Raw genomic sequence first — 72089 nt, 5'->3', positions numbered from 1 at the left:
TCTTCAACAGATTCGAAATCTTCGTCACTTCCAAGTACTTCAATGATTCCAATGGTTGTAAGTTTAGTGTCATCGTTGTTGAGGATCCGTAGCTATAACAATGAGAAAACAAATGCTCTCAATCATTGTTATACAGTGTCATAGTATTATTACACAACATCAAAGTTCAATTATATCATAACTTTGACAAAAATACTATGGTGATATGTATCGCTCCCCTTAGACAATATTTTATCTCAACATGAAAACCACTCCCCCTTACATAATGATCCGTAAACCATATGTATTTGTAGTATGAACTACACATTAATTCTACCCCTTTTTGTCAATAAAATTGGCAAAGGTACGAAAATTAGTTGGATCCTAATGAAATTTCCACAGAGATACTTCAATACCAAAGGTGTATTAACATACCAACAAATTTAGATGCAATCATAAAGACAAAGCTAAATGCATTCATCAAGGGGTTTATAAAGATACAAGATAACCCCTAAAATATTACACAGCCGCACTCCCCACAAAGATATGGCAATTATGCATAAGTTCAAAAGAACTCTCCCCCATAAAATGTCATTCCCGAAAGAACAACAAAGGAGACCTTACTTTCACAAGAAAATAAGGATTTCTTTGGACAAAATCAAATCACATGAAAACATGAATTTGAATCCAAAGTATTCAATTGAATTATCCATAAAAGAATTCATGATTAATCCAATCGGAATCCACAATTAAATTAATCACAAGATGACTCATAATTAATTCAATCGGAATTACACAACTAAATTAACCACAAGAAGGTGATCAATTCAATCGGTCATGCTCAACATAAGAGAACTTGCGGAGCAACACAGCACATACACAAAGATGTGGATCGGAGATCGACCAATACTTCGGAATATACAAGGATTCGTTCTATCTTTCATCACTATTTGCATAATGACATATAACAGACTTTAATCCTTGTGAAACAAAAGTTTTATCCTTTTTTTATCAAAACAATGACAAAAAGGCTTTTAACTTTTATAAGTCAAAAGTTCATTCTATTTTTTATCAATAAATTCATATCAACATAATAGAGATAACTTTTGAACGACTGTAGGACAATCATAGTTCACGGACGCAAACACACATATCCCATAACAATTTGCAATATATAAAATCATAAAGATTAAAATTGCAAACATCATCTTCCAAATAACTTAGAATTTAAATTAATAAATCTAAAAACATTGAAGATGAAAACATTTGGAACTAGGTATGTGTAATCACAATAATGGCTATTTCAAACCCTAGTTATTCTTCTAAAAAAAACAAGAATAAAAATTCTCATAAGAATATTTACTAGACATTGAGACCTCTGAAAAATTCTTTATCATCCCAAATCTCCTTGTCGTCAACATCCATGGGAACATAAGGTTCGTGGAGAAAGGAGTCAATTCCAACAAACCTTCTAGGCTGATGATGTCAAATCAGGGACTTTTGAATTTCAAGAGTTCTCATAACAAGAGCCTTTATTTGCTGAATCTCCTTCCTCGTTTCCTTCAACTCTTCAAGAACACCAGAAAACTTCTGAGAATTTGAAGAGACGGCTCTTGGCTTCCTCATATTCCTTCCTTTTCTTTTCAAAGTTTGAGGAAACGGAGATTTCTCTTTTTCCTTCATGATTGATGGCTTAACAATCATATTAACATCTTTTCCATCAGAAGACATGATGCTTGGAGTATCCATATGTGTATGGGTTTGTGAGAGAAAATAACAATATAAACTCAATAGGAAATCTTAAGATGAAAAGAGTTTCAGAAAAGGAAAAGGAAAAGGAATGTAGGGTACGGAACCTTTATCCACACATATTCAGGCACGCACAATCACAACCCTAAAGAGAGTAGAATTGTCGAGAATAACCCTCCTTTATTGAATGACAGGGAATTCCAAAAAACAACAATAAATAGGAAAACAAACTTTTCTTAAAGCCTGGGGAGTGCACAATCTTGTCTCTTTTGAATAGGCACATGAGACAAGAAACACTAATCAAAAAAATCAAGTTGTGTTGCGGTGAACAACAATCTGTCCACCAGGTTCCTTTTGAAAGGAATTCATAGAATCTTGTCTATCAAGATGTTTATACAATACTTTCTTTTCTAGTGGTCTTGACCTATCTTTGGAAATCAACTTCTTTGAAGAAGATAAAATCTTACACACCTCAGCGGTTTTTTGAACAAGTTTAAGCTTGTCTTCCAAGCGATTTTCTCTTCGTTGAAGTTTATTGACATATCTCATCTTGTGTTTGTACCTGAAACACTTTGAAAGTTCATGACCTTTGAGAGAACAATAGGAGCATGTCAATGCATATGTTGATTCAGATGCTTGGGATGTGCAAGAGGCAAGACATAATGTGGAACCTGAAAAATCAGACAAAGAGTTTCCAACAGAAAGGTCAATTTTTTTCTTCCAGATTAGTTGAGTCTTCTTCTGAAAGAATATCGAGATTAATTTATGTATTGCTACAACTATCAAAATCAATATTTTCACAAAGAAGTGAAACACTTGATTTTCCGTCTTCATCGGAATCATAGTGATCCGACATTTCATCAAGAGTTGCAGCAAGACCTTTGTTCCCATTGTATTTTCTATGGTTTGGACACTCATTTAAAAAATGACCGAAAACCTTATACTTAAAGCACTGAGGCATATCCTCGTCAGCAGCCTCGTTAGCATCCCTGTTTTTAGGAGGAATGTGATTATGAGGTTTAACTGGTGACCTAGGTTTGTCTTTGGAAAACCATTTACTTCTCTTCAATAGAAGATCTCTAAACTGTCTTGTGATCAAAGAAACTGATTTATCAAATCTTCATCTGATGATTCAGCCTCAGAAAGATCATCCTCAGAGACACAAACACTTTTACTTTTATCAAGTAATTTAGTGTTCTTTAGTGCTTTAAAAGCAACATCCTTTCCGGTTTTCGATGTTGTTGATGGTGGTTTTTAGCTTAGGGTTAGAATTATAAAACCTTACATATGATGTAACGTCACTATGTAAGGAAACGGAGCCATGAGTGTCAACCTCTTCACTGGCACATTTATTGAGCAACTCAATACTTTCTTATGAAATTTACCCAGAATAGTGCATGTAGCAACAATCCCAGGCATTCTGTAAATTTTTGCACCTCGCCTATACTCAATTAATATAAGTTTCTTTGAATGCTTTCTGTGCTATGTTCCCCGGCCGAACCCTTAATGTTGATATGGCATGACAATTTGTGTTCGCTCGCAGCAGAGTAACAAGAATTTCCAAATATCAAGGATAAAGTCTTTGCATAAGGTATTCAATCAAAAATCATGCTGCTCTCTGGCAACGAACTTAAAAGAACTTTGTGTCAACACATAGAATTCAATCAATAATCCTGACTAATTTGCAAAAGTTGGGGTTTTGCGCCTTGCACAGTATATCCGACCTTGCTTGTCGAAATTAAGCCTAGGAAAACTAGGTAATTAATCCGCCATGGATTCGCAGATGCAAAATCTTTTCTAGAATCAGAAAACGAGGAACCGCAAGATAGGAGCAGCAACAAAGAGAGGCGTGGCCATACCTTAGGCCAACCGGTGGCATTTTCCATTGGCCACGCCCCATCCTAAACCGGCCCTATTTTCCTCGACCAATCAGGTCGCCTTAAACTCGCCACACGCACATAAGTTGTGGCTGGGCCCATACTTGCCGGCCCTATTTCCCATCGACCAATAAGGTCGCACTAAACCTGTCACGCGCACCAAAAGGGTGGTCACGCCCATACTTGGTCGTCCCTGCTTTCATTGACCAATCAGGTTGCTCTAAACCTGCCACAACTTTAAAAAGGGTGGAAATTGTGTCAAAAGGTTATCTTACCAAGTTGGCTTCCCAAAACCATGCCAACATGCTAACGGCATGTCAAACATGCCAAAAACAAACATGCCAGGCGCACATGCCGAATGACATGCCAAACATGCCAAAACGCGCATGCCATGCTACATGCCGAACATGCCAAAACCATGCCAATCGCGCACGCCAAACAGGCATGTCAAGTGCACATGCCAAACGTGTCACATACTGCATACTACATGCCATATACGCTAATTAGGGTTTCGACATACCAAATCCTAATTTAGACAAAGTTGTCGCGCCAACCGATCCAAACAATGTTCCACATAACATGGGGATCAATATGGCCATTAAAACTGATGTTGCCACACCACGTTTGAATCTATCACCAACGTGCCCAAAATCCAGCGGCCATGGATACACCAGGCGCCACTTGCACCGTCGTGCCGCTGGCATGCACAAACTATGCCAGCCATGCCGTAACGCCACTAGCATGCACTAAAGGCGCCACTGTGCCATTGCCAGGCGCCAACGGAAGGTAGCCACAATCAACGGCTACCCTTCCCCATGAGATGCAATCTCAGCCATCCAAATTTGCCACCAAATCGCCAGAATTTTGGCAACTTTTAGGCGACCCGCCGCCTAAAATCTAGTGGCCATGGATGCCTCAGGTGCCACTTGCACCACCGTGCCACTGACATGCATGATCAATGCCATCCATGTTGCAATGCCTCTGGAATCACCAAAGGTGCCATTGCGCCATTACCAAGCACCAACGGAAGGTAGTTATAATCAACGGCTACCCTTCCTCATGAGATGTGATCTTATCCATCCAAGTTTTCCACCAAATTTCCAGACTTGTGGAAACCTTTAGGCGACCCGCCGCCTAAATCTAGTGGCCATGGCTACTTGCACCACCGTGCCACTAACATGCACGAGCCATGCCGGCCATGCTGCAATGCCGCTGGCATGCACTAAAGGTGCCATTGCGCCATTACCAGGCGTCAACAGAAGGTAGCCATAATCAACGACTACCCTTCATCATGAGATACAATATCATCCATCAAAGTTCTCCACTGAGCCGGCAGGCTTGTGCCAAGTTTCAAGCGACCAGCCAAGACAAGCCTAATAGCATCACATGCTATTTTCCTGGAGCAAGCCTCTTGATTTTAACTTGCCACAGGTAGCAAAGTGATACATGTTTTCCACGAAAACACTCGAGACATCAAACATGTCACAAACTGGGGGATACTCATTAGGGTATTGGTCTGGCGGTTTACAGCGTGCGGCGTGTAATACGCTTGTTACAAGAAAGTGTCATGAAGAAGGGCGGTTAGTAATGGCAAGAATTAATGGTGTAAATGTTTCCTTCATCATGGAAGCATAAATTCTGACATTACACGTTACTCCACTCTTCCACTACTCAATCGTTTCCACTTCCTACGAGACCAGGTTATGTTTTACCACGACTTGAATAAATAGGTTTTACTTATTTCCACCAAACAACAAGTTTTGGTCAGGAGAGCAACACAGTATCCAGAAATCACTTGATAGCTTTCAGCTAGCCAATTCTACTTTCTGATACAAGTCGTAAACAACCACACCTTCAGAATCAACTATTCTGGTCTCAACGCTTTCTTCGCTTTCCTTCCTAAGACCAACCATTCTCCTTCACTTTGTGACCGAAGCAAGCCTAGAGCGTCCATTTCTTGGTTTAGGCCAGGGTTGTACAGATTGAATTCTCGAATCAAAAGTACTCCGTGCAGTGCATTGTTTAGGGTTTAGATTCGTTTCTCATCCACACACCAAAAAATACCAAAACCAGCAGAAACAGTTTTCACCCTCAAATAATTGGCGACCACAATGGGAGATTAATCTCTTGGTTGCAATATCAATTTCCAATTTCTAAGTCCATATTTCAATCCCGATCTCAAGATGGTAGAACTCAGGTCCGGATCAGCAACAAACCCTGAAAACACTAGCGAGAGCTCATACTGTGACTCACCTGGCAAGTCTCCTCCTCAAGTGTACGTACCAAACCGAGCCATGGCACCGCTTTTGATAGTTTCTGATACAAAGCGACCTGAAGATAATTTGCTCAGACAATGAAGGATGACTGGGGACTTCTCACATCCAGGACGGCGTCACCATAAAGCTCGGATTTGTGCTATGAAGATCCAGTTTTGTTAAAAAACTCTAAAAGCGAGTAAGTTTTGTCAGACAACGTTTACACGATCTATTTTATGAGTTTCCACATTTACAATGGAAGTCGATGACCATGTTATCCCAAATTTCACATTATCCCATATTTTCCCTTCAATACAACATTCATGGTTTCGCGGCTTTTATGGAATAATTGTGCTACTCACGGCGATCAGGGTGCCACTATCTTAAAAGCAATAATCCATTCCAAAAAATAATCCAAAATCCCTCACAGAAAGCAATCGTCTATTAAATCCAAAAAAACCAGAAAATCAAACCAGGAACTAGGCGTTTCTTTTCCTTCAAAAAAAAAACTAAGAAAAGGAAGTTCAGAAGACAGAAGATATTCAAGGGAAATCGTTCAACAATGGTTCGTTCTTCTTGGAGAAAGCATCCTTCGCTCTTTGAAGATCCGCATGTTTCAGCTTCAACTCCTGAGACAACCTTTCGAGTTCTGATTCATGTTGGTTGATCACACCCGCAGAGGGATCTTCGATCGCTTCAGCCCGCAACTTTTGGATCTCTGAAAAACCTTCACAGAACCAAGAGACGTTGAACTCAAAGTCTACGCACATATCCCGATGAAACTTCCAGCTCGAGACTACATATCCAGAAACAGTATGGCCAGTCACATTGCACATGTCACGAATCGAAGATAAAGATTATTCCACGCGCTTGACCAGCGCAAATCGACTAGTGATATTTTTGGATGTGGAAATATGTCCATACCTTTTCCATATCTTGGTATACAGCGCCTCATACTTAACTGGTACACTGAAACCTCCAATCAGCACGTGATCTTCATAAGGAGTCAAGAGTGGAGGGACCAAAGAGGCGCCTGCAGCTGAACCCGCAACTAACAAGGGTTCTTTGGTAACAATCGCACCAGCAGATACATAAGCATTATTCTCCGTTTGAAGCATAGAAACCTCTCCATGACGATCAACCTCCATCTCCAGATTACCAGCGGGTACGGCTTCCATAATTGGAGACGAAGCTATATCTTCACTATGACGATTCTCTCTCTCAGAGTTATCTCCAGGAATGTTTCTTTCCTGCAATGTTATCGACCGAGTATTTATTCCAAATAAATAGCCCTAAAAAAAAGAACACGTGGAAAACTCACCGGCTCGTCTGACGGCTCACTGGAAGAAGACTCATCGCTACATTCAGAGGTGCTCTTCTCATTTCCACCGGATCTTGAGCTTTCCTCCTCTCCAGATTCTTCCTCACCTTCAGGAGACTTAGTGTCTCTGGCTCCTTCCTCAAGAGGCGCCATTTTCTGACCCTGGGCAAGTTTGGCGAAGACGTTCGAATTGTCGAGACCCTGAGTTAAAAGAAAAGCAAATGTTCAGCAGAAAAATAAAGAATTTATGCAATTCAACCAAACCAGTAAGAAGATCATACGTACTTGCATGTTGAAAGAACTAAAAGTCACAAGAGCTGTCGAACCCGATTGGGAGACGCGTACACGATTCTTCGACCTTCGCTTCCTTTTCTGGGGACTGTTCATATCTGGGCTAAGATATTTCCGCTTAACTGTGGTAAGCTCCCTCAATAATGGATATTTCGCCAAGATCGCAGAGGAAGGCCTGCCACGGGGATCTTTCACCACTTCATTCACGAACCCGTGGATGGAAAGAAACTCATCATGCCAAAATATGTTATATCTGGAGGTAGTCGTTTGATTTCGTTTTGGAAGCAGGAAAGGAAGACTTTTACCCGGCGCAAGGACACTGGCATCGGGAGCAAATGATAGCAATTCTTCTGGAGTCTCCAACTGACGAAGAAATGGGACTCCTTGGTCAAGACCCATATGTCGAGAAGCCATGTCAATGTTATAAGGAACGGCCTCATACGATCCTCGGAAAAAAGACGGCACGTGCCCGGGGATACAGCTTCGCATGAATATGATTTCTCCAATGCTCATATTCTTTTCAGTAGAAAGCAAAGTCGTGTTCGGGGTAGAGGCAAAAGTGTTCTCCTGAACTATGGATGCATATACCGGAGCCCAGGGACGAAAGTTAACTGCATACGCGTTGTCGAGGAAGTCAATGAGATTTGATCCAGCTTTTGGACGCTTATTCCACCAACGAAGTATCTTAGAGCCGCCATAGGATTCAGGAATGAATCTAGTGGGTTAGGAGCATAATTTTTGAAGCTCCGACAGCCACGCTTGTAGGAAAGCAACGTGGACATACAAGTCTACTTTCATATATCCATTGGAAGCATGCATGTCTGCAGCCAGATGATCCAGATGGGTATATAAAGAGCCAAGAAACAAGACACCAATGGGGAGAATGACACCTTTCTCCAATTTGATGGAAATTTTGATGAGTTCCTGTCTTATCTCCTTCTTGCCAGAGCCATCATCAAACATTTCTCTGGATAGCCACAAAGCCAAAAATGCTGCAACATGGAGCGTACTACTCAGCTCCTGATTTGACTTCAATTAACCCGGGAACCATTCAGACACCCACCAGTTATAGAAGAATTTTGTCTCATTTTCCTTTTGAACAAATCCTGTAGACTTCTCGACAAGGATGGTACGCATTTTTTCTTCTTCATCAGACAAAGTGATGTTAAGATTCCCTATTATTGGAAGATTCAGCAAGAAATGGTCATTTCACCCCACCTACATATGGCTGTGTGAGTATCCGGACACCATCTGGAGATAAAAGTGACCAGGCCCGCAATGTCTTTGCTGATTCGAAGTGTTGCAGAAGCCATGACAGCACTGATGATTTGAGCCTTGGTCAGATTGGCATTCACGCAGTCTTGACTTATCATGAATTGCATCTATTTATCAAAAGACTGCAATGGACATTGACAGATCTTGAAGTCCATAGGAGAAGTAGAATACTCTTTTCTCTGAAGTCAAAACCGCATTACGCGCCCTGGTCGAACCGATTGGACGTCTCCTTCATTTTCCAAACCGGTCAAAAGGATCGTAACATATTTGGGATGTGTCCTCCTAATTGTGGAAGACTTTGTGAAGAACTCATCATCCATATTCGGTTTAGATACGCTAGCATTTTTTCGACACAGCGGCGGGACTGCTTTCAGGTGACATCTTAACAAAATCTTTTTATGCTTCTTAAGTACAATGGAGCAAAAAAAAAAGAAAAGTCACTACTTTGAAAGAAAAAAAATCGGTGTATGAAGGCTTTGTCAGAATCGAGTACAATTATCAAAATCCACGGCTAGTTTTCTACGGGAAACCTTGTTTACCCACAAGTCATAGCACGCATAGCCAAAAAGAGCACGCATAGCCAAGAGAGTGGGGACTGATGCTTACTTCAAAAATCCATACTTTGCCGCGGGAAACATGCCCTTGGCCAAAACCGTGTCTTCCCGCAGGAAGTGCGCTCTCGGACAAAAGAAAGAATTTGTTCTGCCGTAGAAATTGTGGTCACGGCCTCAAAAGGAAAAGGAAACCCTAAAGTTGGTTTTTATGGAAAAGAGATTAATGGCGACCAACCGCCCGTGCATGTCTACTTTGCTTAATAATTGGTTTCAATTCTATTAATGTGGTGGATAATATTACTACAATACTACTAGTGAAGAGGAATCATTCATATTAAAGTATTTTTGTAAATTCATGAAGGTCATGCCTATAGTTAGGGTTTACACCAACACAGAAAAGCAAACAAAAGAAGAAACGTCGAGATACGTACCTGAAATATGCTCGCCTGCTTTATTGATACTGCTCTGCCGGCTGCCGCTAGCACCAAGACGTGGAAACAAAGCAAACAATACAAAAACAAAGAATTAGATAGCGCCTTTTATAGACATAGCACTTTTTGGAGTTCGAGTGGAGGAAGGTTTCTTGTTTGAGCTATGCACAGAAAAAGGAAATCGGGCCCGCGAAGGCAACACTCCATGGCGCCAATAGTACGCGACCAAGATAGTGACAATAGTCCGTGGCCAAGACAGTACCAACAGTCCACGTCCTAGCAGCCATCTCTGTCGTTCCGCATCCCAGCCAAAGTAGCGCCATCCTCGCCGTTCAAAGCAGCGCCATTTTCACCAGCCAAAGCAGCGCCATCTCCACCATTCCAAGCCAAGTGTCACCTCCGCACGTACCGTGACCTAGCTAGCCAACGCATGTTCCGCGGACAAAATCGCAGTGCCATCTCCGCCAATCAGTAGCCAAAGTTTCAGCGTTGACGCCAACATCCTATGGCCAAGCCAGAGTTACGCAAAACCGCCAATGAAAAGATCACAGATTCTTCATACCTCCTTCCAAAGGTTAGCGAAACTTTCCTTACAATCTCTTCATGACTTGTCGTTTCGATTTTATCCTTGCCTGTCACCATTTCATGCTTACCCCGCAACAATGCCACTGTTACGAGCTAAGCAGGGGACTTAATGTTGATGGTGGTTTTTAGCTTAGGGTTAGAATTGTAAAACCTTACATCTGATGTGACGTCACTGTAAGGAAACATAACAATGAGTGTCAACCTCTTCACTAGCACATTTATTGACCAACTCAATACTTTCTTATGAAATTTACCCAGAATGGTACATGTAGCAACAATCCCAGGCATTCTGTAAATTTTGGCACCTTGTCCACACTCAATTAATATAACTTTCTTTGAATGTTTTATGTGCTATGTTCCCCGGATGAACCCTTAATGTTGATATGGCATGACAATTTGTGTTCACTCGCAGCAGAGTAACACGAATTTCCAAATATCAAGGATAAGGTCTTTGCATAAGGTATTCAATCAGAAAGCATGCTGCTCTCAGGAAACGAACTTAAAAAAACTCTGTGTCAACATATATAATTCAATCAATTATCCTGACTAATTTGCAAAAGTTGGAGTTTTGCGCCTTGCGCAGTATATCAGACCTTGCTTGTAGAAATTAAGCCTAGGCAACTAGGTAATTAATCCGCCATGGATTAGCATATGCAAAATCTTTCCCAGAATCAGAAAACGAGGAGCTGCAAGATAGGAGCAGCAACAAAGAGAGGCGTGGCCATACCTTAGGCCAACCGGCGCCATTTTCCATTGGCCACGCCCCATCCTAAACCGACCTTATTTCCCTCGACCAATCAGGTCGCCTTAAACTCGCCACACGCACATAAGTTGTGGATGGGCCCATACTTGTCGGCCCTATTTCCCATCGGCCAATCCGGTCGCACTAAACCTTCCACACGCACCAAAAGGGTGGCCACGCCCATACTTGGCCAGCTCCCTGCTTTCATTGACCAATCAGGTTGCTCTAAACCTGCCACAACTTTAAAAAGGGTGGAAATTGTGTCAAAAGGTTATCTTACCAAGTTGGATTCCCAAAACCATGTCAACATGCTAACGGCATGTCAAACATGCCAAAAATAAACATGCCAGACGCACATGCCAAACGACATGCCAAACATGCCAAAACGCGCATGTCAGGCGCATATGTCAAATGGCATGCCGAACATGAAAAAAGCATGCCAATCGCACACGCCAAACATGCATGCCAAGTGCACATGCCAAACGTTCCACCTACTGCATACTACATGCCATATACGCTAATTAGGGTTTCGACATACCAAACCCTAATTTAGGCAAAGTTGTCGCGCCAACCGATCCAAACAATGTTCCACAGAACATGGGGATCAATATGGCCATTAAAACTGATGTTGCCACACCACGTTTGAATTTAACACCAACGTGCCCAAAATCCAGCGGCCGTGGATACACCAAGAGCCACTTGCACCATCGTGCCGCTGGCATGCACAAACTATGCCATCCATGCCACAACGCCACTAGCATGCACTAAAGGCGCCACTGTGCCATTTCCAGGCGCCAACATAAGGTAGCCACAATCAAAGGATACCCTTCCCCGTGAGATGCAATCTCAACCATCCAATTTTTCCACCAAATCGCCAGACTTGCGGCAACTTTTAGGCGACCCGCCTCCTAAATCTAGTGGCCGTGGCTACGTCAGGTGCCACTTGCACCACTGTGACACTAACATGCACGAGCCATGCCAGTCATGCTGCAATGCCGCTGGCATCACCAAAGGTGCCATTGCGCCATTACCAAGCGCAAACGGAAGGTAGCTATAATCAACGGCTACCCTTCCTCATGATATGTGATCTCAGCCATCCAAGTTTGCCACCAAATTGCCAGACTTGTGGCAACCTTTAGGATACCCGCCTCCTAAATCTAGTGGCCATGGACACTTGCACCACCGTACCACTGACATGCAGAGTCATGCCGGCCATGCTGCAATGCCGCTGGCATGCACCAAAGTTGCCATTGCGCCATTACCATGCGCCAACATAAGGTAGCCATAATCAACGGCTACCCTTCATCATGATATACAATCTCATCCATCAAAGTTCGCCACCGAGCCGGCAGGCTTGTGGAAAGTTTCAGGCGACCAGCCTAATAGCATCGCATGCTATTTTCCTGCGACAAGCCTCTTGATTTTAACTTGTTGTAGATGGGGAAAAACGATTTGCTGTTTTTTACGGAATTGAGGAGATGACCGTGCAGATACTCCTTGAACCGAGCAAATGCTCAACCTCATACAGATGCACTGCAAGAAGGGAGTGCTTTAAGTTCGAGAGATCAATCTGTATGACTCCGGCCTAAACCAACAGAATGTTCGTTCCAGAGTCAATTCGGTCACAAGAGAGGATGGGTTGATATGTAGGAGGTAAGATGAGAAATGTGTGAGATCAATGGTGATCGATATTGTAGGTGAGTTGTGTACTCTGCGGAAGAAAGTTCTGAATGATTGAATTTACTCAGTTGAGATTGATTGCTCAGACGATGAGTTCGTGTAGACGAAATATTGTCGATATGAACTTGTCGAGAAATTCTTGTCTGTTTCAATCGGGATTCAGAGGCCTTTTTATATTGCTGAATTGTAAACACCGTGATCCCATGAAGTGTGATAGTTATTGGAGTCAAAGAGTGGGGAAGTGGGAAATCGTGTCAAAACCAGTTGCTCATCGTGCGGAGACTTGGTTGATTTTCCATCAACTTCTTTGCTAACTCCTCCAACTGATTGCACGACTTGCTCACATTCTCATCGTGTGCATGAACACACGTGCCGTAGACCTCCAGACCAAAACCCTAGTTAATATCCCCCATGTGACACGATTGACATCTCATGGTTGTGGAGTCAGTTGCTGACTTCATGGGACGATGAGTCCTTGTATTGTTGAGTCGAATGTGATTTGCAAATATTCTGAGACTCATGAATTGAACATGTTTGTTGAGACACAGGTATCATTTCCGAACAAATGTTGATAACCTGAGCAAAATTTGTTGTTGAATCGTTGAATATTGATAGTTGAACCAATATTCCTTAGTCTGAGAAAATATTGCTCATCTGAGCGACTGTTGCTCGTCTGATGAATTGTTGGTTGCAGGACCAAACAAAATATTTATTTAAGATACTGACTGCTAGGCCGAGTATAATAATTAAAGTGTTGATCATGTGATCAACATAAAATTATTATTATTTGAATCTACTTAGAATTACGTTTTTGCAGAGCTCTGGATTCGAAACCCTAATTTTGATCAATTGCTGATCAATTGATGATTTATTGAAAATCGACCACGGAGTGAATGAGGGACCGGCTACATGGGATGATTAGTCGACCATGTAACACCCATATACTCAAGTGAGCAAAAATACCAAAGTCTCTTGAAGACCAGTTGGTGAAAAGATGATTAAATGCTGGTTTAATCATTTTTTAAAATAATGCTCGTGTGAGCGTTAGGTAATAAAACCTAAGTATGAAGAGATGAGGGACCGACCAAGAAGGCATGAGACAGGCCCTTGGTGGTTATGGGACCAGCTGATGGTCGTCTGAGAAAACTCTCAGTTGTTTGAGAAGAGATTGGACCCAATATGATCAATTGAGCAAATTAGATCAAAATAATTAAAACATGTGGGACCGGCTATTTGCAAACCTTAGGGTCATATTTGGTCGGTCAAGGAGACATGCCCGCGTCACCATAATGTACGTGTCTCAGTCCTGAGAGTTGCGATATTTTCCAATGCGCGTTTGAGCAACATTTTGAGAAAATATGAAAGATTCAGGGTTGTGCTGAAACTGTGGAATCTTCATGAGATGATGAAAAATAATTAATAAAATAGGGGATTTGCAAGGTGTGGGACCGGCCACGGCCAGGGCATGACCGGCCAGCTAGCAAGCTCGGTCCCGCGACACCTTTCTCAGTTTTATGTAATTTTATGTATTTTCCCTGATGTGAGAGAAATATCATGAAACTGAGGAATTTCATGAAGTTAAGGAATTTCCATGAGATTATGGAAATAATAATAATAAAACTGGGAGTCATGAAGTGTGGGACCGGATATGGCCAAGGCATGGTCGGCCTGCCAAAGAGCCTGTCCCAAGGCACTTTTCCCAATTTTATAATATTTTTCATGATTTTAGGAAAATATCATAAAATCAAGAGGTTTGTTGAAACCAAGGAATTTGTTGAAATCAGGGAGTTTCCATGAGATGAGGGAAACATGAAAAATAATAATAAAATAAGGGGTGTGTGGGACCGGCTAGGGCATGACTGGCCGACTAGGGCCCGGTCCCACGAGTTTCTCTAATTTTACATTATTTTCATGACTTGAGGGAAATTTCATGAATTCAAGGAATTTTCATGGGATGGGGAAATAATAATAAAATAATAAGGAGTCATGAGGTGTGGGACCGTCCACGGCTAGGGCATGGCCGGCCGGCTAGTGATTCCGGTCCCATGACATCTTTCCTAATTTATTATTATTATTTTTGATATGAGGGAAACACCATGAGACTGGGGAGTTTCCTTGAGACGAAGGAGATTTGCTCAAATGAAGGGATTTTCATGAGATCAGGGAAAATAATAAAAAATATGATAAAATATAAAATTGGGCGTGGGACTAGCCACGACACGACCGGCCAGCCAGTGGGCCCAGTCTCCCAGCGCCTCGGTTAATATTTTATTATTTATTATTTTCTTCCTATTTTGCATAGGTTCATCGTTCCTTCGTGTTTTGGAATGCTCGTTTGTGCATTCAGGTGCTCGTTTGTGCATTATTGCTTAGTACACTTGCACCATTTTGGTCGGGGCTTACTCGAGAGCTGCTCAGATGCTCGTATGTCAAATATTTATCACTAGCCCATGGAACTCTGCTGGGAAGAACCACAAATTGAAGTGACGAAATATTACGAAGGATCGTAGAATATTGTTGAATATTCAGTTAACGATTAGAGATAATTAATTGATGGCTCTACACTAGCAGGAATGTTATCTAGGAGCATTAATTATCTGAGAATTGAGAGATATGAGCTTCTTGAAACGTCATATTTCCTTTATATAGTCAGGGAAAACATTGTTGCATCCTGAAGACGTTGTTGCTCTATACTAGCAGGCAAGTTGTCCAGGAGCCGTACAATCATTCGATTATATATAGAATTAATTACTGAAATTGCTCAGTATTATGAGATATGCCGTTGCCTCAGCTGAGAGACTGCACATCCACATATACTCTGAGAGATAAAATTCCCAGTCAGAGATTCTTGTGGCACGAGCTTTCATGCTTTCGACGAGAGACATGAGTCTCAATACTCATCTGATTGCTGGATCAGGAGTACTACAATTATGGTTTTACGATTTTAACCCTTGTCGAAAATCCACCATTTATAATTGACACACGTAGCAAAGTGCTACATGTTTTCCACGAAAACACTCGAGACATAAAACATGTCACAAACTGGGGGATACTCAATGGGGCATTGGTCTGGCGGTTTATGGCGTGCAATAAGCCCGTTACAAGAAATTGTCATGAAGAAGGGAGGTTAGTAATGGAAATAAGTAATGGTGTAAACGTTTCCTTCATCATGGAAGCATAAATTCCAACGTTACACGTTACTCCACTCTTCTACTACCCAATCGTTTCCACTTCCTACAGACCAGGGTACGTTTTACTACGACTTGTATAAATAGGTTTTACCTATTTCCACCAAATAACAAGTTTTGGTCAGGAGAGCAACACAGTATCCAGAAATCACCTGATATCTTTCAGCTAGCCAGTTCTACTTTCTGATACAAGTCGTAATCAACCACACCTTCAGAATCAACTATTCTGGTCTCAACATTTTCTTCGCTTCCCTCCCTAAGACCAACCCTTCTCTTTCACTTTGTGACCGAAGCAATCCTGGAACGGTCATTTCTTGGTTTAGTCCAGGGTTGTACAGATTGATCTCTCGAATCAAAATTACTCTCGTGTGGTGCATTGTTTAGGGTTTAGATTTGTTTCTCATCCACACACCCAAAATTACCAAAACTAGCAGAAACAATTTTCACCCTCAAACAAATGTATGCTCATGATCAAATATCTTTAGCTTTCCAACCAATGTATTTCTGGAGAGCGTATTAAGGTTATTTCCCTCAACAATGGCATGCTTCTTAGAATCGTATCTAGATGGCAGCGATCTGAGAATTTCCATCACAATGTCCTTTTTAGGAATAGTCTTACCAATGCAAAATATTCATTAAAAATTTCAGAAACTTTGTGATCAAACTCATCAAATGAATCTTCATCTGCCATACGAAGGGTTTCCCAATAGGAATTAAGGTTTTGAAGCCTAGCTTCATTCTCACTGGTATTACCTTAAAATACGGTTTCTAAGATATCCCAAGCATCTTTAGACCTAGTGCACGTAGTTACATGGTGCTGAAGATCTGGAGTAATGGCATGTATGATGACATTCAAACCATCGAAGTTTCGCTTTGCAGCAAGTATCTCAGTAGCGTCATATGCACCAATGTTTTTAGGCACGGTCGCATTTCCCACTGCAACAACGGGAGCATCATAGCCATTAAAAACATAAACCCATGATTGGAAATTACGCGATTGAAGAAAATCTCGCATAACAATTTTTCACCATAAGTAATTAGAGCCATCGAAGACTGGTGGTACGTTTATAGACATATCACCTTTGTCCATATCAGATCGCTACAAACACAGACATATAAGGTCTTTAACGTGTTTTCTTGCTCTGATACCAATTGAAAATGAGGGGGTCTAACACCCACACCCAACAATTCGTTTGGAAATCTGAGAGGACTTACTCCAATACACTTTCTAGAGAATCAACTAGACAGTCAGACTCAATCTAGAGTAAAGTATATCAAATAGTATAATATCTCTAACTCTTTGATTCAATCCGCAATCATCAAATAGAAATCTGCGAGCCCGATTGAATATAGAGGAGTAAACTTGAACGGTATTAAAAACCAATGTTCAAGTGTCAATCAACATAAATCACTACCAAAGGTTGGATATTCTAATTTATTGATCTTAACGCACAACCTGTGATATTTCAATTATATAACAAAATATAATGCGAAAAAAAAATAACACAGACACCAGAATTTTGTTAACTAGGAAACCGCAAATGCAGAAAAACCCCAGGACCTAGTCCAGTTTGAACACCACATTGTATTAAGCCGCTACAGACACTAGCCTACTACCAATTAACTTCGTACTGGACTGTAGTTGAACCCTAATCAATCTCACACTTATTCAAGTTACAGTTGCGCTCCTTTCGTCTCTGATCCCAGCAGGATACTACGTACTTGATTCCCTTAGTTGATCTCACCCACAACCAAGAGTTGCTACGACCCAAATTCGAAGACTTGATAAACAAATTTGTCTCACATATAAAAGTCTATAGGAATGAATAAATTTTTCTCTCACAGAAATACCCAAGAGTTTTTGTTCCGTCTTTTAATAAATCAAGGTGAACAAGAACCAATTGATAAACCGGACTTATATTCCCGAAGAACAGCCTAGTGTTATCAATCACCTCACAATAATCTAAATCATATGATGGCGAAATTAGATATTGTGAAATCACAAATAATGAGACGAAGTTTGTTTGTGACTACTTTTCTATCTTGACTATCGGAGAAATAATTCTCAAGCCAATTTTACAATTGTACTCGTACAATAAAAACAACAAGATCAGATCACACAACTACAAGAGAAGTAGTATCGGTCTGGCTTCACAATCCCAATGAAGTCTTCAAGTCGTTAACCTACGGGGTCTCGAGAAGAAACCTAAGGTTAAAGGAGAATCGACTCTAGCTATACAACTAGTATCACACAGAAGGTGTGGGGATTAGGTTTCCCAGTTCTCCTTTATATAGTTTTCAAATCAGGGTTTGCAATCCAAGTTACCTTGGTAACAAAGCATTCAATAACCACCGATAGATGAAAAACCTGATTCAACCAAGCTAATACCTTTTAACCGTTAGATCGAACTTAGCTTGTAACACACAAATGAAATGTACCCTCATTTAGGCTTATGAACCGTACCCAAATGTGTACACTCATGTTGGCTCATCAAATAGTTAACCGAGGTTAGTCACATGGTTACTCTCATATTAATCATATTCATCTTATCCATAACTAGTTCAAATGACTCAAATGAAATTAGTTAAAGAGTTGTTCAATTGCATGGAAGATACAATCGAAATCAAATCGATTTGATCATGAACATTATAGCCACGGTTTGCAAAGATTGCATTCCTTAAGATTTAAATGTTTAATTAAGTTCATGAACTGACCGATTTAACAAAATAACCAGCTTAAGTATGCGTACGGGTATCCGCACTTAAGCAACCATATTTGAGTTTGTCAAGTTTCCAAAGAAGAAATTTTTGGTTGGAAAACTTCCGCCAGTATGCGTACGGGTACGCACACTTAAGGTGACCAGTTTAGGAGTTTGTAATTCCCAAACTCAGCAGTGATTTTCGGTTCGAAAACTTCTACTAGTATGCGTACGGGTACGCATACGTATCTTGTCCCCTTCACCAATTTTGTATACACACATATGCATACATTTGGTTCCCGGTTTATGGATTTATACACTAATATGCGAACAGACTATATATGCTTATATCCAAGGATGGTTATCTCATCAACTCTTAATTTCAATCATTGGAACTTTCTTAGAGGACATTATATAGTTGTTGTTCACAAACTATTTTTCGTCAAAGCGATTTTCAAGTTATTGAAATTATCATAATGAAACAGTCCAAGGAAACATCAAATGATTGTATCACACAAACCATGTTAGATGTAACTCGGCAATTTTCATATAATCTTATTCGGACTTTCGTCACGAATGTAAGATGAACATGGCTAAAGCAAAATCTTTCCAACACATATTTCGAGAAATATATAAGCGAGATGAACTCATCCCGAAATATCAAATGTGTATAATAAAAAACTATATCGTAACACGACTTATGTCTCAATATAGGAGATAGAGAAGAAATAGACTTTCCAAGTGATGGATGAGTTTAAGTCTCCATATACCTTTTGTTGATGAAGTTCCACAAGCTCCCCTAGTAGTTCTTCGTCTTCAAATGATGAACGCTGAGAGATCTAAGCTCAACTACACTATCTATGTCCTAGTCCGAGACATCTATAAATAGGCTAGGAATCAAGACTTATAATTTTGATCACTAACACTGAAAAACATGCTTGAGATAGCAACGGATGCGAGTTCGACCTAGCAATGCTCTAACAAGCATGAGTGAAGATGAATTGCTCGAAGGGTTGATACGGTCTTAACTATATTTCAGTTTAAAGTATGGTAAGATTCTAATATTTGTAGAGGGTTAATAAACGTGGTTTTTCAAACTGGACGAGATCACAGGGTTTCACTGTTAGATTGCAGGTTTGTCGGTATAACTGAAATTTTATAAGTAATACATTAATCAACCAAGACAGTTTTTAGACCGATTATAAAGATCATACAAGACTTGTTCTTGTTGAAATTGTATCTTGAAATATAGATTGTAAGACTGTGCTTTGTTGAAATTAGGATATTGTACAGTTCGTGTACATACTAGGTTGACTTTATTTACAATCGGGAACAAGGATCTTATTACTAGAGATCTATACGTATTGATTAAACAAGGATTTTTCCATACAGATTCATGAATAAAAAAAGTCGGTGTGTACAAGTTTCCCTATCCTTTTCAGACTGGTAGAATTGAATAGTATCCTCTAAAGAGTCTGTTCTAGTAGGTGATATGGAATTGGTTAGGATATTTTAGCGTATAACTATTCTAGGGTAATAAATGGTAAGGTATTTATCCAATTAATACTTTGGTTGTGGCTGATTTCATTGATTGGTATAGATTCCTTAATATTCTCATTGTTGTTTGTGTTTTATTTGCTTCTTGCGTTCAAGTTTTGTTTTTATGTTCACAACTTCATCACAACTACTCACTAAGGAACGAACCAACTTGTCATTTTACTACTAGTTAGTGTAAAGAGAAATTAAGAACATATTTTGTGATTTCAACACCTAATCAATAAAGCATGATATTCTCATATTATTATTCTAATCAGCTTTGAACGTTCTCATTATCATATATTCCTAATATTTTATTATGGGAACGACATTCGTCTCGAGGATTATTTATGTTTTAAAGATCTTCCAGTGAATTTTATAACTTCTTCATAAATTTTATTAAATAAAATTAAGTTATTTTAGATTGATCTGATTTTTCTTCATGTGATAACCCGATATCCATGTGTTGAAGTGATAGTTTGAGTGTGTAAAATTGTCCATGATGTGTAGCACTTGGGTTTTTAGGGAGGACTACTTAAAATTCTAAGTGATACGTTACAAAAAAAAAGAAATCAACAATACTTCGATGGATAAGCTTTTTTATGAGCGAAGTTGATTTTTAAAGTGTGGCTTATATAAAAATATCATTGAACTGTTTATTAAGATTTGATGAGACTGTTAAATTTATAGGTACAATTAAAAAGAATAAAATTGATTACTCTATAGATATGCACTTGACTGTTCTTTATCTTATTGTATTCTAGACAAACTTGTAAGCGTAATCATTATAAACAAATCAATTATATATACAAGCATCTTACCCTGTGTCGGGAGTCTTGGGAATGTCTATATCGTACGTGGTTTAAATTGCATTTAATAGCTTAGGAACTATGAACCAATGTTAACCCCACGTTTCTGACAATAAAAATGTTACAGCCGAACTCATTCGAAAGTATAAAAAAGTGAAAATCCCAAACTTTTTCCCCTTGTTCTCCTAAGATTCCAGACATCAATGCGTGGTAATTTGAAATGCTTCATCATTCTTGTTAAATTTGGTGTACGGAATAATATTAAGAAACTGTATGATAAATTTCAAGGTAATTCATTCGAAAACCTGAACAAATTACTGGATACCATTATGGTTTCTGATGTATCCTCCTTTATTCTAGACCACTTATGTTCATCTTGTTGGAAATCCATTTTGTTGGAAATTCTGCATGAGTTAACACCCTTCATAACTTGTATTTTCCTTCTTCCACTGTATGAACTTTGTATCTCTAGGATCAATTTGATTAAATACCACAGTCAATTCTTCATTGACTCGCACCTGGTGAATCAAAAGATAACTTCTCTAGATTTCTGAACTGGATATCAACATTAAATATTCACCAAGTGGCTTTGGAGGCATATATATAATGACAGTATAAATAGTTCTTGACTCCATCTACTTTAGGTACCTTGTTCTCAGGAACCACTCAGCAACAAAACTGCAAAAATGATACATACAAATTTGTTAGAATATGCATAAATGGAAGAATTTCATACCTCGTAAAATTTCAAGCCAAAAAAAGATTATATAATTTGTATACCTCACTTCTGCATAGGCTATTGACATAAAAATGATATGGGATATTGTATCACATAAAAAGGATTCCTTACGATATGTATGTCTATCTGTAACATATACCTAACAACAACCGATACTTCTTTATATATCTCGCCTGATTCCCCCATCCATTAACAATGTATCATGAGAGTTTGCAAGACATGTATTTCTAATTTTCTATCCATCTCCCGCCATCACTTTAATTTATATTTACTTGTTGCCTTGATGGGATACTTGGTGTGCTACATCGGTGTGAATAGTTTGAGGAAGTATTCTCTTCACCCCATTTGAAGCGTTAGACACAACTTCTGATCTCAACCATGCAAGGGGTTTCATCCAGATTTAGCAATCTCAGAGTCTCTTCATCTAATCTTATTCTACTCAAAAAACCCTTTTTACGTTGATACACACATTAATATTACTTCCAAGATCCTATCATGAAACTTATTTTATTTCCTTCCTCCAACACATCCAATTGCAAAAAAAAGTTCCTTCAAAACTTCTTATCATGGATCGGAAGATCCTTACCATTGGATGCCAAACACCAAGTACCGGATTTGTCAAGTTATTACTGCAATAGTTAAACCAAACCAAGAAAACTCTTAAGTAAAGCTTTCATGGCTGATCCTGTAAAAAAAACTTTGATGTATAATCACTTTGAAGGCGTTAATGAAGATGACTCCCAAACATAAACTATATGAAAGAAAATAGCATCAGTATATACTGCCAAACATTTTTATATTTAGAAAGAAAGTAACGTTAGTGTATATAGATTTTCCTTGAATTGGCGTAACCTAAAGAAACCCATAAAAATTGATTGAGAAGTTGCAAACCTTACCGAAAAGACGCATTTTTTCATCTATCCAATCTTTAAATTCCCAAAATCTTCCCACCGAACTATGGTAATATGAACCAAAGCCTAATACATTTTTGTTGTTGTTAGACTTGTAACTTAATTGTGGTAATATGATAGAACATATTCGTATGGAATACGATGCTTCCTAATTCTCGCAGCAAAAATCCTAATTTACTTTAGTACAATATAATTTTTGAAAACCCAAATATAACACCATAAATCATATGTAGAAAGAAGATTTGTATAAGAATTTTTGTTGCAAGATTTAAACCTGGTGAGAAAGATGAAGAACATAAGGAGATGCTAAGGTGCGCCTTGAGAAAAATGAAGAACATAAGGAGATGCTAAGGTGTGCCTAGAGTTTCCAGCGAGAGCATAACTTCTCCAAAATTTTTGTAATGCTTCCAGCATCATCGTGGATATGTACGAAAATCTTACCACATTAAGATCTTGTTAGTGCTTTTATGGTGCCATTATATCAATCTGCGTCAGTTATCACGCCCATGTATCGTTCTTATGTTTTAATAACTTTAGTTTTATATAGGGTTCAATATTGGTCGATAGATGCGTCTCTTGATACATTACTATTTAACGGAAGACGAATCTTGTCACACCAACTAAAGTGAAGGGGTACCAATTAAAAAAACAGATATGTTTTCTCATAAAACGCTTCCTTTAAAGCTCTATATCATTGAGTTTGCAACTGTTGGTGGAGGAGGGTTATGTTATACTTTAAAAATTGCATCCATTGATCTTTTTAAGTGCTTGTTGTAGATGCCTTTTCAAAATGCCTATTGTGTCTTTTAATGGTTAATTGACTGTTGGGTTACCTACTCGATTATGTTTTATATATGAGTAGCCAATCAGATAGCGATGACATGGAAAAATTGAGTTGATGTGGCTTCACCAAAGTGAAGAGTGATTGAGGTGCTTACATGTGGCGACTTGGGGTCCCTAATCATAAAGAAAGATATATAAATAGTTATGGATATTTATATTAAAGATTCTTTTGCTCTAAAATCAATTTCCAATATTAGAATTTATTTTTACTTCCTTGTGTAAGAAAACTCTGAAAAATATTAAATTCGATGTAGACTGGGTCAAATATTCTGGATTTGTTACTTTTCCTATAACATCTTTTACACGATATCAAAAAAATTATTATTTTATTGAATTTGATGTAGACTCCAAATATGCAACTTAGCATGAACTAAATCACTACTATAACTCTAATCACTTATTGGGTTGCAAATTACATGGCATTCACCGTAACAAAATGTATATGTCAAACTTTTGACGTAATTGTTGTGCAATGTAATTTTTAATTGTGTTGTTATTTTTTTTATTGATAAACTAATAACTAATTTGACATTATTTCATATCTTAGTTTAAGTAAAGGAGTATTGATTTCACTATAATAGAATGTTAGTATCCGAGGTAAGTAGTTGAAAGTAAGAATGAGAAAACAAAAGAAGAACAAGATTTACAAGAATAAATATTTCACACAATAACGCTAGTTACTTATTGGACTAAAAATTACACGGGATCCATCGTAACCAAATTGTAAATTTCAAACTTTTGATATAATTGGTGTACATCGGAAGTTCTAACTTTTTCTACTTGTGTTGTCGTTGTTTTTTTTTTTGACAAACTAACAACTAATTTGGTATTATTACATATCTTAACTTAGTTAAAGGAATATCGGAATCAGTATAAAAGAATATTGGAATATTCAAAGTAGATAGACAGTTGAAAGTGAAAATGTTAATGATAATGAAAACACAAAACAAGAAAAAGAATTAAAAGAATAAATTGAGAGTGGGTATTGTATTAGAATTAGGGAAAATAATGACTAAGAAAAATAGTTCTCAATATTGTTCAAACTTTGAATTTCATGAATAATGACTCTAAAATTCAAATTTCATTTATCTTAATATTAACAACTTAAAAAAAACAAAATACTATAATTTAAAAAAGAGAAATTGGTGAAAGCGAGATTAAGAGGAATCAAAGAAAGAAACTTAGTAGAATCAAACAACAATAGTATTTTATTCAGCTCCAAAACACCTTCTTATATTTGGAATATGTATTTCTCACGCATTATATAAACATGTTGTACTACTATATATTTATAGGCTATTTTTTTAATCATTCGTGTTTCAACAAATACCACCTTTATTTCTAGAAAAGTGTTACTATCACTTTTGCAGAAATGAAGGGAATAATATTTTACATTTATGTATCCAAATTAAAGTCCTAATCATACAGAAAATAGTCATTTGGAGCTGCGATGCTGATACATTCAAATTCATAGACTGTAATCAGATTATCCATAATTGGGAGGACGTAATCCATATGTAAGAAGCTGTTAAATTGTGTTGCATTCGTGTTGAGTGGAATCGTTGTCATATATAGTCTATTGCAGTCACAGTACTTGCATCTGTAAGTTTCTGGACATGAATGTATTCTCCATTAAGTCACACTGGCTCTGTATTTTGGTGACTAGGGACTGATAAGCTTCCTACTGTGTGGTGTAGTCATTGACTTTGGAGTAAATCGAGTTGTAGACTTTCTGTTTTGAGTTGTATACTTAGTTTAGGAATGCAACTGTGACAGTTTTTGTGGATTTGGTTTGCAGTCTTAAGTTTGGGCTTTGAGACTTGTCTTTGTACTTATGTAACATTAACCTGGACTGGTCTTTTTCTTTTAATATAACTATTTCTTTCAAAAATAATAATTATGTAATCAAATTAGTAACTTGTATTAGAATGGATCCCTTTATTAAAATTATTGGGACATGATTAGTCAATTTTCTGGATATAATTTGTTTTTATTTCCTTGTGTAATTAATTTCCATTATAGAATTATCATCGCTTATTGAAAACTTGTTTTTCGGGTCCCCAATTCGAGCATACCAGTGATAAAGGTAAAGGAATTTCTTTGTCTTCTAAGTTATATTTGTCGGTTATTGTTGCAACCAAGAGAAAACCAAGTTTTTTCAAACCAACTAAACTCTAATTTTATGTAACTCTCTAAAACTCATCAATCATCATGGATTTTTACGGTAGCAAACTTGATCGTAAGCAGATAAACCTTTGAAATTGTTAATGGATCTCGTACACCACGTTAACTGGCACAAATAATTTGCGGTGGTAGCGGTTGCGGCGGCAATTGTAAACAATCATTAGGCCTTGGAGGTGTGATGGGATCTCTTCCAGATAGTATGGTATACATTTTTTGAAGATGATCATATCCATTTTATTTGAGTTTTATTTTTTATTCCGTTCCCTAAGTAAGACATTATTCCCATCCACTTTATTTGAGTTTTATCTTTTCTTCTATGCTCTAAGTAAGACAATATTTTAGGCAGATAATGTTAACTTAATCAAATATTTCGATGTTAAAAAGAAAAACTTATAATTGTTAGTTATATCATAATCTCTTTATATTTGAGAATGGTTTCCTACTACCTCACTATTCTGATTTCACCACTTGTTTCTCGAGCTCTTTGGCCTCCAAACTGAATAACCTCCTCCCTGCACATACGGCCTGAAATTTCTAATATTGTGCAATTTTGTATAATCTCATTTCGGGAAAAAAAAAATCTATTTTTCTCCTTGTTTTCATTCGACGTCTTGTAACTTCAATGATATTCTGATCGATAAACTTATATTCGGTGGTTGTACGAGAGTCACTCCCAAAAATTGATGTGTGGATGGTTGATCTCAACAATGACACCATGGTCACTTTAGATACACATAAAATCATTTTGAATAACAAAGGCTTTTTTTTTACTGTTAATCATTTTGAGAGTGCTCAAAAAAACAATGATATACATATTATACTACAAACAATATTGGAAGATTTCATAGCCGGTTTGTTTTCGGGTATCAAGAAACATGTCCAAGAACAACTTCTAGTTTACCAATGCAGAATGATTACACTTGAGAAAACTACCCAAAAAAAAAGGTAATCTGAATATAGACTATGTAATTGTCTCCTTATTTCAATCTAATTTTCAGAAATATGATTTGAATACAATTATTTAAAAAAAAAAAAAAAAAGTGTAACAGTCACAATAAAAAATATTAAAAAATTATTTAAGAAAAAATATAAAAAAAAGTCACATTGTGTGCATAATAGATGCACTAAAAAAATACCAAAATTATATACTTCAAACCATCTTCAATAGCATATGAAAGCGACTTTCCATCAATAATCATCGTGAATGCTTTTCAACCTTTTGGTTGAGGCAGTTAATGATGGCTTCCTTTCATATGTTTGATAAAGTATGCTCGACTTTGATACCAAAACAAGATACTCAAGTTAATTATATATAAAACATAATCTAGTGGTACATTAACCAAAACTTATATCTTGATAAATAAAATGATAAAATGAACAGTTTAGTGGAAATATCTATCACATTTACATTGAAATTAAGTTATATTTATGTTCACAAACTGATTTTACTGGTTCACAAACTTTGATTTTCTCTTAATACTAAATTTCATATTTAGTACGTACACGATTAGATTCCATCATTCTGTGATCTAAGTTATTTGGAAATATGCCTGGACTAACTTAATTGTTTACATACATGAAATGGTTTTGATCAGTTCACGAATTTCGCAATTTTGAGAGGTCGTTGAGAACTTTTATTTTCAATCCTGTTAAAGGGGCGGCGGATTCCATTGGAGGGGCGGAAGTGAATAGGACAAAAAAGGGTCATTACATGGTAATTCGAAGTGTCCCTTATAAAAAACTGAAAATGACTAATTAACCCTTACATAGTTTAGTGTTGATAATCAAATTTCACTTATATTAACTCAATAGCAAATCAAAATCAGATTTTTAGAGTTTAAAAAAAAAAAGTTTAGAGGAGAAGAAAAGAAAAACTTTTGTGATATTTGTGAACCCTAGATTTTGATTCACTCAACCAAAATGAGTGATTCCAGTGACAAATTTGAGATGAGTGAATCTCTAAATTAGTTCCCATTAGCTTATTGTCCCTCAAAATTATCTAAAGTACGTAAAAAAAATCGAAACTTTTAAAATTTCAGAAGAACTTATGGTTGGAATTTAGCCCGTTACCAACCGTAACTCTTAGTTACGGTTCCAAAAGTATCGAATACCAACCGTAACTGGTTCAATTTGGGGAAAACCCAATCGTAATACTAGTTACGGTTTGTAGAATGATAACATATAGCAACCGTAACAAATTACGGTTGGTAACTAATGAATCGAGATCAACCGTAACTAACCTACGGTTGGTAAGGTTATTTGAGTTACAAGTCGTAACTCAAATACGGTTGATAACAGTGATGCAATTACAAACCATAAAAAGAAAATGAAACATCCAGGACAACTTACGGTTCGTAACTTAAGTAACGAGACCAACCGTAAGTAATTTACAGTTGCAAAAAATATTCGTAACTTAACATTTTATCTCAAAATCAAGAACTTACGGTTGGTATTTGAGTTAAATGACCCGTAACATCAATCAAATCTATAGTTACGGTTCCAATTGGAGTTATTACCAACGTAACTCACACGCAACACATAAATTTCAATTTCAGTTTTGATCCAAAACCCTAATTTTTGATACAAAACTAACTTAAATATAACACAATAAATTAAACCCTAACTGGGTTTTTTCGAAATATATTTTTCAATCAACGATTATCAATTTTTCAAATCGCCGATTAATCGAGGACGATGAAATTTCAATTTTAATGGAGGAGGAGAAGAGAAGAGAAGATGAAAAAATCAAAAAGGTTTTTTGATTTTTCTGATTCCATTAGGTTAAAAATTGGAGAGGGTAATCTAGTCAATTTTCACTCCCTATAGGACACCCCCTAACCAATAAGAGGGACATTGCTATCACACTTTCCGCCCCTCTAATGGAACATGCCATCTCTATAACAGGGTTGTTTATTTTAATCATGTACATGAACTTTTTTGGCCAGTACACGAACTTTCCTACTTTTTAATGTTCATGTAAGCGGAAGACTTATTTTATTCATAAACTGATTTTGTCGGTTCACGAACTAATTTCGGGGCATAACTAAGACATTTGTATTTTTTGATGGTTCACGGACATCTTAACCATTGATCTTGAGTTAACTCTTTGTGCACATGGATTATATTGATAAATACACGGGTGCATATTTCTTTGTAATTCAAATGCAAATTTCTCACATGCTTACATGATTAATCTACATTTTGAATTTAATGTAGATTCAAGAGCATAGCTCAGTGGTATCCCATCAACTCCAGTAAGGAGGAAGTCAGGGATTCGATCCCCACCGTGGTAGAGGTTTGTATTTAATTAGTTGTATAGAGGGGTTTGGCGGGGTTGGGTCTAGCAGTGGGGCTAGTCCAACTGGATGGATTTGGGTAGGGGCCTGAGTGCAGCTTTAGCCTATCAAAAAAAAATCTACAATTTGAATTTTAGTTTACTTGGTGTTAAATTAATTCTTAAGCATGGATTCTATTTCACAAACTTTGGTTTGATTGTAAGTTACATAGTCTTGTTCATCATTATAGACAGAGGATTTTCGGCATACTAGAATCTCAATTTTGGCACCTTTACTTCCTAGTTCAGGATAAAGTCGTCCTCTGAAGATATATATTTCCCCGAGAAACATGATTAGGTTATAATTCTGAAGTTTTCGTTAAGAGATTCGTTAAGCCCAGATAGCCTATTTTTTACCAGGTAGTTCTCAATATATGGAATATTATCTTGATCATCGTAGTTCTAGTCTATTCCACGTGAAAAGAAAAGGGTACCCAGATATACCTCAATCTAAAACTTTTCCTACCTATAAGTCCTTTATCCGAAAGTGATTGTCTATAGACTGAGTCGAGACAATACAACTAATCGGTACACGCTTCTGTGATCGTCTATGGATACGAGATCGAGACAATATAACAACGAAATATGTTTACTTGATAAAAAGGTTCGGACTTAACCAAACACAATAGGATTCACTTATCAAGTAAATAGGAATTAACGTTTGTGTGATTTACTTTAGTTATAATAAAACAATTATAATGCGGAAAATAAAAGTAAATGACACAGCAAGATTTTGTTAACGAGGAAAACCGCAAATGCAGAAAAACCTCGAGACCTAGTCCAGAATTGAATACTCTCAGGATTAAGCCGCTACACAAAATTACACCAACTTCGTATAGTTGAGACCAAGAAACTAAACCTATAGTTCACCTAGTTCCGTATGTATTCCAACGCCTCCAACTTATAAATAAGTCACACACTTGGATCAATTCCTTTGGTTCTTATTCCAAACAGTAAAGGAAAAACAAATTTGTTTGGTATCAACTCTCTTAAACCAAGTGATATGAGTCGGACAAAGGCTCTTCTATTTATCTTAACATAAACTCCTTCGTCGGGTCCTTAGATTTATATTATGTTCAATTACCAAAATAATCGTTAAGATTTTGCGATCAACACTCTTAATCCAAAGAATTGTGTTGATGCCGATCTACTCAATTAATCAATCCAATTATATCACAAGGATAAAACCGAGTATTATTTGGATCCTCTTTTTACTGAAACAAGTATTGTGCACACCAAAGATTATGAACTCACAAATCAGAAATCTTCAATATCTTCTTCGTCTTCAAATCTTCTTAGATCTTCAATAAATACCTGCACACAATCACTTGAATCTCTTGTGATCAATCACGCACAGAACGGAGTCTGTTAACAATGGATTATCACAAGATCGTCTTTAGAACTAACAACAGTCTAGAGATCCCTGTCGAAACTCTGAACTAGTTTGAGTGAATCTTATATCAGAAGAGAAGATTCTCAAGCGTAAAAAAACTAGGTGCAATCAAATTTCAACCACCGTTATTCAATCAAATCAATGAAAACAAAAGATAAACCGCAATTATCTAGTTTCCCACCAACGGTACTGACTAGAGCTTCTCAATCCCAAAGAAGACTTTAAACCGAGCGTACGTAAGAGATTTCGCCTAATTAGGTTACTCTCCTCTCCGAATAAGAGGCTTCACCAGTAGCAGCACAACAAGAGGTAGTTTGTTGTTACGAAGGATTAGTTTGCTAGAAATGCAAACTTCAGTATTTATAGACTAGGAAGTTTGGACACCAAGGAATTTCCAAAACCGAAAATATTCATTAAATCAAAAATTCGGTTTCTATAATTCTTGGAAATGCTCTGTCCAAAAATAATGATCGAAATCTCTCGGGAAATCCCTAATTAGTAAATACACATTACTAATTCTTATTTCCCTACAAAATAAAATTAATAACCTTAATTAAAAGATTTTTAACTTATTTATATTTCGATCCTGGGATTCTCTTCCCTTAGCTATTAAGGAATAACTTTGAACAATTAAATAATAAATATTCACAGCACGTGTTCAAAGTATGTCGACATCCTAACTTTGTAAGTTCTCTTTCATACTTACAACCTTGAAACCGATTTGCTATACTTCCAAACAAGTTTAGAATTGGTTCATCTGACTTTCAAGAACTATGCGATTGATCAAATAACATTCAATCACAAATCATGGGTTTAACGGTTCTACCAAAACAAAATTCGATTCTACCTCCATGTGAGTACTGTAAATAGCCACACTAGCTTTCCAAAATTCGGTTGCCTAGGTACGAGGATCGTTTCCCCACATATATATGGTATCTAACTTGAATGTGTTGCACATGTCCATAGGATCGGTTTCCCTTTGCCTAAAAACATGTTGCACATGTCCATAGGATCGGTTCCCCTTTCTGCTATAAACCTTGTTGCACCTCATACAAGGATCGGTTCCCCTTTGTGATGTATTGCACCTCTTACTAGGATCGGTTCCCATTTTCCCAGTTTTGGTCAGACATAAAATCACAAACCCGATCATACCATCTCTGGTGATTACTGAAGATCGGTTTCACTAATAAAAGTAATATATATACATAAGTCAGACCTTTGTGAATAGCTCTACCAAGAACACAAACAAGTTGTGAGCGGTTATACTCAATCACACATATTGGTTGTTCATAAGATAATCAATGAATAACGAAACCAATTACACTTGGCAATTTCCTTTTCGGTTCACAAACAAGTTTATGAATTTACTTCCTTATAACACATGTAAATATTGTTCCCTAAGATGAAATCCTCACCTCATACCCATATATAATCACAATAGCATTCAAATGATTATGGCAATGTCTTATCTACAGAGTTTAATGGTTAAGCAATAAACCTCGTATTGTATTCCTTAATATTATGTTTATCCAGAGTTCAAATATGCTTCACAGTTTTGTTCTAAATATGCACGACTTGAAAGATACGTTAGGGAATGAAACAGTTCAAGTCAAATATCACTAACCTCAAGTGGAAGGATGATTGTTGTCGTTGTAGCTCCTTGCTTCTTCACATATTTAAGTCTTCGCAATACTTGTAATGTCTCATATCCTTATACTTTCAAGCTAACCTATACGAAGTTGACTCTAGTACATAATCAAGTGACTCTTAACATGAGTTTTGATTCACTAAAATATGACAACCAACACTTGACATACCAACACTTGATGGGTTCAAACGAGCTATGCTCTAACACCATGGTCAGTCTCTTCTGTAATACGGCCATTCAAGAACTATAAATTGAGGAATAAGATTGATAAAAATTACAAAGTTCTTTCCATCTCGGATTTTGTAATTCCATAAGATTTATATCAGTTCTTAGATTGATCATGTGAGGTAGAATCGATTAGGCATATCTATATCCTTCTGAAGAGAGTAAGCTATCCTAATTGTTGAGGTTTGCTTGATATATTCTTTACCATTGAAGATCCCTCATAAGAAAAGAAAAAGAAGAAAAAAAAGCATTACCTTCATTGAATATATTTCTGAAGAAAATCAATAGTGAATCTGTTTAAGGCACATTCATCAAAGTGTTCACTTTGGAGTTTGGATGAAGCAACTCCTATGACTATAAAGGACGTCAGCAAGGCTAAGTTCGTAGGATCTTGCGAGAACCAAGAGATGTAAGGAGCACGTATGAAGCTAAATTTATCGGAGGGTCGATTCGTCCTCAACTAAATTACAGTCTGAAGTCTGATATTAGGTGAATATTTTTAGCAAGGGCTATTTTGTGTTTCCTCCCCTCCCAAAATCGCTAATTAGCGTTTCCTCCACAAAAAGATTGAAATTAGTGTTTCCTCCCGTCGTCACTTTTTCCATCCATTGCTTGGTTAGCCGAGTCAGCATAAATGTCACGTGATAAAAACAAACACGTGTTACTCAAAATACCCAAAATATCCTCTCTTTTCCTTAAATATTTCTATCATATTTTTTTCTCGCTCCTTCATCTGTTTCCCTTCGTTGAAAGTACTTAAAAATTCCTAACAAGAAATTCTCTCAAATCCTGATCAAATCCATCGTATCAATAGTTCATAACACAAATATTTTACACGTTACGCCGTATTACTAATTCCAATCTCATCACCAGCTCCACTTTCGATTTCCCAATTTGAATAAAGATGAATTTGAACTGCTGTTGTTGATGTTGGTAGTAGATTTTGACAAGTGTTACAAGTTTTTGGAGCTTTGAGAGTCCTTGAGTGATTAGGAATGTTGGGTTACGTTGCAGTGGAAGATGAACAAAGTTAGTACGCGAAATCAGTGAAGAAGATGAATTATTTTTCCATTGAAATAGAGTTGTAGTTGTTGAAAGAGTGGATGTTGCAGCCGTTGAAATAATGAAATGGTGATGATTAATGAATTTTCATTGTTCCCAAACTGTGATCTATCAGTAAAGCACCAAATTATCATCAAAACAACACTATCCAAATCTCCTGTTGGAATTTCGTCGAACACATTGCAGGTGTCAAACGGGTACTCTAAGAAATGGGTTTGTTGGTGTTGTTTTGTCCCCTTTATGGCTCGTTCCCTGCAGATCTTCTATGTAAACTCTAATTCAACAAAATCCATGTTTCCTAACCCATTCTAAATTCCCGTCGTAGCCATGGCTACAGAAGCAACAAGATCTGCTACAATCATGTCCAAAAACTTTCCTTATACTGATATTTACGGTAAGAAGTTTCATTCATAAATCACCAAAATCTTGCACCACAGGCTCAATTGAAACTAAAACAGATCCTAACCCATGTGTAATCAACGTTTGATTTTTTTCTTTAAACTTTCACCAATCGGTTAATACTTGAGCCACAGATCTCATCTTCAATTCTGCTCATCTTCTCAATCATGTCTTGATACTTTGAAAACAATCGCACGAAATCATATCAGCAAATCGTTTCCTTATCCGTTGTTTCTAGGTGCAGCAAACAACCCATGTCTTATATTCTCGCCAACTAATCATATATGTTGCCAACTTCAAATCCATCGAAGACCCAAATTTCCTTTAGAGAAAAACTTGCAAACCCATTCATTCACAGTCTGTTTCCTAGTATGGCTCATGATAATATTCGAAGATTGGTCCAATTAGGTTCGGTTGTGAATAGATCGGCTTGGATTCATTGGGATGTGATAATCAATCAATTACAATAGGTTTACATAATTTTTTCCAAATTTCAAAGGGACGAAGATGAGATTAGGCATTTAAACTATGTGAGAACGAGAGGGCAATTTAGGTAGTTCATGAAACACGTGTACAATCTACGCCTCGCATGCACAGGTGTTGACTCAGTTAACAGAGCAACTGATGGAAAAGCTAACGACGGGAGGAAACACTAATTTCAATATTTTCGGGGAGGAAACGTTAATTAGCGATCTTGGGAAGGGAGGAAACACAAAATATCCCTTTCAGCAATTTAATATAATGTGATGTTCAAGCTGGAATAGGTCACGAGTTCTTTATGCATATTGCAGTTTTTCTTGTTAACAATATGTTAATGAACTTAGATAGTATTAGCTTAATTGTAGAGAACCTACATGACTTGTTCTTGTGAATTCATATCCTGAAAAATAATTTACAAGACTTATTGTTATTGGAATTCGGTTCTTGTACGGTTGTGGTACATGCTAGGTTGACCTTGATATACAATCACGTACAAGGATCTTTTATTTATGATACATACTGATTAGTTATACAAGGAATTGTCCATACAGGTTTGCAAATGAAAAAATTGGTGGTGTATTAGGTATCGTCTCCTTTTCATCTTGCAACATCACACTTGATATAGACCGCTAAATCAAAATCCTAATTGAGTATCCCCATGTGACATACTTGATGTCTTATGATAATACAATATTAGGGATGTGTTGCTACTATTGAGTTGATTAAGTTATCTCCGAGAGAGTACTTGGTTAGATGGTTGAGCCAGGACTCCTTATGAGAACGAGTTAATCAGATTAAGCGATGGTGTATTAGGTACCGTCTCCTTTTCATCTTGCAACATCACACTTGATATAGACCGTCAAATCAAAACTTTAATTGAATATCCCATGTGACATACTTGATGTCTCATGATAATATAATATTAGGGATGTGTTGCTACTATTGAGTTGATTAAGTCATCTCCGAGAGACTACCTGGTTAGATGGTTGAGCCAGGACTCCTTATCAGAATGAGTTAATCAGATTAAGAGACGAGTTCATTGAGACTAGTGAGTCTCATACAGACTTGGTGAACTCAACAAGTAGGGCAGAATCGACTATCGGTGCTAATGAGCGTTGAGCTCTAGTGACGCCAGCTGTAGGCGCTTATTGACATAATGATGCCACTGCTAGTGATTGATGCCAGATATTGGAAGCTAAGTTAGTCGGGTAATTAATGTCAGAAGAGCACTTCACGACATCAATGCAAGGTGATGGATGGACATCAGAAATTGAGAGAGGGTGGCGAGTTTAAAAGTGACACCTAAGAGTTGTAGAAATCAACACTGGTGCACGAGCATCATCTTGATGCTCATGTCCATGGTCTGAGTGACTATGTCGATTTTTGGCATCATGTCATGACAATGCGAAGCATTGGCATCACTTCTTAGAGTATTGACATCACTTTGTGAGTGATGAGAGATTTAGTAATATAGCTTAGAGTGTTTCTCTGTAAATGATATAAGCTAATAACACCAGTCTGCGAGAGATGGAATCGCGATACAAATTCATACCATCAACTTATCAATGATCCACGGTAGTGGCATTGCTCAACCTGGATTGTAGATAATGCCAATTATTAGTTATGTAGTCAAAATATTTAGTTATTGGATATTCGTGGAATGGGGCATCAAGTGAATATGCCAATAGCTCATGGTACCAAGTAAAGGTAATTGAAGTACCAAGGAACACGCATGAGTCTTTCTCTACAAAAGAGCTTGGCATTGCACCAAGTCGTAGTTGTAGGTGGCATTGGTGCTAGCAAACACCAACAATGGAATGACTCTAGCAATATGAAAGGATGGTTTTTCCGCTGGATATTTCCGGCATCGAGGCGGATACGGTGTTGGCGCACGATGAAGTATGTAACTATATGTGTTTGCGCACGATGATGGTTCCAGAAGATGATGGTGTTGGTGCACGATGGAGTATAGGGGTGCTGGGTAATATCATTATTCGACCTAATCGTAGGTAACTGTATGTGTTTGTTAAAATACCTAGTTGTTCTTGAACTAATTTGGCCAGGAACCGAGTGTCACGATAATTGATAATAAAATTGCTGAGCATTAAAGAATATTCTTAGTGTGTGGTTGGTTGGAGGGAATGGAGTCAGTTTTTTAGGGATACAATTCCATTCCCATGTTTAGTGAATAGGATTATAAAGCAATTAGGAATGGCGTTCTCAAAATGTAAGGAAATCCTAAACCCATGAGGAGTGGTGAGTTTAGAATTCCCCTCTTTTGGGAATAGGATCCTGGGAATAGAATTCTTTTCCCATTAACCAAAGACGTCATTATTGTTAATAAAATAGTTGGGAACTAATCGTTATGGGGGATTGTTAATAAAACTGTCGAGCATTAAAGAATACCCAACCAAATTTTTAATATAATTATCATGAACCAGTTATTCGTAATCACAACAAATTATACTGCTTGCGAATGAGTTTTGAATATTCAATACTGATGGCTAGGTTTTAAACATTACGACCTAGCTGTAGAACTAAACAAGTTGCAACTACATCAATTTACAGCTAAGAATAATCACTTATGGCTTGGATTTTTATGATGAAAAATCATATTTTAAAAACCCAGTTACAACTAGAAATTCATCATTTTCTAAACGTAAGAAGATTTACGACTATGAAATTCTGATTACGACCCAGCCATAGGTGCACCTGAAACAAAAAAAACTTAACTTTAAACGAATATACCCTATTTCATCCACCAAAAAGAATAGTGGGTTTTTTTATTCTTACCTAACAGAAGTTGTGCCTAATAGAAGTTGTGCATATTTCAATGAAAAATAGTGGGTTTTTTTATTCTTACTTAACAGAAGTTGTGCCTGGATGATTAATTGGTTGTTGTGGTGTTTCAAGTTTTTTTTAGTCAGATAAAAAAATCGACGGTGATAAGTTTCAAACCCAGATCACTGGTATCATTATAAAAGGACTTTACCACATACTACAGTAACGTTGACATGTTTTAGGTTCTTGATTGATGAATTCTTCATTTTGTCGTACTAGTAGATCAAATGGACATGTAAATTGTTTTAGAATTCTGTTTGTGAATAGTAATATGGTAATGTGATTTGATCAAGGAATTACTTGCATTTTTCTTTTCTTTTTTCTTGATACCATTTTCTATCCACAACCTAGATAGATTAAGCCGTTCTAGAATTTCAGCGGCCCTTAAAATAGATTTGTTTTCTTTCTAGTGAGCTCAATTTAAGGCTTCTCAAGCCCCGAGTCACGCAAGTAAAGGCCAATAGGCCAAACACCAGATCCCCACTATCTCGCAATTGAAAAACTTCTTGGCAAATCTCACTAGGCAGTTTCTCAATTTTAACTTCAAAATTGAGAAGTACGGAGAAAATATATCCAAAGCCAGATCTCACTATTTAAGGTTTTTCCTATTTCTCATCCATATTTTTCCTATTTCCCATCCCACTCATAATTTCTGAAATCAATCTACTTTTAAAATCTTGTTTTTCCTATGTACCACCTATAAAAGTCAAACTTGATATAATTATGATTATTACCAAAACAAAATTGACTCAAAAAGGGCAGATTTTATTAAAGAACCAATTCATCACTAAGGAAGTAATGAAATTGAGAAGAAAAGTACAAACTTAAAAAGCTGAAACAGCCATGAAAGTGAGGAAAAACCAAAACAGAAAAAAGCTAAAACTGTTTAATGAACTACAACCTCCCAATTATGTAAGATCATACTTAACTTAATGCCTTCAATAAAAATTGTTCCCACACCAATTGTAGATGAAAGTCTTCACACTATCCTTCAAATTCTCCACAGAGCCATATTTTCCATTAAAAACTCTTGCATTTCACTCAAGCCAAACCGCCTAACAAATTGCAAATGGTATAATGTCCCAGATTTTGTTTTTCAAGTCAAGGTTTCTACCTTTCTTTCTTTTCCATTCCCATATTGTGTTTCTAACATTGTCCTGAAACACCCACTGCAAATTGTATCCATCCAAGAAGTAATGCCAGATTTCTCTTGTGATTTCACAGTGCAAAAACAAATATTGATTTGATTCAGCACTCTTCTTACACATTAAGCATCCATTCACAGTAAAAGAGTTTCTCAAACTATCCATTGTTGGTGCAGCATTGTAATACAAAGACCAAACAAAAAAGATTACTTTCTATGGAATCTTCGGGTTCCAAACACACTTGTAAGGAAACACAAGCATCCCATCCCCCTCTAGAGATTTGTAGCACTCTGCTACTGAAAAGTGTTTAGTGCCAGTCTGCCAAACTCTATGATCAGCACCAACTCAATGTAGAAAGCAAATCCAGTAAGTGTGCAATATCTTCAATTTCATTATCCTTCAAGCTTCTACAGAAAGCAAAATTCCAGTCATCTCCTGCATTTAGATCCAACATTTCTTGAATTGTAGCATCCTGCAACCTGCTTAAATTAAAAAAATAAGAAAACATGGACTGTATAGAATATCCATTCATCCAAATATCCCTCCAAAATGGGAATCTGTCACCACTTTGAACTTGAATATGCATATTACCATTAAAAGATCATAGCATTACTTCTTCCTCAATTCCCCCTTTTTATTATTATACAACACCATTAAAAGATCATAGCAAGTGTTCCATAACAACTTGCGCCTGTGCTTGAACCTAAACTACCTGTACAAAAATAATCAACAATATAACTTCCAATTGGTTTGTTCTTGACCAACTCATTTAGTTAGCCATTACAACCGCTCGTGGAAATATGATTAGGATGTAGTTTCCGTGGTAGACTAGGGGTGGTGGTGGAAATTTAAATCATGCTTGGTATAAGATTCCACCACCAACTAAATTGAATCACTTGATCGTCTCTTTTTGAACCACCATCAGTCGTCAAGAACTGCACAATTACAGACTATAAGGGTCTCGACAATGAGAATCAGCCACAGTCGTTCGTATAATTGAAGGCTAGTTCATGTGAAAACTTAAAATAATTAAAAAATCTAATCGTTCAAAACCAACTCAGTCCGTGTAATTGTAAACACGGATTTTATATGAAGCCTATTATTGGGGCGTCACACTCTAATAGAGGGGTTTCACTTGGATTTTTACTGTCCAAAAAAGAGGTTATGGGGTATCCTAACACAAAAACAAAATGTTTAGATTACCCTTGAACTAAAATAAAAAATTAAAAACCTAATTTTTTCTATTCTAATTCACAAAAAACTGATCTTTTTCCTTCTCATCTTTCTTCTCTTCTCCTCAACAACAATTCATGTATGTTAGGAAATAATCGAACAAACCCATCTTTGTTTACTCTTTTTTGTGCTTAAAATAGGTCAGATTGAATGAAATCGGAGTAAAAGTAGGGTTTCAATTAGTTTCAGTTTCTATTCTGCTAGTGTTACGTCTAGGTTCGCCAACCGTAATTTGAGTTTCTGAAGAACTTACGTCCAGGTTTGGATGAATTCAAACCGTAGAATTAGTTTGCATGTTGGTTTACGTCCAGGTTCCTCTTAATTCCAACTGTATAATCTGAAATTACGTCCAGGTTTCTCTTAATTCCAACCGTAGAAAATAAATGTACGTCCAGGTTTATCTTATAGGCTAACCTAGACGTAATTCTTCCTGTATCTTTTTAGAAGAAGCTTCGTATTGGATTACGTCTAGGTTCGTGAAGTAATTGTTCCAGACGTAATCGTCTACGTCTAGGTTCGTGAAGTTTTTTTCCAGACGTATGCTCCTACGTCTAGGTTGTTGAAGTGTTTTTCCAGATGTAAAACAAAATTACGGTTGGCAAGGAAGCTCAATCCAACCGTAATTTTAAATGTGAGTTGAAAAATCTGAAACTTTTTACGTACTTAAGAAAGTTTTGAGAGAAATTGGACCCATGGAAAATAGTTTAGAGGTGTACTTGTTGATTTTCAACCATTGGTTCTTCACTTTGTTTATTTATTTCTTCAATTGGTTGAGATTCATCATCACTTTGTGTTACACCCTCTCTACCATCTAACAAATCAATCATCTCTTGGTCTCCAACATGAGATATGTAAAATTTGTTCTCTCTATCATACAAAGATTCACCCACCTCGAATTGGTAACTTGTTTCATCCATTTTGGTTGAGTGCATCAAAAAATCTAGGTTTTGAAAAAAAATCTCCAAAATTTTTCTTTTTTCCCTTCTCTTTAGTTTTTCTTCCCACAAAAACTTTGTCCCATAATTCACCAAGTAAATAACAAAATTCATCTTCTTAATTTAATTATTATCTAATTAAATTAAATTAAAATTAACTAAATAAGGGTTGTTTAGTCATTACACAATTATTTGAAATAAGGTTTTTTGATATTACTTATGGGTGACCCGTTTTTGTCTTATTAGGTGACGCCCCTTTAATGGAGTGTGATGCCCCAATAATAGCCTTCTTTTATATACAACCATAGTCAAAATAGTTAAAAATTAGGTTTAGTGTTTTCCCCTTTTTGGGTTTCGATTTTCCAACGTGCAATTCCTAATTTTTTTTGGGAGGCATTTTTTTTCCTGATGGCAGCATCTTTTGATGCAAGACTAAGAATTTACAATTACTAGGAAAAATAAAGAAGGTTATTATTGGGGCGTCACATTCCATTAGAGAGGCTTCACTTGGATTCTTAGTGCCCAAAAAAGAGGTTATGGGATATCCTAACACATAAAAAAATGTCTAGATTACCCTTGAACTAAAATAAAAATTTAAAAACCTAACTTTTTCTATTCTAATTCACAAAAAAATTGCTCATCTTCCTTCTCAGTAATTTCAATTCAACTTCAATTCACTTCATCGTTGCGATCATGTCTAGGTTCGCTAACCGTAATTTCAGTTTTTGAAGAACTTACGTCCAGGTTTGGATGAATTCAAACCGTAGAATTAGCTTGCATGTTGGTTTACGTCCAGGTTTCTCTTCATTCCAACCGTAGAAATTGAAATCACGCCCAGGTTCCTTTTAATTCCAACCGTAGAAAATGAATTTACGTCCAGGTTTATCTTATAGGCTAACCTGGACGTAATTCTTCCTGGATGTTTTAGAAGAAGCTTCAAATTGGATTACGTCTAGGTTCGTGATGTAATTTTTCCAGATGTAATCTTCTACGTCTAGGTTCGCGAAGTAAACTTTCCAGATGTAATCTTCTACGTCTAGGTTCGTGAAATTTTTTTCCAGACGTATTCTCCCACGTCTGGGTTTTTGAAGTTTTTGGCATGACATATTACCAACCGTAATTCAATTTTGTCCTATTGGAAACCAGTTACGGTTTGGAGTTCTTCCAAAACCTAGACGTAAACCTAAATTACGGTTGGCAACGAAGCTAAACCCAACCGTAATTTTCCATGAAAGTCTAAAAATCTCAAACTTTTTGCGTACTTAAGATAGTTTTGAGCGAAATTGAACCCATGGGAGATAGTTTAGAGGTGTACCTGTTGATTTTCAACCATTGGTTCTTCACCTTGTTGATTTATTTCTTCAATTGGTTGAGATTCATCACCACTTTGTGTTAAACCCTCTCTACCATCTAACAAATCATCCATCTCTTTGTCTCCAACATGAGGAATGTAAAACTTGTTTTCTCTATCATACAAAGATTCACCCACCTCGAATTGATAACTTGTTTCATCCATTTTTTGTTGAGTGAATCAAAAAATCTAGGTTTTGAAAGAAATCTTCAATTTTTTTTCTTTTTCCTCCTCTCTGTTTTTTTCCCACAAAAACTTTGTCCCAAAATTCACAAATATATAACAAAATTCATCTTCTTAATTTAATTATTATTAAAATTAACTACATAAGGATTGTTTGGTCATTACAACATTATTTGAGATAAGGAGTTTTTCATATTACTTCTGTTTTTGTCCTATTAGGTGATGCCCCTCTAATGAAGTGTGATGCCCCATTAATAGCCTTCAAAATAAAAGAGAAGATGATTAACCATGGTGGTCGGTGGTGCGGATGGAGACCAACCTTAATTATTGTGGTGGTTTTAACTTATGGGTGTAAATAAAAAATCAAAAGATAGGATTTAATCTGAATGGAAAATAGAAAAAGTGAGGATTGGAAATAGGAAAAATCTTATTTAATGGTCAAAAAAAAAAAAACTATTTAGAAAGCATTTCTGGCAAGCAAAATATGCTAAAAAGAACATGCCGTGGCGATGGATTTACAAAGGCAAAATAAAAATGCTCTGGTTTTTCCCTGTGATAATACGAAACTCTAGGAAGACCAATTTGTGCAGTTCAAAATTACTCATCAGATGTGAGTTCTCTAATCTTTTTCTTCCTCTCTACCCTAGATCCATAAAGAATAGCAGAGACAATGTTTCACCACCAAAAAACTATGCTCATTGAATTCCTTGGGAGTTCTCATCTTCGGAGTCCTAGACAACTTGAGGGTTGTCCCTTGTATTACCAGGATGTCTTGACCTCAACGTTCCCTTAGAATTAACATGATTTCCCGCCTCCATATTGGTCTGCCTTGTTGTTCTCTTACTTCTGCGTAAGCTTACAATATCATTTGCTGATAGACCTTTCCTTTTTTGTGGACGGGTCCTAAGACGGCTCCTCGCATCATGACCAATATTTTCCTTCTCAGAACTGCACAGGTTTTCATCACTTTCATTATCATTGTCGTTTCCATTTTCATCATTATCCTCCTCGTCAGTTTTGTCATCGTAGTTGTGATCATCACTGTCATCCTCACCACCACTTCCTCGAAACTTATCACCAATGTCGTTGATGCTGCCGTTCTCGTGTTCAGTATTACCCTCTTCATCATTTTCGTCATCGACATCACCAACTTTTTCCACGAGGCTACTGCTTTTTCCAGAACTGTCACTAGAAGAGCCCTTCTTGCCTTCTTGGCCACCGTCTTTCTTTTCAACCTCTTTCTGCTCTCGACGTCTATTGCTTGTCCTGATCCGCAAACCAAATTTTGCAAGTCAGGAAGAGGAATTGGAGTCTTCTCAGTCTTTTTCGTACAGTAAAAAGAGATAGTTATCACGATAAGCAAAACTTGTAGATGGAAATGTACCAATAAAGCTGCATATAACTTACCTCCCTATCTGTAGAGCTTCATCAATAGATTGGTCATAGTCATCTGGCAATTAAGAACCAATGTTTAGAGAAGCGCTTGTTAAGACAAACGGAAAATGACATGCAAATAGATACATAATGAACAATGCATAATAATAACTGAAAGCAAAAACGAAATTATGGTGGCAGGTGTAACAGTTCCGCAACAACGACACAAGTAAATAATTAATCGACATATCTTCTATTTTCAAAAGGGATACTAGACTTCCCCAATACATATCGGCTATCATGCTAACTATTGCTGCTGTAGCTCTTGTTATCCACTTCACTCTTTAGTGTTGTTACTTTAATCATTATCTAACAACTAGCTAATTAGTTTAAAACCTACTTTAACGGATTAAGTAAGAACGAGAAGCCCTTGATGTTGTTGTATGGAGTGTATTAACAGCAAATAAGAAATATAGCGCTTGGCTCAGGTTTCCTTGCAAATTTTCAGTTGCTCAGTGCACTGTAGAACCTGATTACTATTAATGCGCTACAAACATAGGCGAAAAGGTAACCATGTCATTTGAAAATAGTCAGCCCTGAAATCTGAAAGACCAAGTATGTCTTAACACATAGGAATCCTCTGAAATACAATTTCTAGTTAGCTTTGTGCACCAAAGAAATTTGCATCATGAATACAATTAAAAAAAAAAAAAAAAAACTGTCTCCAGAAAACACAAGGAAATCTGTACATACCAAATGTGTAACTGACTGGTTTACGGTTGCGCTGGGGACGATTTGCTCCTACATAATGAGAATTTAAAAAACCATGCAGAAGCATTACTTGCGTTTGTTGGCGCTTCAACGCCCTTTCTTTCTTCTGCAGAAAAGCAAGAGTACAGGCTAAAAGACACATATATAGAACTGATAATGCATAAGTGATAACCATGCAGATGCTTATCTTCAAAAGCCGCCGACAATTATTCAGGACCTTCACTTATCCACAAAGAAAATGTCAATACTCAGCTTTGTAACCGGTGCAAGAGCAAAAACTCACCTTCTGAAGTTTCACAAGAACAGGAATAATATCGTTCTCAACAACCTTTCCCACAGCTGCTTCCACCAGAACCTTGCTAGATGAAAGCTCACTCTGCCATTAGCAGCAGAAAATTAATAACGTTTTTACAATTGCCTCAAAATACAATTCAAGTATGTGCACTTACTGATATTTTCTCAAATTCCTCGAGGTTGGTCGCTAGTGTTTCCCATCGAGAACTGTTTGGTGGTTGTGCTAAGCGCCCCTTTCCCTTTCTGGGAGTATAGTTGACCCTTGTTACTTCCTTGTATAACCTAAAACCAATAACTGAATCTCCATCGTACCTTTAATAGGATACCAAAGAAACTCAACATAAGATACAGGTTCTCAGCATAAAATATGCACACAATATAATTGAAGTATAAGCCGGTACTCAGAAATTACCAGTAAGCAGTTCCTTTTCCATTTTCTCCTATCTGATCCTTACGGAAAGTAGAAACCTCCGTTCCAGTTTTCAGTGCGTCATGAACATAATCCAATGCATCATTTTGCTGTTAAAAAGTGAAGAAAGTTATCTTCCTTACTTTATACAAGGAAACTATACTGTCGCTAATGTATATTCCAGCTTGACAAACACCATTTTCAAACAATTCATAACCAGACTGGAAAGTAGGAAACAAGATAGGTAAGAAGCCATCAGTCATCAACATGTGAAGCAACAAACGTAATTATAGTATACCAAGAGAGCACTAATCCGGACAAAATAAATATGCAATAATACCCATCACTTCAACATGAAGAAAAGTGGGAAGTATCTATTTACATCAGCACGGACTTCACAGAGCGCTTTCAGGATAACTAGACGAACTGTAGGGTCAAGGTCTTTGTATCTAGAAATCTCCTCCCTGCATAAACAAGACCCCAACAGAAAGACATCAGGGCCAGAATAAATAATTAACATACAACTAAAAAGATTAAGAATTTAAGCTCACCCTCCATGAAATGCAGCAAGTGGAAACTTCCCTTCAGCCACCTGCTCCAACAAAAGCAAATAAGTAATCTTAGCGAAGGAGAATATACATAGATCAAAAATTACAGACTTGGTAACTCTAGAATGACCTACCCATTGCCACCATTCATCCAGTTTCTTGCAAAGGATTGTAACCCATAAATCAGGATCAGTCAACGTTTTGCTTACAGGTGGTATTCCCTAGTAAAAAGAAATGTCAGATCAAAATAAACTAAGGTAACTGTTGAAGTCTGTTGCATGTGTTTCTTAGAACACTTTTTTGGAACTCAAAGCCTCGTATAATGAAAGCAAAAGTTACTATTTTCATCTTTCAGATATATTAAACAAAGACAATACTGGTACAAAACAAACCTTTTTAGCACAAGGGAAATTCAATAAAGATTCATAACTCATCAGAAAAAATTTCCACACTACAATTTTCAGACTACAAGAACTATATACACCCCCATTTGGGTCTCTTCAAGGGTGACCGCCAACTTAAGTGCCTGACAAGTCTGTTGTTACCAGTAGCATAATTTAGCGCACCTACAAGTTGTCCGCCACACTCATGGCAGAAAGAAGCACCAAGGTCCTGGTTATATGGTGTTACATAAAAAATTAGTGGTAACAGATCTACTTAATTAACCATAAGATTCCACTAGTTCACGATGCAATTTGTTATTACCTTAATTAGCAGCTGGCAAGGTTCTATTTGACATTCTTTTAAGTTCATTAACTAAGTGATAGCAAGAAAATGTCCACAAATGTGTGAAGTTAAATCTACCATATTAATACCACAGTAGTGAGAAGGGAACTCATAACGATAAAGTAGTTAACGCTCTCTATACTTCAAAATTAAAATAGGTCTTCCTCTGTACTTGCTGTTGTTACTGTGAAGTTATTACAATTATTGCCTATTAGCAAAATAGTACAGAACAATTGATGTTAGACAACATCTACAGTTAAAAATTAGTCAGTACAAGTATCTTGCTACACATTACCAAAAATGTAGTTCCTTAAGACCGCAAACTCAGGAATTCCCAAATTCTAATCACATGAACATTGCCAACGACAAGGTGTTTCAGATAACACAAATGAAAAATATTATAAAAAATTACAAAGAAATCAAACATTTCAACAGGTAATAATACCTTTTTCACAACAGATTCTACTAAAAACCAAACAATAAATGAAACCCTAATTTAATTTCACAGATGGAAGTAACCCGAAACAATGTACCTTCAATAGCGAAATATGAAGTTGAGACAGAATATCATTAGGTCTAATAAGACCCGTTTCAATATCTTCAGCTGATATTTCCATATCAATCTCAATAACAGGCTTAAAAACCTACAAAAACATTATCAAAATTTACCAAATTAATTCAAAAAAAAAACATAAAATGCAGGAAACAAAAAATCAAAAAACAAAAAATACCCTAAAAAATCATACTTGTAAGAAATTAAGAACAGAAGCTAACTCCCATCGCTCACGAAGACGATTTCTAGCAATCTGCGACTCAGAAAGTGCAGATTTTTCAGTCGCCGGATCTTCATCTTCAACCTCTATCACTTCTGCTTCTTCTTCTTTTTCAGTTTTCTTTGGGGGTTTTCCTCTCCCGCGCTTTTCGGTCATGGTGGTGGCAACAATAAGCTGAAAGATCTAAGAAAACGATTAGATCTTCCAACAAAAGGTTGAAAAGTGAGAAGAGATTTTTAGGGTTTTGATTTTGAGGAAGATGAAATGAGGGTTTCCTTATGGTTTCAGAGGTAGAATGGAAAGAGAGAGAAATAAAAGGAAAGAAATGGAGAGATACTCCCGCCTTATAAGAAAATCAAACCCTTTTTACGGTTTAATTTAACCATGGTTAATATTTTACCTCTGTGGTTTCATTGATTTCATCCATCTATATCTCACTTTTTACTAAACTCACATCACATGTGTCATGTATGCAGGGGGCAACCAAGGGGTCCCTTCTTTACCCAACGAGTATGGGAATAAGAGTGGAATTCTTGCTTGAATGCTTCTACGCTTGTGGAATATGTGGGTATTGAGGCCGGTTCCCATGGGTCTCCAGTGTGCAATTTTTGCACCCACTATGGAGTTTGCAAACTGGCTATTTGGCCTGATTAAGTTTGTCACTTAGCCAGACCAGGTCAAGTTTCTACCAAGCGGTCGAGTCTCGTCTGTTAAGTCAAGACTAAACCGCTCGGTGTTTTTTACACCGTCAGCGGCTTTTATCAGACTGGTCGATCTAGACTACACCGCTACGTAGAATCTGATCCAACGGCTATAAATTTTCCCTCTATAAATACCAAATTCCTCTTCCATTTTAACTCACACCTTCTCTTCTCTACTCTTCACATTTGTTAATCTAAAACAAATTTTATCATCCAACTCTTTCATTCACTCGTTTTGTATAATTTCTTTAATATGTCTCAATCTAATAAAAATAAGAAGATTATGGGTGCAAAATTTAACGTACCCGAAGATGAAAACATTTGCTTAAACTATGTGTTCTTTATACAAGATAGTGTCGATGGTGCCCAACAAAAATCTACCAAGTTATGGGATAACATATTTGCTAAATTTCGTGAAGAAACTATGAACATCAACGATCGCGATGCAAATGGATTTTCCATTCGCTTTGTTATAATCAACGCCCAAGTTTCCTTGTATGTCGCTGCTCTAATGCAAGTTGCTCGTGCTCGAGCGAGCGGTCTTGTCGATGTTGATGTCGAACGAAAATGTCGAACTGATTGGCATTATAAACATGGGGAAAAAATTTCTTATGAAAGTTGTTATCATATTTTCAAAGTGTTGCCTAAATATAATCCATAAGTGTTGGCAAACATGTAAAATGTACCTGCAAGTTCACCATACACTTCTTCACCTTCAACGCCAGCTTCACAACCATATCAATCATCTCATCCCCCTTCGGATAATCCATTTTTTTCACCAAAAACTACAACAAACAACAATTCCAACTTGAATGTCAATGCTGCGATCAAGAGAAAATTATTATGAAGAAATCATGCAAGAGCGGCGAGAAAAGCTGCCCAAGAAGGAGAAGCAAGTGAAGGTGTTTTGGATAATTTGATAGAGCATCAGAAGACCGTCGAAAAACAAAGAGTTGTAGACCGGCAGTTCTTGACTAGGGAGACGAAAAAACATCGAAAAACTCAAGAGAAATTTGTTTCAGACTATGACAAGAGTAAGATTCTAAATGCAAACACCTCAACAATGAATACCAGACAATTGATGGTATGGGAGATGGAAATGCACAGGTTAACACAGGACTTCGAAGAAAAAAGAAACAAGAGAAACATGGAAAAAATAATTTGGATTTCAAGTTGAATAAGAGGATGATGAAGACCCCGATGGAGTAGTGCCACTTAATTAATTAATGTATCAGCTTTAATTTTAATGAACATGTAGTGGTTTGGTTATAATGAAATTGTTCTAGTTTTTTCATTACATTAAAACTTAAACTTGACAACATCCATGAAAACTAAACTTAAGACTAGAACTAAAATTAAACTCAAGATTAACATCCCACACGAGTCATTAGAAACTCCTTAAGAATTTGGTAATGCGCTTCATATTAAAAAAAATTCCTTTCCATCTTCGCCACTCGTCTCGAGTTCGTATTCCCTATTCAACATTGGTGTCACCTCTAAGACGATATCGAGTGACAATCATTTTCGTAGCTATAAAATCCACAAGATCTTTTTTAATAGTCATGAATCGACAAAACAAAGCAGCACGATCCCGGTTATGAGGATTACCTGTCTTTGTGCAGAAGGCACCATGAATTTTACCCAAATAACTCATACTAGGTAAACCATTCATCTGACGTTGTTCACCTCTCTTCAGGTAGTATATTACATAGTTTCTACAAAGAGATAAATCTTCATCTTCAGTGAATTTAGGATCATCCATAAATTACCCAGAAATTAAAGAAGTTTTTGTAGAGAAGTGAAGGTGTTATTTTGAAGTCGATGAAGTGGAAGTTTTTAAGTGAAGGTGTGATTTTGAAATGGATGAGGTGAAGGTATATTTATAAGAAATGATGGAATTGAGTCTAAACCGCTACTTTTAATGACCGCTAAAAAACTTAAACTTAAACAGCTTCAAAACAAAACTATGAAACAACACTACTCAATTCGTCATCCATCTCTTCCAAACTCAGCCCACATATTCGCTCTGAGATATTTTATTAACCTGTTATACAGAGTTATGTTCTCGATATGACTAGTCATTTGCGCATAGTTCCTTGCAGGTAATCCTCTTGCTAGTGTAATCTCAGGCCTTAAGTCTTCACCTTGATGATGTCTAATTCTTATTACAACGAGTTTCCTGGATTACCATGTTATGCATTATGATGCAAGTCAGCATAGTCTTATGCATTTCACGAGCACTTAGACCACGATAAGGCCCACAAATGATTGCGAACTTCCGCTTCAGAATTCCAAAAGCCAGTTCCACATCCTTTATCATTTCCATTTGTCTTTTATTGAAATATGAGTATGAACGACCCATTTCACCGGCAGGTGGTTGATGGTAACATTGAACTAAAGTTGACTATTTTGGATAAATTTCATTTACAAGATAATAACCATGAGTGTAGTGATTCTCATTGATAGTGAAATTTACCCGAGGAGAAATTTCATACTTTATAAAACATTTATATCGTTTTGAGATCCCGGGAGACCAAAAAAAACGTGCCATATCTAACAATCATAAGAAGCAGCAACCTCGAGGATAACCGTTGGTTTTGCGTAGTGACCCTTATACTGACCGCCCCAATAGGTAGGGCATCCTGTCCATACCCAATGCATGCATTCAAGACTACCCAGCATTCCAGAAAAACCCCTTTCCTGATTTTGCTTTAATATTTCTCTAGCATCCTACTCGGTTGGTTTCGTAAATAGGTTGGACCAAAATTATTAATCATTGTTTCGCAAAACAACAAAAGATACTTGTATGCGGTTGTTTTTCCAATGCGAAGGTACTCATCATTAGAATCTGTAGGTCTACCATATCCTAGAATTTTTGCGGCCGAAGTAACCTTTTGTGTAGGGCTATGACCTCTAATATTCAGTGCATCATACTGATAATTAAGTTGAGGTTCTACCTGAAAAAGATCACCAATAATCTTTAGCACCATATGTCGAGGCATGCGGAATCGTCCTTGGAAATTTTCATCAGAGAACACACAGTCGGGAAGAAAATAATCGTGCATCAGCTTCTCGTGCCATTCATCCCGACCCTGATACGTATATCTTCTTGTAACACTTATTTTGGCTCTGGATCTGTAGGTATTGGCTCCGATGAATATAGCTGCAACAAATTTTTGGATAGTTATTTATCTTCATATGACTCGTCATCAATTTGTTTCAATGCCTGAACGAATATTCGTTGTTGTTCTTCAAATCGATTCATATGAATACGCACTTATTCGTCTGAAGAATCCATTGAGTTGAATATAAAAGTTAAACAGAGGATTAAAGGTACAAAAGAGTAAGATGATAGAGTTAATGAGAAAATGAGGTGTGATTGAATTGAATTAAATGGGGTGAATTTATAGGGAGACGTGGGGGAAAATAGTCGTTACTTCACTATTTAATATGCGACAATTACAACGGTCTTCATAAAATCGGTCGGTCTAGTCTCAATTGTTCGGTGGAGATTCCGTCGCTTATCTTTTTTCCCATAGTGGCGTGGCCAGTTTTCCAGGCCAGATGGCATGGAAAATGGAGGGTTTAACCACCCCCATAGGAACCGGCCTAAATAGGATGTGAAGTTTGAGTCATCACATCGGCTAAAGTAATTTCATTAGATTTATTTTATTTTTATTTATTTTATTTTTTTTTGCAGATTATAAACTAACTTAGGGAGTTGGTAACCCTGATTACAGTGGAAGTAGAGTTATCTAATGTGGAAGTATTGGAAATTTCCCTAGCATTAGATTTATCTAATGCATTTGATGTTATAACATTGTTGATGCAAGATGGAGGGAAAGAATCCCAAATAAAACTACTATTAAAATGTTTAGGATCCTTGGCTAGCAGGTCTGCTACATTATTTGTCGATCTTAAAATAAAAGAAAAACCTAAAAAAAATTGACGATCATTGATTTCTTGTCTAACTTCTTCTATAATTATTTGATTTTGCCAAGAGACGAGTGAGTGGGTCCCATTAAGATAGTCAAAAAGGTTTCTGCAATCTTCTTCTGTGCTGAAGTTTGTGATACCTAGCTTCTTTTCCCATTGAGCCGCCTGAAGAATCCCTACTGCTTTTGCTTCTTCCGGGGTTGTTGCTATGATTGTCCTTCTTTTCCTTGCTCGAGTTCACCTGTATCATATTTAATAATTATTGCATAACCATATGGTTTATTAAGTTATACCCAGGCAATGTCTTCATTTAATTTGAGTTGGTTTTTATCTGGTGCTTTCCACTCTTCCTTAAAAATCTGTAAAGAGTTCTTATTTGTCAGTTTATGTGATCTTGTTTTAGTTTCTTTGTATCGAAATTGAAAATATCTCTGAGTGTCTAAGGCTAATTGACTTGTTGTTCTAAAGATATGATATTATTAGCTTTTCCTATCCACGATTTACATATATCTAAGAAAGTAGTAGTACTCCCAAATTGAAATTGTACTGCACTAGGTGCCAGTGCCCACACAAATTTAGCAAAATCACAATAAAAGAGAAGGTGTTCTATAGTTTCATTTGTATCACAACCAAAAAAAGCATATTGGGGACACGTCTTTTAGTAATTTACAAAGTTTAAAGTTGTAGAAACTGCATTTTGTAGGCATTTCCATGGAAAGATCTTTATTCTTTGAGACACATCCAAGTTCCATAAATCCTTCTAAAATTTATCAGACATGTTAAGATTGTTAGAATTGATGTTATTTTCATTAAGTTTTTCGCACATTGACTTTTCTGTTAATTCACCTGATTTCCTTAAGAGCCATCTTAGTCTATATTTTTTAGATATATTTCTTCTATTAGAGAAAACTTTAATTTTGCATATCTTTACGGCAATATTAGTTGAAAATGTTCATTAGATTAATCTTTGACAAATGGTATGAAAACTACTTGGAAAAATAAAAATCATATTCAAAATTTAGAATCTTTTATCTATTTGATATTGTAACTAAGAGAGTTAACTAGACATCCATTATGTTCGCCGATATTTTCAATGCAAATGAAATAGATGTTCTCACAACTCAACCACTTATTTTTATTGACGATTTCTCAGGTGACAGATTGTTGGTTACTTCATCCAGAAATAGGCAATAAAATCCCACTACTATGTTTTTTACTTTTTAGTTATCAAACAAAATTAATTGTGAATATTTTGTATCAACGATGATTAATTTTATGGCCAACAACTAGATTTACCCATGAGATATTCTCGGGGTTAATCATTTTTGTTGTTCAAGCCGACGAACAATTCTGGTCAATATGTAGTCTAGCAAGGCAAAGGTTATTTGTACATCGTGAAATAAGGGAAAAACTTAACATACTGGGATGAAGTCTCAATTTAAGAAAAACTTAAATTTCAAGTAGTAAGTCAGTATTTCGTATTAAAAAATTAGGGGTATTTTCTGTTTTCTCCCCTTTAAAGATTGGTAATTTGCATTACCTTCTTTAAAGGTAGCTGATTAACAAAACCTCTCACTGTTACTTTTTCCATCCATTTCCAGTTAACCGAGTCAGTATTATTATACACGTGGAAAAAATATACAAGTGCGTGTGGACTACTTAAAAATTGAATGGTCACTTTATTTTTTTCTTCTTCATATCGACCATTAGGGGAAGTAACGTAAATTAATATATTTATAGAGAGGAGGATCGCAAAAATAATAAAAATGCATAGCAACGCCACCACCATTAACTCCTTAAATCATACGGGCATTAACTTAGTTAGTTAAAGTACTATGAAATAGTTGAGAAGTCCAAATTAAGAATATTTTAACATTTTGGGATAAAACTGAAAATATGATAAAGTTATTTAGTATTGTGTTATTTAGAAATACAATACTCTGGTTAATATTTTTATTTGGGTTTCGAAATGATCTTATTTAGATCTTGTTAGGGGATTATTTGATTGAAGCCACCAAGCGTTTGTATGTCAAGTTTGGTTATCAAATTTATTTCCATAATTCAGAGTCTGATTTGATTATTAGAGTCAGCTTCGTCAGGTTAGAATCGAAACATAGAAATATTGGGGCTTGCTCTTGTTACTCACGAAGAACCTGAAGACGTATCTGCAACAACAGAAACACCATCCTTCATTTCGAGGTTAGTAACAACAGACTTGACCTGTTCCGTTGATGTATTTTGTTATTTCAAGTAAGTATTTATTGAAAACATAACGTACGGAGTAAAGTTTATTTACTATATCATTAGTATTGGTGAATTTTTCATTATACATATTATGATCAAAGTATCAAGGAATAATATTTCACGTAATTCCTAGTGTTGCACAATTGGTATTATTTTAGTCGTATTTGGGTAATTGCATAAATTGCTTGTGTAGGTTTCATATTCTGCATAGGGTCCCTGTTCGGTAATTCTACCAACATTTATCAAGACTGTTAATGTGATGAGGGGTTATAGCGAAGTAATTTCTGACCAAAAAAATCGTGTAAAAAGTATTACAGTTTCGTCCTCAAAAATGCTCTTGATGTTATTGAAGAGTCAAAGATTTGTCAAAATATACTTTTAATGATCTTATTAGTTCTCTTCAAGCATATGAACAAAGATTTAAACAAGTTGGAAGATGTAGGATTTGAAGAAAAAAAAATAGTTCTGATCAATCAATAAAAAAATTAATCATGTTACTGATAAATATTATGTTAAAGACGGTAAGAAAAAACTCAATGCAATATAATAACTGTAACAAATTAGGTCATATGAAAAATAAAAAAAGTTATGACTAAACAAAAGAGAAGAATATCATATTTTTGTATGAGAGCCATTGACAATGAAAAAGAGGTAATGTTATTGTAATGATAAAATGATGATGATGAATAATGATATGATGTGACAATGATGGTATATTTATTATAATAGAATAATTGACGCATTTATGGAGGGAGGGTGTTGGAACTGAATGTGTCATAGATGTTCAAATAGTTAACACATTTTATGTTACTTTCTTTAGTTGATTTGGTATTTAGATTTAAGTAGGATTAGTCCTGGTATTTAGATTATTTTTAACTGTTTTGATTAAGTATTACTGGATCCTAAAAAGTAGGAATTTATATTATTCGTGGAGTAGTGTTCAACGGAATTATAACGCCTATTTAAGGTTTTTGTTATTCAACGAAAACTTAATCTTATTTCCATATATTCTTTGTTCAAATTTTTTATTCTTCCCATTTTTATTTGCTTATAAAAGTTGATGTTCTAACCAAAGAAATAAACTAATAATTGGAATGATCAATGAGGATTTTCCAGTATTAAGTCATCCATTCATGATTTATTTCCCTATATATAACAACTCTTAGAAAAATTATACATGCATTCACAAATCCTAACAAGAAACACTAATTGTAACCTTGTTATCATGAAGTTCTCTATTGTGTTCATCCTTTTCTCTACTTTTCTTTTGATTCAAACTTGTCAATTTTCTTCAGCCAACCAAGATTTTGCATCAGTACATGCAAAAAATAAATTTGTACCAGCAGTATATGTGTTTGGTGATTCTTTGGTTGATAGCGGCAATAACAATTATCTTAAAACATCCGCCAAAGTTAACTACACACCATATGGAGCCGATTTCCCGAATGGAGTAGCCACTGGAAGATTCACCAATGGTCACACGGTCGTAGACTTTTTAGGTAATTGTGTATACTAGAATTCATATACTTGCATCATAGCATTTTCACACTCGAACCGTCACATGTTTAGCAAAGTATTTTTTACTAGATCTGCATGTATGAGTTATGTCTGATGTTTAGAATTGTACATCGAACCAAACATGCACCTTGTATATATATAAGACATCGTGATTTATCTAGTTGGTTTCTTTTGGCAGCTAAATGGCTTGGATTACCATATGTACCACCATATATGAGTTTATCTGAAGATGAGAGGAGTCGAACAACGACAGGTATAAATTATGCATCAGGAGCAGCTGGTATACTTCCAGAATCAGGAACTGCAACTGTAAGAGACTTCTATTTTTCTCAGTTGTTGCTCGGACATCTTTGAAAGAATGGTGTAACATGTTTAATTACCCGCATTTACATATTACTTTTGTACTTGTAGGGAGATATCTTGAGCTTTGAAGAACAAGTCAATTACTTTAATCAAACTGTCAAAATAGATTTACCAAAGTCGTTCTCAACCCAAGAAGAGATTTCCAGTTACTTGTCTAAGTCCATATTTGTTTTCTCAATAGGTAGCAATGACTACATTAATAATTATCTTCAACCAGCAAACTACAATAGTAGCAATACATATACACCTCAACAATATGGAGCCCTCTTGATATCAACACTCAAACAACATCTAATGAGTTTGTATAACTTAGGAGTAAGGAAATTTGTGGTATTTGAATTGGGTCCAATTGGTTGTTTACCGGCAATTATAAATGCAGCTAATCCAAAACCAGTTACCCCTTGTTTAGAAAGTGTTAATCTTATGATTAAGATTTTCAATTCTGGGATTCCAAGTATGATTCAAGAACTCGCGTCTACCTTGAAAGGCTCCACATTTGTTCATGGTAATATTTTTGATAAAAGCTATCGACAAAATATATCTCCACTTACATATGGTACGTTTACAGTTTTTCCTGGTATTTTTCTATGTAGGTGTCATTTTTATTTTGAGACCTTTAAATATCACTAGAGACGTTCTAAATACTAAGGAGATTTTTTTTAAAACATTTTTAGGTTTCTATGGAGGAAATACACCATGTTGCGTGGTTGGAGGAAACGGGACCACAGTTTGTCTACCAAATCAGATGCCTTGCAAGAACAGAAATGCTTATTTGTATTGGGACGCATTTCATCAGGTTCAGAGAGTGAATTATGAAGTCGCTAGTGGATGTTTTAGAGGCTCATCGACTTGTTTTCCAATCAATATTCTGCAATTAGTACACATATAATCGTTTCTATTAAATTTACTTTGATGGTAATAAATTTATAAAGGGGAAACTAGGCTAACGCCCCAAAAAAATATTTTTCTTATTGTCAGACCTAAAATATTTTTCAGTTTTTGTGACACCCATAATTATTTGAAATTATTAAAATTCTACATAGCTCGTTATGCGTATTTAAAAAAACGCACTTTGGAATTTTACAAATTTTATCTCGTTGGATTTTTTTAAGAGATCTACACAACGCATACAAACAACGATATCTAAGTATTTTACCAAAAAGTTGAAGGTGATTGTTCTTTTAGGCAAAAATTTCGAAAGTTGATTACATATTCATTATGCAGCCTCCACAAAAGATGCATAACGCAATATGCAGACACCATAAAAGATGCATGACACGTTATGCAATTATACTTTAGTTCATGCATCCATTAATTTGGTTATGCAACCACTAAAACGATGTATATACTTAATAAAATAACATTCCAACACAAAAAATGGATGTATAAAGCATGATGTAGCCACCACAAAAGATGTATAACTTCTTATTCAGTCATATTTTAGTTCATTGGTTATGCAACCTCTAAAACGATGTATATGGTTAAAAGGTAATATCCCAACCAAAAAAAGGACGTATAAAGAATTATGTAGTCATTTTCTCAACTGCATAACAAGTTACACAATCATTTTCTTGACTGCATAACAAGTTATGCAACCATTTTTTATTTGATTTTAGTGCTTACAAAGAGGTTGATATTACGTTATGCAACCATTTTCCAGATGCATGGTTATGTATCCTCTTTCTCATATGTATAAAAGATTATGCAACAATTTTTTTGTTCCGGTGCCAACAAAAAGTGATGTATAATGCATTATGCAATCGTTTTCTCACCCACATAACAGGTTATGCAGACATTTTTGTAGGTGCGTAGTAAGTGCAGTCATCGTTTTGTTGATTTCGGTTCCAACAAAAAATTGATGCATAACGCGTTATGCAACCATTTTCTCGACTACGCCTTTGAACCGGCATAACAAATTATGCAAGTATGTAACCACTACAAAAAGATTCACATGCACTAGTTTTACATTCACAAATTTCCTGAAACCGTATAAGAAGTACTAGTAATGCCCATATTTTTTCTAATTTTATGTAAATCCTTTAATAAGATGACATATAACTTAATTAGCAAGTCATATATATTCATAAGAACCTTACATCCATTTACTCAAACATGCGGCCTTGAGATATCTGCTAGTAAAAAATAATAACTCTGATAGATTCAAAATAACCCGCATTTAGACTTATAACATTTATTGCCTATATAGCTTCCTAAAAGGAACCAAAGTTAAAAGCCCAACAAAACTTGTAACAAAAAAGAAATGTAATCGTACATGCAATTCCTGGATCCCTATAACTCTCCCTAGAGTGTTTCCAGGAGTATCAAACCCAACTTTCTCATATGTTATTTTATTCAATACTAATAAGAAAGATCAAATCCACATGCAATCAACTAAAACATATCAAAAAATAAAAGAACACAAACACATATACATAAAACACACGAAGAGAGGCAAGGAAGCTTAATTACCTGCAAAACATTATAGGAAAATAAGCAACAACAAGTTTAATATATTCTCTTGTTTAAAGAATGGAGTATAGACATAACCATTTTCGTTCAACAATTTAGTTAACGACTTGATGATAGAAAAATGCAAGAAGAGCAGCAGATATATTAAGATTAGGAACAAATCCTAGTGTGAGACTAAACTTTTTTACTATCACGGTGTATATAACACCATTTATAAAATTTGCAATACCATGTTTATATATGTTTATTGTAGGCTTTGCATAGAGCTGGCTAGGTGTGTAATAGTCAACAAACATATATAGCAACCAAGTTAATATGATGTCATAAATCGAAGTTTACATATGTTTTATGTAAGCCATTAATGCATTATTATAAATATTGAAAATTTTAATCGAGCATTCATCAAACATGAATATATGAATCCCACAAAAAGTATAAGATAATCTAATCTAAAAATAGAACAAATCTAATACTCCGACCGAACTTATAACCAATCCATCAGATTTATAGTACCCAAACCAGCATATTTTAGTTATAAATTACTAGAAAAATATGATTGCCCTAATCGGGTATCCAAGATACTACACCAACTGATATTATTCTCTTAATTAAACATTTTTTATTCAACAGGGTAAAGAAAATCTGATATACATATAGAAGAATCACAATTGAAAGTAGAATTAACTGGTAAGAAATTAGGGGATCTAGTAATTTGTAAAGAAGAAGAATAAAAAAGATTACTCACGTCTAACATGATTGAAATTATCAAAAGAAGTACCCCCAAAAAAATAGGCTTAAGGTATATTTTTTATGTTGAATTTTTTGTGAGATTTGGAAGAGAAGAAGTTCACAGATCTCAAAAGCCCAGCTTGCGGCTCGGCTTCCCAACAACTTTTTTTAAACCCTTTTCTTTTGTTTCAATAAATAAAGATTAAATTCAAAAAATAAAAATAAAATCATAAGGAAACCATGAGAAGTAAAAACCTTGAGATAATCAGCTCGTGAAATCAAATTAAGATGCTAGAGGATCAATCTAGTTGTACCCAAATCGAACAAGATCTGAATTCTAACAAGTTAGAGACATGTGAAAAAGCGGGGGTCTAACAACCTCACCCAAGATTTCTCTTAGCAATCTGTATGGACAAAACTCCAATATACTTTCAAGAGAATCAACTAGACAGTCAGACTCAATCTTAATAAAAGGTATATCAAAGAGTTATATCTCAATCTCTCAATTCAATCTGCAATCAAGCAAATAGAATTTCCGAGCCTGATTGAATATAAGAGAAATAACTTGAACGGTACCAAAGACCAATGTTCAAAGATCAATCAATTTCAATCAACAACCAATGGTTGGATTTACCAATTGATCGATTCAACGCACAACCTGTGATATTTCAATTATATAACAAAATATAATGCGAAAAAGAAATAACACAGACACCAGAAGTTTTGTTAATGAGGAAACCGTAAATGCAGAAAAACCTTGGGACCTAGTCCATATTTGAAAACCACACTGTATTAAGCCGCTACAGACACTAGCCTAATACAAACTAACTTCGGTCTGGACTGTAGTTGAGCCCCAATCAATCTCACATTGATCCAAGGTACAGTTGCGTTCCTTACGTCTCTGATCCCAGCAGGATACTACGCACTTGATTCCCTTAGCTGATATCACCCACAACTAAGAGTTGCTACGACCCAAAGTTGAAAACTTTAATAAACAAATCTGTATCACACAGAAAAGTCTACGATAATAGATAAATCCATCTCCCACAGATATACCTACGAGTTTTGTTCCGTCTTTTGATAAATCAAGGTGAACAGGAACCAATTGATAACCCGGACTTATATTTCCGAAGAAAATCCTAGTATTATCAATCACCCCACAATAATCTTAATCGATTGACGAAAGAAGATATTGTGGAGTTACAAACGATGAGACGAAGGTGTTTGTGACTACTTTTCTATCTTGCCTATCGAAGATAAAAATCTCAAGCCAATCTTACGATTGCACTCAATCACGATAGAAAACAACAAGATCAGGTCACGCAACTAGAGATAAAATAGTTGGGTCTGGCTTCACATTCCCAATGAAGTCTTCAAGTCGTTAACCTACAGGGTTTCGTGAAAAACCTAAGGTTAAAGGAGAATCGACTCTAACTTGTACAATTATTATCACACAAGAGGTGTGGGGATTAGGTTTCCCAGTTGCTAGAGTTCTCCATTGTATAGATTTCAAATCAGGGTTTGCAATATAAGTTACCTTGGTAACAAAGCATTCAATATTCACTGTTAGATGAAAAACTGATTAGATTCAATATAATATCTTTCAATTGTTATATCGAACTTAGCTTGTTATACACAAATGAAATTCACCTTCATTTAGGTTTGAGCAACCGTACCTAAACGTGTGCACTTAGTCGGTTCAACAATAGTTAACCAGTGGTTAGCCATATGAGCACTTTCATATCAACCTTATTCACCTTCACCATAACTAGTTCAAATGACTCAAATGACCTAGTTAGAGAGTTGTTCAATTGCTTAGATCTCATAGAAGTATACAAGACACAATTGAAGCAAAATCGATTTTGATTCACTCGAATCAATTCATGAACATTATAGCCACGGTTTTCAGAGATTGCATTCCTTATAATATAAATATTTTAGTTCATGAACAAATCGATTTTAGAAAGTAACCTACTTAAGTATGCAAACGGGTACGCATACCTAAGTGGCCGGGCCGAGTTTGGTTACGGCAGTACGCGTATGGGTGCATATACCTATTCACTCCTCCAAAATCCAACATAAATTCACGGACGTGAAACTTCCGCCAGTATGCGTACGGGTACGTGTACTTGCCCGGTTTTCCAACAACCGCCAGTACGCGTACGTGTACGCATACTTTAGGTTCCAGATTTTGGACTTTTACACAAATATGAGAACACACTATGTTTATATCCAAACATGGTTACTTGTTTGAAACTCTCATTTCAATCATTGAAACTTTTTTAGAGGATGTTAAAATAGTCGTTATTCACAAACTATTTTCATCAAAGCGATTTTCAAGTTATTGAAATAATCAACATGACTTTCGTCATGAGTAAAGATGAACTTGGCCAAAGCGAAAGCTTACCAACACATATTTCGAGAAATAGATAAGCGAGATAAACTCGGATCAAAATAGCAAACGTGTATAATCGAAATCTATATAACAGTACGACTTTTGTCTCAAAATAGGAGATAGAGTATATAGACTTTTGAGTGATAGATAAGTTCAAGTCTCCACATACCTTTTGTCGATGAAGTTTCACAAGTTCCCTCGAGCAGTTCTTGGTCTTCATTTGATGAACGTCGTGGAGTCTAGAGCTCAACTACACTTACTATCCTAATCCGAGACTTAGCTATAAATAGACTAGAAATCAAGACTTATATTTTTTGCAACTAAAATTGACAAACAAGCTTGAGATAGCAACGCTTGCGAGTTCGACCGAGCAATGCTCTAACAACATGTAATCTATTTTTCAATATAGGAATGCAAGAAGAACAAATATTGGTTCGATTTTAATCAATACGGGCTTAAACTATTTAAATTAACTACATACTACTTGTGATATTCCTATTATGAAGAACAACAATATAACACGAAAAATAAAAATACAAGGCGCCAGAATTTTGTTAACAAGGAAAACTATACTTGAAGAAAAACCACGGGTCCTCGTCTAGCTTTGGACACCATATTCTATTAAATTGTTATAGACATTAGGCTACTATCATACTTCAATTGGAATGTAGTTGAGACAGAAGTAACCCTTCAAGCAATTCAACAATAGCCGTGTATTAGAGCACTGCTCGGTTGAACTAGCATGCGTTGCTATCTCAAGCATGTTTGTCAAATTTAGTTGTCAAAAATATATGTCTTCATTTCTATATTATTTATAGCTAAAGTCTCACTTTAGGAAAAATTAGTGTAGTTGAGCTCCAGACTCCATGGAGATCATCTTAGGAAGACGAAGAACTACTCGAGTAACCAGTGGAACTTCATCTGACTAAAAGGTATGTGGATACTTGAACTTATTTATCACTCAAAATTTTATCTCTCTATCTCCTATTCTTGAGACAAAGTCGTATGAGTATGATAGTTTTCATACATACACATTTGCTATTTCGAGTTGAGTTTACTCGCCTATCTTTGTTGGTAAGCTTTCGCTTTAACCATTTTTCATCTTTATCTGTGACGAATGTCATGATGACGTTTCAATCTTGAAAATAGCTTTGATGACGATAGTCGTGAAACGATTGTTATAACATTATAGAAGAATGTTTCAATGATTGAAATTTTGACTTGAGATTATGTAATCAACTATGGTTATGAGCATATATAGTGTGTTCGCACATTAGTGTATAAATCCATGTGCCGGAAGCCAATTGTGTGCACTTGTGTATGCGACATTGGTAAAGGAGACAGGTTGGGTACGCGTACTGGCAGAAGTTTTCTAACAGAAAATTTCTGCTGGAATTTGTAGTTTACAAACTGGAAAACCACGCGTACTCATGGAAGTTTTCGAACCGAAATTTTCTACTGAGTTTCCAAACTCAAATCCGGTTAGCTAAGGTACACGTACCCGTACGCGTACCTAAGCTGGTTATTTCTCAAATCGGAAGTTCATGAACTTAAAACAATAAATCAATAAGGAATGAAATCTTTGCAAACCATGGTTATATTGTTCATGAATTGATTCAAGTGAATCAAACCGATTTTGTTTCAATCGTGTCTATAAATAAAGACCTAAGCAATTGAACAACTCTATCAACTAGTTCTTATGAGTCATTTGAACTAGTTATGAGAAAGATTAATACAGTTGATTTGAAAGTACTCATATGGCTAACCTCGGTTAACTATTTGTGAACTAACCAAGTGTACACGTTTAGGTACGGTTACTCAAACCTAAATGAAACAAATTTCATTTGTGTATGACAAACTAAGTTTCAATCTAACGGTTGAAAGATATTAGCTTGTATAAATCAAGTTTTTCATCTAACAGTGAATATTGAATGCTTTGTTGCCAAGGTAACTTATATTGCAAACCCTGATTTGAAAACTATATAAAAAGACATCTAGCAACTGGAAAAACTAATCCCCACACCTCCTGTGTGATACTAGTTAGTTTGATAGAGTCGATTCTCCTTTAACCCTAGGTTTCTTCCCGAGACCCTGTAGGTTAACGACTAAAAGACTTCATTGGGATTGTGAAGCCAGGTGAAACTACTTTTCTTGTAGTTGAGCGATCTGATCTTTCCATTTTCTATCGTACGAGTTCAATTGAATAATTTACTTGAGATTATATCTCAGATAGGGCAAGATAAAAAGAAATCGCAAACATCTTCGTCTCATCGTTTGTGATAATGCAACATCTTGCTTCACTACCATATGATTAAGATTGTTGTGAGGTGATTGATAATACTAGGCTGTTCTTCGGGAATATAAGTCCGGATTATCAATTGGTTCCTGTTCACCTTGATTTTTCAAAAGACATAACAAAAACTCTTAGGTCTATCTGTGGGAGACAGACTTACCTATCATATACTTTTCTGTGTGATACAGATTTGTTTATTAAAGTCTTCGACTTTGGGTCGTAGCAACTCTTGGTTGTGGGTGAGATCAGCTAAGGGAATCAAGTGCATAGTATCCTGCTGGGATCAGAGATGTAAGGAGCGCAACTATACCTTGAATCAGTGTGAGATTGATTAGGGTTCAACTACAGTCCACACCGAAGTTAGTTTGTAGTAGGCTAGTGTCTGTAGCGTCTTAATACAGTGTGGTGTTCAATATGGACTAGGTCCCGGGGTTTTTCTGCATTTTCGGTTTCCTCGTTAACAAAATTCTGGTGTCTTTATTATTTCTATTATGCATTATATTTTGTTATATAATTGAAATATCACAGGTTGTGCGTTAAGATCAATCAATTAGAGTATCCAACCTTTGGTTGTTGGTTTAAATTGGTTGACACTTGGATATTGGTCTTTGGAACCATCCAAGTTATTATCCTTGTATTTGATAAAGACTCGCAAATTTCTATTTGCTTGAGTAAAGATCAAATCAAGTGAGAGATATATTAACTCCTTGATATACTTTTCTCTAGATTGAGTCTGACTGTCTAGTTGATTCTCTAGAAAGTATATTGGATTTAGTCCATACAGATTGCTAATAGAAATATTGGGTGTGGTTGTTATACCCCCGTTTTTTCATCGTGTTCCTTACGTCTATTGAATCTCACAATATTCTACGCACTTGATTCCCTTAGCTGACGTCTTTTACAACCTAAGATTTGCTTCAACCTCCAAGAAGACTTTTGATACAAATTTTCCTCTAACAGCCAAGCCTATTTGATATATTTTAATTTATATTTGGAAATACCTTGCATTAGATGAAATTCAGCAAACGTCACGGATCCGGAACACTTACAATTTTATCAAGGAAAAGCCTAAATCACTGACCATGTCTCAGGGAAAAAAAAAGATCAAAGAAGAATTTTAATATATCTATATTGAGGAATAACAAAGTCCGAGATGAAGAAAACTTTGTGATTTATAACTATCTTGTCCATGATTTAAAGTTCGTGAACTTCAACAACCAGTATAACAAGATCTGGATACAAGAACTATCAGGTAAAAAGATATTCTGGTTGTGCTTCACGAATCCCTAAGTGAAGTCATCAAAGTCATAACTTAATTCAGTTCGAAAAGAAACCCTAATTTATAGAGGATGGATTTAGCTTTACAAGGGATTCACAAATCTTGTTGCAAAAATCCTTTTATTTATAAATTTTTAAGGCTACATATAATGTTGAATGAAAGCTAAGTTAGTTTGAGATGCAAGCAAACACTTTCTTAGATTGGATAAAATTCCTAGTTAGGAAATTGCGTAAGCATCTGTAAATTCCAACCTGAAATTACCCGGAAGAATATGCACCGTGGTCTGGAGGTTTGGAACCGTGCATAATAATGGTCTATAGCGGTTAAAAAACCTTTGAAATTACAAGTACTAATGATGTTCGATAACACTCAACACTTAAAAAATAATCCACACCCTCAAAGATATTATGTGAATAAATTTGTCTTAGAAGTGTGTGTGAGAGTTGTATCAAAAGCGAACAAAGTCATAGAAGACAGTTCATGAGCTTTTGTTAATATGGAAATGAATAGGTATGCAAACTTTTGGCAGTTTGCAAATTCAGGTCGTAGGATTATGCAAACTGGATTTGCAAACCACCGGTAGTTCGCAAAGTCGGGTCGTAGGTATATGCAAACCGGATTTGCAAACCCGAACTCATATGTAAATGGTTTTCAAACCTCTACATTTCATAGAATTTAGACCGACTACATATGTTGTAGAGACCATAAGCTCGTCAACATTATTTGATCGGTCAATAGACAATTTAACTACTAATGACTTGGTTAATTAAATATGAACATTAATTAATAGAAACTAATCAAACAATAGTTTGGAAATGAAACTGGTACTATTATATGGATATCGAAAAGTTACACATAATGGACTACTTGAACCTGTCACTCGGATACCGGATGGAAAAAAAACTATTCAAATTGTATGAAGATTGGAATAGTTATTTTGCCTACAAATACTAGTAAGGCACCAAAGTTTTTATTCGCAACGCGTTTCTACACATATTCAAATTTTTACATGCTCTAGTAAAAATATTGTCAAAACTAAATCGAGAAAGTCGATTCAGTCATTTTATTTATTTTTTTTATTTTTATTCTTCTTCTTCTTCTATTTCTTGTCTTTTCTTTCTTCTTTAAATTCTGGTAATATAAGATATCAAAACAGCATGAAGTAGTTGATGGTGATGTTTTGGTTATCTGTGGTTGATTCATACTCAAATAAGGAGGTAAATAAGTGTAGATGGTGGATTTTTGATAAAGGTTAAAATCGTAAAACCATAATTATAATGCTCCTGATCCGGCAATCAGATGAGTATCGAGGCTCATGTCTCTCATTGAAGCATGAAAGCACATGCCATAAAATCTCTGACTGAGAAGGCTGTCTCTCAGAGTATATGTAGATGTGTAGTCTCTCAGATGAAGCAACGACGCATCTCATGAATACTGAGCAATATCAGTAATTGTTTCTATATAGAATCGAAAGATTGGATGGCTCCTAGACAGCATGCCTGCTAGTATAGAGCAATAACGTCTTCACGATGCAACAAGGTTTTCCCCAACTATATTAGAGAAATATGACGTTTCAACAAGCTCATATCTCTCAATTATCAGATAATTAATGCTCCTGGACAGCATGCCTGCTAGTATAGATCAATCAATTAATTATCTCTAATCGTTAACTGAATATTCAACAATATTCTACGATTTTTCGTAATATTTCTTCACTTCAATTTGTGGTTCTTCCCAGCAGAATTCCACGGGTTAGTGATAAATATTCAACGTACGGGCATCTGAGCAGCTCTCGAGTAAGCCCCGACCAAAATGGTGCAAGTGTACTCAGCAATAATGCACAAACGAGCACCTGAATGCACAAACGAGCATTCCAAAACACGAAGGAACGATGAACCTATGCAAAATAGGAAGAAAATAATGAATAATAAAATATTAATCCAGGCGTTGGGGGACTGGGCCCACCAGCCAGCCGGTCGTGCCGTGGCCAGTCCCACGCCCAATTTTATATTTTTATCATATTTTATTATTTTCCCTGATCTCATGAAAATCCTTTCATTTGAGCAAATCTACTTCGTCTCAAGGAAACTCTCCAGCCTCATGGTGTTTCCTCGTATCAAAGAAATAATAATAAATTAGGAAAGATGTGTGGGACGGGGCTCACTAGCCGGCCGGCCATGCCCTAGACGTGGCCGGTCCCACACCTCATGACTCCTTATTATTTTATTATTATTTCCCTCATCTCATGAAAATTCCTTGAATTCATGAAATTTCCCTCAAGTCATGAAAATCATGGGAAACTCGTGAGACCGAGCCCTACCCGGCCGGCCATGCCCTAGCAGGTCCCACATGCCCCTTATTTTATTTTTTATTTTTTTTATGTTTCACTCATCTCATGGAAACTCCCTGATTTCAACAAATTCCTTGGTTTCAACAAACCTCTTGATTTTATGATATTTCCCTAAAATCATGAAAAATATTATAAAATTGGGAAAAGTGCCTTGGGACGGGCTCTTTGGCCGTCCGGCCATGCCCACACTTCATGACTCTCTATTTTATTATCATTATTTCTATAAGCTCATGGAAATTCCTTAACTTCATGAAATTCCTCAGTTTCATGATATTTCCCTCACATCAGGGAAAATACATAAAATTACGTAAACTGGGGAAAGGTGCTGCGGGACCAAGCTTGCTAGCTGACCGGTCATGACCTAGCCGTGGTCGGTCCCACACCTTGCAATCCCCTATTTTATTAATTATTTTTCACCATCTCATGAAGATTCCCCAGTTTCAGCAAAACCCTGAATCCTTCATATTTTCTCAAGATGTTGCTCAAACGTGCATCAAAAAATATCGAAACTCTCAGGACTGAGACACGAAAATTATGGTGATACGTTCATGACTCCTTGACCGACCAAGGCCGGCCCTGAGGCTTGCAAAGATCCGGTCCCACGTGTTTTAACAATTTTGACCTAATTTGCTCAATTGCTCAAATTGGATCCAAACTCTTCCCAAACAACTTGGAGTTTGCTCAAACGACCATCAGTTGGCCCCATAATCACCAAGGGCCGGTTTCATGCCCCCTTGGCTGGTCCCTCATCTCTCCATAATCATGTATTACTACCTGATGCTCACACGAGCACTATTTTAATAAATGATTAAACCAGCATTTAATCATCTTTTCGCCAACTGGTCTTCAGGAGACTTTGGTATTTTGCTCACTTGAGCATCTGGGATCTACACGGTCGATTCATCATCCCATTTAGCCGGTCCCTCCTTCATATCATGAACGGTTTTCATTAAATCATCGATTAATCATCAATTCAGCAATTGATCAAAATTAGGGTTTCGAATCCAGAGCTCTGCAAAAAACATAATTATGTACAGATTCAAACATTAACAATTTTACGTTGATCCCGTGGTCAACATTTTAATAATTATGCTCGGCTCAGATGCCATCATCTTAAATCAACATTTGCTCAGACGAGCAACATTTGTTCAAATAACCAACATCTGCTCACACCAAAGAATATTGGTTCAATTATTAATATTCAACAATTCATAAAATGAGAAACATTCACTCAAATTGAGAATATTTGTTCACGCTGAAGAATGTTAGTTCAACTATCAATATTCAATAATTCATCAGATGAGCAACATTTGCACAGATGAGCAATATTTGCTCAGACTAGCAATATTTTCTCCGACTAAGGAATATTGGTTCAACTATCAATATTCAACGATTCAGCAACACAATTTGTTCAGGTTATCAACATTTATTCGACAACGTTATTTTCTATCTCAGCAGACATGTTCGATTCCCGAGTCTCAGAACATTTGCAAATTATGTTCAACTCAGCAATACAAGGACTCATAGTTCCATAAAGTCAGCAACTGACTAACTAAATACACGTTTGTCTTGCAGACTCCACATTCATGAGATATCAATCGTGTCACATGGGGGGATATTAACTAGGGTTTTGATCTGGCGGTCTACGGCACGTGTGTTCATACACACGATGAGAATGTGAGCAAGTCGTGCAATTATTTGGAGGAGTTAGCAAAGTAGTGGGTGGAAAGTTAACCAAGTCTCCGCACGATGAGAAACTGGTTTCAACACGATTTTCCACTTCCCCACTCTTTGAGTCCAGTAACTGTCACACTTCATGGGATCATGGTGTTTTCACTTCATCAATGTAAAAGGCCTCTGAATTATGATTGAAAAAGACAAGAATTTCTCGACAAGTTCATACAGACAATCTTTCGTCTACACGAACTCATCGTCTGAGAAATCACTCTCAGCCGAGTAAAATTCAATCATTCAGAACTTTCTTACGCAGAATACACAACACACCTACAATCTCAATCACCATTGATCTCACACATTTCTCAGCTTCCCTCCTACAAATAAACCCATCCTCTCTCGTGACCGAATTGACTCTGGAATGGACATTGTCTTGGTTTAGGCCGGAGTCCTACAGATTGATCTTTCGAACTTAAAGCACTCCCTTCTTGCAGTTCGTCTATGTGAGGTTGAGCATTTGATCGGTTCAAGGAGTCTCCACACGGTCATCTCCTCAATTTCGTAAAAACCAGCAAATCGTTTTTCCCCATCTATAGGTTGGCGACCACGTTGGGATATTAATCTCTCGGTTGCAATCTCTCGTTATCACAAAGATGGCTGGTCTTAGGTCTGTTACAGGTTCCAACCCAAACGACGCTAGCACTAGCAACAATGACAATGAGGATATCCCGGAAACCATTCCGGCCTCTAACACTGAAGAGGGTAATGTTATTCCTCCTCACTCTAATATAGAAGGTCATCCCCTGTTCGGCCGACACCCTGAGGAAGTCATGGGGAATCCACCACCTAGCATGGCTGATCTCATCAAGGTGCAAGAGACTCTTGCAAATAATCAAACTGACATGGCTATAACACATAAGGAGCTATTCAATTTTCTCAAGACTCTCACTGACAAGATGTCAGAGAAGACTCAAGGAAAAGGAAAAGAAAAGGAAACATCCTCAGATGCTAATTCGGAAGTAGTTCCAATTTATACAGTGGATGACAGCAAAGTCCGCAAAGCTGCATACGATCCATCAACAAAGGAATCATCAAATTTCATTACTCGGGAAGATTTGGAACGCCTTTTGGAGAACCATGAAAAAGACAATGTATCACATGTCCACCGTCACCAGCCTCCATACCCTGCTGCTACACAAAGGATTCCTCTTCCAAAAGGTTATACCTCTTCAACCTTCACTTTATATGACGGAACAGTCAATGCTCGGGAGCATGTTTCTCGGTTCCTGGAAGCCTTGGTCGAACATGAGCATAACCATGTTGTTCGCCTCAAATAATTTTAAAAATCCTTGAAAGGCAGGGCATACACCTGGTACAACAACATTGCACCAGGAACTATCGACAATTGGGGAGAAAATGATTAATGTTTTCTACAGAAATTACTTCTTTGTGTCAGAGCAAGTTACTCTCTCTGATCTTGGAAGAATGTTTCAGAGGAACAATGAACATCCCAACGATTACGTGAAAATATTCAGGGTCCAGACCCTGGACTGTCATGACCCAAACGTCACGGAACAACAACTTGTAGACTTTTGTATCAACGGCATGATCCCGGTCTACAGAGATTTGTTGGAAAATATTCGTTTCAATACCTTCTCAGAGCTTCATGAAGCGGTGAAGAGATCAACAACTACTGCACCCGCTTTACTGGAGAGAACAAAAGCCACAAAGGATGAAGAACCGCGAGACGCTCGAAGTATCAGGCGTCTGATGAACAAGCAGTACAACCTTCAGCCTTCCATAAACGCTGTCGCAGAAGGGAGCAAACGGAAAGCCGAACAACCGTGCAAGCATACCTCAGCTCCTTCAAAAGCACAAAGGAAGGATAAGCAAGATGCACAAACCCCTGACCAGCGCACAGAAACTCCTGATCAAGACGCACCTGACTTTCCCCTTTCCATTGAAGAGGTGACCGAACTCCTGGATGCTTGGATCCAAGATGATGCTATCAAATTTCCATATGTTAAGAAAGAACCGACTGAAGAAGACATGGAAAGTCCTCGTTACTGCCGCTTCCACAGGTTCTTCAATCATCCCACAAGTGACTGCAGAGTCTTAAAACACATATTCAGGGAAAAGGTTGAATCGGGAGAGCTTAAATTGGGGACTGAAGGAGTACACAGAGATCCTCTCTCAGTCAGGACTTTCTCCATCTCTGAACAACCAGTCAAAGAAGCAGTTCAGTCATTGATCGAACATATCTGCGAATTGCTCTATTTGTCGAAGGGGCAAAGGGGAGACATGTTCATGGCTCTGACCACATAGTGTCTGGGAAACGTCCACCGATTCCAGAAGTACCTCCTGAACCCCCAGCAACTGACAAGGAAATGTATGACTGGGGACTTCTCACCACAGTGCATGTTAAAGGAAACGAATTCAAGATAGCATTTGTTGATGTTGGCACTTCCATCAACATCATTCCTTTGAAAACTCTCAGAGCCGCTGGCATTACTCGACAAGAAGCTACACGTGTTCCCATATCAATCAGGGATCACGAAGGGACACTCAGAGATGCATACGACCACATCACCCTCAAATTTAGAGAAAATTCGGTCTGCACTGAGACCAAGTTTTATATAATCCAGGAAGATTTAGTATATGACATGATTTTCGGACGACCTTGGATTCATACCAGAAAGGCGACTCTAATGCCTTCGATTGAAAAAAGCTCTGATTCAGAAGAAATAGAAGATACTCCATCATTCGAGCATCTGGAGGAAGTTAAAGACTTGGTGGAATTAGTACAGAAACCTAGAGAAAGTGTAAACTCTTTTATCAAAAGATTCTGTATTCAGGCAAGTCTGATTCCTCTCCATGCGCCTATACTACCAATGTTTAATTATGTTGCTCTGGTTCGAGGACTTCTTCCCACTGACAACTTAGCTTTCACAAAGTGTTATGAATGGATAGCCTCGCCACGGAAATATTACACCAAGTGGTTGAATACGGAATTTTTTCAAACTGAGCAATTCTATCAAAAGATTTATTGTTGAAGACATGGCAAAGCATGACAGACTGTACGCTGGGTACTCCCCTCTGCACGAGTCTCCATATGTGACGCAACCATGGAATCCTATCACACGAGGAATTCCGATTCAGCAGAAGATATTCAAGGCGCGAACGACCAAGCCTAACAAATTCAAGGAAGGAGATTTAGTTCTCAAAGAAACTCAGCGCAATCTTCACTCTGGAAGAAACTCCAATTGGGAAGGACCATTTATGGTTTCTAAGTCCATAACTGGAGGATACTACAGGTTGATCAACACAGATGGCAGGACCCTTCCAGTGATCCGCGAGAATTGGCTT

The 72089-nt window shown here is 36.6% G+C and overlaps 2 protein-coding genes across 2 annotated transcripts; one reads left to right on the top strand and one right to left on the bottom strand.

Moving 5' to 3' along the window:
- Positions 1-42320: 42320 nt before the first annotated feature.
- Positions 42321-47078, bottom strand: LOC113304584 (DDT domain-containing protein DDR4-like). The gene is made up of 11 exons (XM_026553727.1): positions 46746-47078; positions 46533-46643; positions 45408-45494; positions 45277-45317; positions 45108-45189; positions 44729-44835; positions 44472-44628; positions 44306-44398; positions 44005-44128; positions 43285-43327; positions 42321-43143 (listed from the first exon to the last, which is right to left on the bottom strand). The coding sequence occupies exons 1-11, from the start codon at positions 46926-46928 to the stop codon at positions 42609-42611; spliced, it is 1563 nt and encodes a 520-aa protein (XP_026409512.1). The 5' UTR covers positions 46929-47078; the 3' UTR covers positions 42321-42608.
- A 7590-nt stretch (positions 47079-54668) lies between these two features.
- Positions 54669-56598, top strand: LOC113306653 (GDSL esterase/lipase 7-like). Its single transcript, XM_026555565.1, has 4 exons — positions 54669-55152; positions 55350-55480; positions 55583-56090; positions 56209-56598. The coding sequence occupies exons 1-4, from the start codon at positions 54831-54833 to the stop codon at positions 56421-56423; spliced, it is 1176 nt and encodes a 391-aa protein (XP_026411350.1). The 5' UTR covers positions 54669-54830; the 3' UTR covers positions 56424-56598.
- The last annotated feature ends 15491 nt before the right edge of the window (positions 56599-72089 follow it).

Source organism: Papaver somniferum, chromosome 8 (genome assembly GCF_003573695.1).
Source record: "Papaver somniferum cultivar HN1 chromosome 8, ASM357369v1, whole genome shotgun sequence".
In the NCBI taxonomy this organism is placed as follows: domain Eukaryota; kingdom Viridiplantae; phylum Streptophyta; class Magnoliopsida; order Ranunculales; family Papaveraceae; genus Papaver; species Papaver somniferum.
This window is presented reverse-complemented; position numbering and strand designations above follow the sequence as displayed.

Excerpts from the sequence above, each read along its gene's own strand:
- LOC113306653 (XM_026555565.1), top strand. The coding sequence starts at position 54,831 with ATGCATTCACAAATCCTAACAAGAAACACTAATTGTAACCTTGTTATC. Across the intron at positions 55,153-55,349 it reads CACGGTCGTAGACTTTTTAG|CTAAATGGCTTGGATTACCA; the intron begins GTAATTGTGTAT and ends TTCTTTTGGCAG. Across the intron at positions 55,481-55,582 it reads CAGAATCAGGAACTGCAACT|GGAGATATCTTGAGCTTTGA; the intron begins GTAAGAGACTTC and ends TTGTACTTGTAG.
- LOC113304584 (XM_026553727.1), bottom strand. The coding sequence starts at position 46,928 with ATGACCGAAAAGCGCGGGAGAGGAAAACCCCCAAAGAAAACTGAAAAA. Across the intron at positions 45,318-45,407 it reads TGGATGAATGGTGGCAATGG|GTGGCTGAAGGGAAGTTTCC; the intron begins GTAGGTCATTCT and ends TTGTTGGAGCAG. Across the intron at positions 44,129-44,305 it reads TTCTTGTGAAACTTCAGAAG|AAGAAAGAAAGGGCGTTGAA; the intron begins GTGAGTTTTTGC and ends GCTTTTCTGCAG.